We start from the raw sequence: 72,089 nt of genomic DNA, 5'->3' as shown, positions 1-72,089 counted from the left end.
AGTGAGGATATACCATGCATGTCTTTCTGGGTCTGAGTTACTTCACTCAGTATGATTATTTCTAGATCCATCCATTTGCCTGCAAATTTCAAAGATCTTCACCAACCCTACAACTGACAAAGAACTAATATACAAAATATATAAAGAACTCAAGAAATTAAACACCACCAAATCAAATTATCCAATTAAAACATAGGTTTCAGAGAAGATTAGCATGACCCCTACACAAGGATGATATGCAAATTCATGAAGTGTTCCATATTCTTATGGCAAGTTCCCAGATCTGAACCCAGGTCACCCACCTGTTCCATGGAACAGTTTCCTGATCTCCACACATGAGGGGTCTCAACCTATGACCACTCACTTATGAGTTGCTCTCAATGGTCAGTGAAGGACACCAGAAACTACCACCCGACACCAGAGACATCAAGATGGCTAAAGGCCAGAGTAAAATCACAAACAACAGAAGCCAAAATAATATGGTATCTCTGGCACAAAGTTATCCCAAAGCAATCAGGCCTGGAAACTCTAACACAACTGAAACACACACAAAAAAATGATCAAATCTTTCCTTATGAAGATGATATTAGAGGAAATGAGTAAAATCCTTAAACAAATAGAGCCAAACAGATTGAGGACCTTAGAAAGGCCATGACAGAAGCCTATAGAGAGGAAATGAAGAAATTCAGGAAAATACAAACAATCAGATGAAGGAAAACCATAAAATGGTTCATGATCTGAAGATGAAAATAGAAACAATAATGAAAGCACAAACTGAAGAAAGCCTGAAAAGAGAGAACTTAGAGAAGGAAACAGGAACTTCAGAGGTAAGCATTGTCAACAAACTACAAGAGATGGAGGAATCTCAGGTGTAGACAATACAATGGAAGAATTTGATGCAAATATCACAATAAATGTTAAATATAAAATATTCCTGAAACAAAATATCCAAGAAATCAAGGACACCATGAAAAGACAAAAATTAAGAATAATAGGAATTAAGGAAAGAGAAGATGCTTGGCTCCAAGGCCCAGAAAATATTTTCAACAAAATCATAGAATAAAATTTCCCCAATTTAAAGAAAGAGATGCATATAAACATACATACAAGAGGCCTACAGAACACCAAATAGAGCAGAACAGAAAAGAAAATCCTCCTGCCACATAATAATCAAAACACAAAATGTACAAAACAAAGAAAAAATATTGAAAAGCGGCAAGTGAAAAAGGCCAAGTAACATACACTGGCAAACCTATCTGAATCACATAGGACTTTTCAACAGAGACCCTAAAAGCCAGAAGGCTTGCAAACCCTAAGAGACCACAGATGCCAGTCTAGACTATTATACCCAGCAAAGCTTTCAATAACCATAGATGGAGAAAACAAGATATTCCATTACAAAAACAAATTCAAACCGTACCTATCCACAAATCCAGCCCTACAGAAGATAGTATAAGGAAAACTCCAACCCAAAGAGGCTAACTACATCCAGGAAAATGCAGGAAACAGATAACTTCACTTTAGCAAAAGAAAATCCAAACACACACACACACACACACACACACACACACACACACACACACGACTACTACAACCAACATCAAAATAAAAGGACCTAGCAGTCACTAGTCATTAATTTCTCTCAACATCAGTGGACCCAGCTCTCCAATAAAAAGACACAGACCAACAATGGATGCCTAAATAGGACCCAATATTCTGCTGCATTCAAGAAACACATCTCACCCACAAAGATAGGCATTACCTCAGGGTAAAAGCCTGGAAACAGGTCTTCCAAGAAAACAGACACAAGAAGCAAGCTGGAGTAGCCACTCTAATATCTAATAAAATAGACTTTCAATCAAAATTAATCTGAAGAGATGAGGAAGGACACTTCATATTCATCAAAGGAAAACAAAACCAAGATGACATCACAATTCTGAACATCTATGCCCCCATACAAATGCTCCAACATTGTAAAAGAAACATTAACAAAGCTTAAACCCCACACTGATCCCCACACATAGTGGGAGACTTCAACACCCCCCTTTCACCAAAGGATAGGTTAGTGAAAGAGAAGCTAAACCAAGAAATAATGACACTAACAGATGTCATGAATCAAATGGACCTAACAAATATCTACAGAGCTTTTCACCCAAACACAAAAGATTATACCTTCCTCTCAGCACCTCATGGAACCTTCTCTAAAACTGACCATATAGTAGATCACAAAGCAAGATCACAAGATACAAAAAGATTGAAATAATAACTTGCATCCTATCAGACCACCATGTACTAAACCTAGATTCCAACAACAACAGAAATTTTAAAAAGCCTACACACACATGGAAACTGAACAACTCTCTACTTCATGACAATTGCATCAGGGAAGAAATAAAGAAATAAATTATGGACTTCCTAAAATTGCCTATTTCATTTAGAGCATCTTTTAAGTATATGCCAAAGAGTGGTATAGTTGGGTCTTGAGGTTGAACTATTCCCAATATTCTGAGAAAGCACCAGATTGATTTGCAAAGTGTTTGTATAGTTTGCACCGTCACCAGCAATGGAGGAGTGTTCCCCTTTCTCCACATCTCACTAGCATGTGCTGCCAGTTGAGTTTTGATCTTAGCCTTGCTGGTAGGTGTGAAATGGAATCTCTGTGTTGTTTCAGTTTGCGTTTCCCTGATAACTAAGCATTTGAGGATTTCTTTAGGTGTTTCTAGGCCATTCAGTGTTCCTCTGTTGAGAATTCTCTGTTTAGCTCTGAACCCCATTCTTTAGTTGTTTAGTTTGGTTTGGTTGAATTTCTTGAGTTCTTTATATATTTTGGATATTAGTCCTCTGTCAGATGTAGGGTTGGTGAAACTATTTTCCCAGTCTGTGTAGGCTGTCATTTTGTTCTGTTGACAGTGTACTTTCTGATATGATTATTCTTCTTTTGACAAACTTCCTTAAGGAAATAATTCCAAATATGTAAAATCCTTTATATAGGTTGATAAACAGTGAAAAATGGAAACAAATTACATTTGCTAAATATAAGAGGAAGTTAAGTCAGTTACAGCAACTGGATGGTTGTGAAGAGTAAATTAGTCACAAGGGGTGTCTGTAATTTAGTGTGAAATGATGATATGGAATCAGATACAGCATCATTATATCCTGGAAATATAGCAAATAGTGACAGTGCTATACCGTAAGGAAATGTTAGAATTCCAGTCCAGTGGAATATCAATGATGTTGAAATTTACTAATAGTCTATTTTCTGTTCTAAAAATTCCAAATGCAGCTATAGTATGGTGAATAATTTTTAAAATACCAAATATTTTCTTTAAAAATGGAAAAGGCTTCATGTCACATTACTCAATTTTCTCTAAGGTAACTGAGTCAAAACAGGATTGGTAACAAGCAAATGATTGTTAATACACATTTTCCAGAGATAAGGAAGTGACTCAGTGGGTAAAAGCTTTTGTTGCACAGCATAATAACTGGAGTTTCTAGAAGTCGCCTATAATCCCAGAACTCCTGCAGAGAGATGAAAGGTAGAGATGAAGAATCAGCTGGAAACTTATGTAGTGAACTGCAGGGAGACCCTGTGTGCTTTAAGAAATAGCCGGATCCATTGAAGTCTTTCAGCAGAGAGAACAACGACTCAAGTCTGGCAGGCAAATTTCTTCAGCCCAAATTTGACATTTATCAGTTTTGCAACCTTGGGAACGTTACCCTACCGATCTAAGTTTCTCAATACAATCGGTGAGGCAAGGCTACCAACAGCAGCTGCCTTGTGGTGGTGTTCAGCCATTTTGCATTTGATAGTTTTCTTTGCATACTCAGGAGTCTGTCCATCACTACCTACTTGCAGGAAGAGTTCTTTACTATTTCTAGTGGACTTGTGTCTCAGAGACATATCCTGGTGTATACCCAGTGACCGGAAAAAGGGAGGAGCACACCCTTGTTTCATTTCTCGTCCCTAGCTGCTCCTTGTTTTTTTTTCCAAGACTGGTTTCTCTAACAGTCTGGTCTCTCCACAGAGTGAGCCACTTATGCCTAGAAAACAATGGGCTGAATCCTGAACATAGGTTTTGTTTCAAGTTTACTACCAAAAAGGCAAACCAAAGGTGAATGGGTTTCTTTCTGTATCACTTTTCATGCTAGCCCATATTTTTGGAGCATGCAGCACAAAACTACTGTTTGGAAGCTTCTGTCTGTCACTGTGTGGTGGAGAAATCTTTCCTGTTAGTGATGCTATCTTTAGTTAGCAGACACACTTCTTGCATACCTGGTGCTGATTTTCCTTCGACCTCATGTAGGTAAGTGTTGTGTATTTACTAGTGGAAGTGGACTTTCTCACTTAGCATCAGAAGGTTCATTAAAGACTATTATGCAAATCTCCACAATGTGTCAAAGCGCTCACCAGTAGCACCGCTACACTGGTGGCCTCATGTAGTCTTGCTTGTGTCTAGGCAAACTGCCCCTGCTAAAGTCAAACAGCTTCATGTTGCTGTGGCTGGAAACTAGAACATTGACTAGACACATGCCTTTTTTCTATCAGACTCAATAAGTCACCGAAGAATATGCTTAGGACCTGTGCAATCTTCTTTTTTTTAATTCCCCAGAAGAATATACCTTACAAACTAGTTCTCAGAGAGGAGCGCACAGACTTTGGGGGAGGTGACCTAGGTAACTTAGCTCTAGATCCTTTCTCAACCCTCCTCACTTCTGCTCTATGACCAGAGAGATGGCTATGAACTGCTCCTTGGTGCCTTCTGTTTGTTTGCACTGATGTCAGGCCAAGCTTTAGACAAGGGTCTTCCCGAAGCAGACACCAAGAGCACTCTTGTGCCATTATCTTGTGCCGTTATCTATTATCTGGAAGGGAAAATACGAAGCAAGAATAACAAGTCTAGGCTTTGGGAGGAGAACGTGGAGTTTGTCTGAGCATTCTACACCAGAAAGTGAAAGGAACACACAATTTTACAAAAAAAAATTTATTTATTTATTTATTATGTATACAGTACGCATTAAAGCACATTGTAGATGTTTGCGAGTCACCATATGGTTGCTGGGAATTGAACTCAAGACTTCTGAAAGGGCAGTCAGTGCTTTGAACTGCTAAGCCATCATCTCCGGTCATTGTTGGAAGGTTGCTTCAAAGGCCCCCATATCCTGTATTCCTCTTAGATGGAAGTTGAGTGGGCATCAGAGAGAAGGTCTGTGGAGGATATGAGAGCAAAGAGAGGAGAGCATGGATAGTGACAAAGCAAGTAAAGGCCTGCATAGGATTGCCCATCATGCTATGGCAGGTTAGGAAGAGGATGGATGACAAGATGGAGAAGATGCTTATGCTGTGTGCTGATTCCCTTGGGTTTCTCCTTGCAAGGTCACTGGGGTTTATTTATATCATTCTGCTCAGGGCTACAGCTTGTACCAAAAGCGTTCTAAAACTGGGACTGGAGCCAACTAACTTCTGGCTCCAATAAGAGACCCAGGTATCCAAATAAAGCCTGCTGCTGGTCTGAGCAGCAATTGGATAGACACCAGCCTCACGAGATTAAGCATCCTAGGACTGAGAAATCACAGGAAATTTCCACTTAGGTGAAAGTGAAAGCCAAAACTGCACACAATACAATCAAAACAATCATCAGAAAGGACTGTCTACAAACAATGACATGAGCAATTGCTGCAGATATGTGGGTGTGCACATCCCATGTATTCTGAAGAGATTTTCAAGTGTCATGTATTAGAATTTACAAACAAAGGAGATGCAATACCTGTAAGGAGAGAATAAGGGAAAAGAAAGTATGAACTGGAAACAAGTAAATGAAAGCTCAGGACAGAAGCATTGGTAAGGGTGGTTGACTTTTCTTTTAAGTCAAGTATTTATTTTAAAAAGAGCTTTAAGAAATCATTAGGAAGAAAGTATTGAGACCCAGTGTACCTTGCTATGGTTTGGGTGTGACTGTTTAATCATTACCTCATGTAACTGAAGGCCTTGGACTAAAGGATATCATAGTGAGAGAGAGAGTAGAAGCATTAGGACAGTGGTTCTCAACTTGTGGGTCATGACTTCTCTGGGAGGTCACATACCAGATAATCTGCATATCAGATATTTGCATTACAGTTCATAACAGAAGCACCATTACAGTTAGGATGTAGCAACAAAATAATTTTATGGTTGGGAGTCACCAAAACACAAGGAACTGTATTAAAGGGTCACAGCATTAGCAAGGTTGAAAACCACTGATTTTCAAGGTCATTAGGTCATGGATAGTGTGTGTTACTTGAAGGGATTTTGGGACCCCAGTCTTGCACTGTTCTCTCTGTTCCAGTTTGAGACATAACTGCTTCCTTCTACACAGGCTCCTGCAAGCCAGTGTGGTCATCCTATTTTTGTCTTTCAAGCTTCCAAGCCATGAGATAAATAGAGCCATTCTCTTGATAAAGTTAGCTGTCTTAAAAGGTTTTTTTTTTTTTTTTTTTTTGGTGTGGTAGTGCAAAGCTGACAATGATAGGAAGTTGGTATTGAAGAATGAGGTTGTTTCTGGGGATGCCCAATGGGCTTTGGAGTTGGTTAATGGAAGGAATGTGGAATAGTTTTGAAGAGCATGTTAGTAAAATTGGAATGGTGTAAATAGAGTGTTACAGGTTAATTTGGTTTGGGGGAGATCAGATGCTGGCAAAATGGACAATAAATAGCGTGCAGAGGTCTTGGATAGAAATGAAGATTTGATTGGGAGTTCATTGAGGGCCCACCTTTGCGGCACCATAACAAGAAACCTGAGTAAATTGCTTCCATGCCCTGTTACTCTGTGGACAGCTGAAAATAAGATTTAGTTAATAATGTTATTTTAGTGCCATTAAGTTAATAAATAACTTAATAATAAACATATTATTTTCTTTTAATTAAGACTAGTTTCTTGGTGAGAAGCCATTTCAAACCCACAAATCATTCAGGCTGTGGCCTGGACATTGCTGGCTGCTCACCATTGTAATGACTGTGGAAAATAGTGGAATGGCATGAAAGCATCTTACCTCTGGCACTGCAGGACTGAATAAGAACGGTAGGGTGTAATAGGCAAAACCAGTGTGGATTTAAAGCTAAATGCTTAGTGAGAGGGCAAAGGGAGGAGGGAGCCAGCAGTATATCTCAGAAGCCTTTGCTGCTTCCCATTTTATCATAGATAGGTACATATGTGGATGTATTGGGTCTGGAACCTGCCTGGAAAGAACTGTTTCAGGAAGGAGCCTCAGAGTCCATAATGTGCCCAGAATTATCTCAAGAGTCATTCTCCCACGACTTAATAGCAAAGCCCTCCATGGCCATAGCTGTGCTGGTAGAAGGCCCTGAGTTAGATGGTGCCCAGATAATGCTACTTTAATAGGTTATGCAGAACATAAGGGCTACTAGGTCATGGCAGTTTACACCAGAATTTCAGAGCAAAGCTTGGGAGGACAGAGTGTGTTTCAGGGTCAGATTCCCCTAACCACGGGAGTCCTAGTGCGTTGTTCTGTAGCGAAGCCATGGGAGGAAAACCACAGAGATGATTCTAGGATGGTAGACGTCCCAGCAGCATGAAATGCTACCAGGATAAAACTGAACATAGCATGTGGAGTCAGCCTGAAAAGTATGGTGTGATGATCAGGGTAACAGCGGGAAGTATTCCCCAAACCCTGTGCGCACATCTCCCGCCGCTGTGCCACAGATGCTTGCAAAGACGAACACGAAGCTTCAGAATTTAACATTTGTCCTTCTGGGTTCTAGGCCGATTTGGGTCTGGGAATCCTGAGTGTGTGTCTTATATTTAAAAAAAAATGCTGTCCAAAATCGGGTATGAGTAAATATAATCTTGCATTTTTTGTTTTAATTTATCATAATTTATTCGTTTTACATCCTGAGTGTTATCTCCTTACTTGTATCTTCCTGTTCCCACCCTCCCTATTCCCCTCCCCTAGACCTCTGACAGAAGGGGACCAAAGTCCTCCACCATATCACCACAGCCTATCAGGGCTCAATCTAGAATCCCCTTCCTCTGTGTACCCTAGGGTCTCCATGTCCATGGTTGTGGGGAAAGCGGGGACTGCCTCTGACATGAAATTTTGTGCCCCCAATTTGATCACTTCCCCTTGATGAGGAGTCTTGCATTTTTTTAAATGTAAATTTAAAACAAATTTATTCACTTAACATGCCAATCGTAGTCCTGTCCCTCGTCTCCTCCAGGTGCCACTGTGCCTCCCTCTTTCCGGCTATTCCTCAGAGAGCGGGGGACCTCCTCCCCTACCAAATGACTCCAGTCTATCAAGTCTCATCAGGACTCCCTACATCCTCTTCCTCTTTGGCCTGGTGAGGCCACCCTCACCATGCTACATCTGAGCAGGAGGCTTAGGTCCTATTTATATATGGTCCTTGGTTGGTGCATCTTGCATTTTTTGCATTTATTTATTTTTATTTTATGTGCATAGGTGTTCTTGCCTGCATGTGTGTCTGTGTGAGGGTGTTAGATCATGGACTTACAGACAGATGTGAGCTGCCATGTAGGTGCTGGGAATTGAACCCAGGTCCCCTGTAAGAGAAATCAAGACTTAACCACTAAGCCATCTCTCCACTCCCACCTTTTTTAAATTAAAATTTTTTTCATTTAAATATTTTTTTGGCTTACATCTTGATTGTTATCCTCCTCATTTGTGTCCCCTCTTTCCCTACTCCCTCCCTCTTTCACCCTATTCCCCTCCCCTAGGCCTATGACAGTAGAGGACCCCCCCCCCCATATGATCACAGCCTATCAAGTCTCATCCTGGTAGCCTGCTTATCCTTCCTCTGAGTGCCACCAGGCCTCCCCACCAAGGAGAAGTGGTCAAATAGGGGACACTAGAGTTCATGTCAGAGACAGTCCCCACTCTCCCTACAGCTGTGGAGAATGGGCCGTCCGTTGGCTAGATCTGAATAGGGGGTCTAGGTTTACTGCATGCACTTTACTTGGTTGGTGCAACAGTTGGTCCACGTCCCCCTGGGTCCAGATCTACCAGCTTTGATGGTCTTCTTAAAAATTATTACTGTATTGGAACTTATATGTCTACGATAAGATTGTAGTTAGGTGGGAAAGTGAGGGCTTGCTTAGAAGAGGGCAAGGATGTTTGTACACACAAGAAAACCCTCAAGGGTTTCCAGATGCTATTCTTTGTAAATTGTACTAAACTATGTATAAAATGATTATCTTAATATTATGGTTTGTGTCTATACATATATCTGTATGTATATGCACATGACATTGAGTAGAGGGAGGGAGGACTGGAGGCCAGAAGCTGTAGTTACAGATGGTTGTGAGCTGCCTCACGTGGGTAACGGGAACCCAACTCCAGCCCTCTGGAAGAGGAGAAAGAGCTTTGAATAGCTGAGCCATCTCTCAAGCCTCACATACTAATTACCTTTAAGTTCTATGGTTCAAAGCAAGCAAATCCCCAATAGTTCCTGCCTCGCGAATAAGTCTGGCAGAGATATTGGGCTATATGGCCAAAGATGAGTGTTGGGTGATGTTCAGGCAGTCATTGTTTCATTTTGGAAGCTGCCAACCTGTACTACCGGTTCACTCAGGCATTTAAGTTTTATTTCTTTTCAAGTCTCTGAGGGGGGTTGAAGATCAGATAGTTTAGTTTTACAATCAAGTTTAGTTGGTTAGGGGATCTTTTTAGATCAAGATAAGGGATTTAAGTTAATAGAGAAGAGATATGATAGATATTGGATTTCATTCAGAAATTTAGACCCAATAAGATAGGAAAATAATTCATGATTGTCCCATGGTTCTCCCTGCTGTATGTAGTTTGTTTTATTCATGTGTAATAAAATAAATATATATGTTAAAAATAAAATAAAGTAAAATTAAAAAAAATTAGTTTAATCTAAAAAATGTTCCATGGATCTGTGAAAGCTACATACATTACAGACACTGGCAGTTTCATATGACTCTTGCCCCTATCCATCAGCATTTTCTAGGTTTATGTATGTTGTAGAACATTTCAGAATGTCCTTTTGAGAGGAGTACTGTTCCTTGCACATTTATATTGCAAGCAGTTTGCTGAATATGCATTGGCGGACATTAGTAGCTTCCTTTTGTCTATTGTGACTAGGCTGCTGCCTGCTATCATCATAGGGAAAGAGAAAGGTGGCTGGATCCTCACTGTAAAGCATCTTCCATTTCCTGACCAGAGTCTTAAAGTACGGTGTGAACTGATGTCAAGTAATATCACACAATCATAAAGAAGAAAAAAGTCTTGAAGATCTGGAATTGAGTTGCCATGGGAAATCTCAGACCTGCTTTTGCAATTCTTCTGATGATGTCCTCTCTCTCATGTCTTACTATTGGAGCAAGCATTTGCTTTTCCACTTCCCTTAAAATATATTTCATTAGGCAGAAAACAAGTGCGCAAGTGAGTGGGTAGCAATGCATTAGGTTACTCACAAGATGAACATTGTGGTTTGAGTGTGTTCCTGCATGGTACATCGGGAAGGAAAATGTGCTTGTTTTAGGAAGTCAATAATAGCTGAGGTGCTGGTGAGAAAGCTGCTGCCCTCTGCTTGACCTCAGGAACCCACATAAGCACAAGGGCGCTGTGACACGTGTATTCCCTCATACCTCGTACATAACACACACACACACACACACACACACACACACGTACACACGTACACATGCCTGCAATCTTATATTGAAAAATAAGGAACATAGGTTTGCTCTGCAGCTGAGAGGAAGTAAACAATGTAAGAGTGTAAAGGGGGTAGAACCTTAAAGTGATCACCTTCCCTAACAACACATCAGCCTGCCATCATGACCCTTAACTGTTTATTACAACTGCCTTCTATTTTCTGTATGTGTGTCCCTCTCCCACCCATAGTGGAAATCTTTCTTGGTGGAATTGGTCTTCATATTTTTAAAAAAACATTATTGTGTGGAGAAAGGAAGAGAGAGGAGAGGAGAGGGAAGGGGAAAGGGGAGGGAGGGGAGGGCAGAGAGAGAGAGAAACAGAGAGAGAGAGAAACAGAGAGGGGGGAGGGAGGGAGGGAGGAGGGAGGAAGATGGAGATGGAGACAGAGACAGAGAGAGACAGAGAAAGCCTATATGAATATGCAGGAAGAGGGAGGGTGCAGTGTTATCTCCTGGAGTTACAGGCAGTTGTGATACACCTGATGTGGGCACTGAGAACTGAATTCTGGTCCTCTGGAAGATCAGGAAGTGTTTTTAACTGCTAAATCATCTTTCAGCTTTCATATAATTCTTTTATAACTTTATTTTTTATTTATTTATTTTTTAGGTGTTAAGTTTCTCTCTCCTTCTCTCATTTTCTGTGCTGTGTGTGTTCATGTAGGCATGTTCATGTGTGTAGGCCAGGGGTCAATCTCAGGTGTCTCCTTTAACAGGTATCTAGCAATGGTTTGGTAGTATCTCCCCATGAACTCAGAGCTCACTGCCCGACTATAGACTGTCTGGCCAATAAGCTCCAGGGACCATCTCTCTTCTCATTCCACTCCACACTGTACTACAGTAACAGATGCCCACCATCACGGCTGGCTTTTTATGTGGGTTCTAGAGATCCAGGCTTAAGCCTTTATGCTTATGCAGCACTTACTCTACCCACTGAACCATCTTGCCTGCCCCAAACTATGTATTTTTTTTTTAAATAACACATTTAAGATATATATTATCTTCGATATGAAATTCTTTTGTTGTTGTTGTTGGTGGTGGTGGTGGTGGTGGTGTGTGTGTGTGTGTGTGTGTGTGTGTGTGTGTGTGTGTGCGTTTTGAGACAGAGTTTCTCTGTGTCTCCTTGACTGTCCTGGACTCCCAAGGTAGACCAGCCTGGCCCTCAATTCACAGAGATCTGCCTGCCTCTGCCTCCCTCCTGAGCACTGGAATTACAGGAATGCTTCACCATGCCCGGATCTATATGGAACTCTTACTGAAATCAAATTGCTTCAAGAAAAAAATTATTATATCAGCACTTTCCCCCCAACAATCCCATTCCCTAGCCTGTTTTTTCTTCGGTAGAATATTACTTTGTGTTTGAACTGAACTGATTTTTCACCTGTACAGAGGACTATAACGGGACCTGGTGGCAAGGGTCCTGCTTTAATCACTGTCCAGTGTTTAGGTTGCATCCAAAAATTATTCTTTTGGAGTGGAGTGTGGTGGCTCATGCTTACAATTGCAGCTTTTTGGAAGTTTATTTCTAGGCCAGCCTTGTTTGGGGGACTGTCTCAAAACAACAACAACAAAACCCCCAACAAACCCCCTTTATTCCTCTGTTAAAAGAGGAGCCCAGCAAGTTAAATGATGTTTTAGCACCAGAGAATCCAAGACAAGGTGAAATTTTTGCTTTAATTTAAAATAGGTCAGAGTGCAGATGAGAATCTCTGGATTTTATAAGATTTCAAACAGAAAAATTAGAAGCCTATGCCAAGATAGAGCTGAGTGCAACCCAGGATTGATTTGGGAGGCTATGGGTGATGGTGGCGACGAGGTGCTTGTCAATAGTGTTGACTAACCCATTTAAGGTATTTTGATCATATTTCAGAAAGTGGAAAAATGTTAACTTTTACTTCTTAAAAACATTTTAAAAGAAAATTTATACGTATGGGCATTTTGTGTGCATCTGTGTTGTGTATCTACTGCCCTTGGAAGTCAGAGGAGGAGGGACCCCTTGAGACCGGAGTCATAAATGTTTGCGAGTTAGGAATAAATGCAGGTCTTCTGGAAGAGCAGCCAGTGCTCTTAACCATCGAGTCAGCTCTTCAGCCCAAATTTTATTTTAAATATGGGATTATTTTTGAGTTATTTATATATGTATACAATGTATGATTGATCATATTCGCTGGCCCCCATTCTCCTCCCTCCAACTCACCCTGGATTTCCCTCCATTACGCTCCCAACTTCATGTCCTTTTATTTTTTTTACAATCCACCGAGGCCAGTCAGTTCTGCCCATATGTACATGATGTAGTCACCCACTTGAGAATGAACAACCTAGCAGGGACACAATCTTTTCTTTTTTTTAATTAGAAATGTTTTTTATTATAATTCATTCAGAGTACATCCGAATGTTATTCCCTCGCTTGTATCTTCCCATTCCCACCCTCCCTTCTCCCTCTTCCACCCTGTTCCCCTCCCCTAGACCTCTGACAGAAGGGAACCTCCTCTCTCTCTCTCCTCTCTCTCTCTCTCTCTCTTTTTCTCTCTCGTGACCACAGCCTATCAGGTTTCATCTGGATGGCCACCTTCCCCTTCCTGTGTGTCCCTGGGCCTCCCCCCAAGGGGAAGTTATCAAAGTGGAGGGGGCACCAGAGTTCATGTCAGAGGCAGTGCTCACTCTCCCCACAAGCATGGAGAATGGGCTGCCCATTGGCTAGATCTGAACGCGGGGGGGGGGGGTCTAGGTTTACTGCATGCATTGTTCTTAGTTGGTGCAACGGTTTGTCGGGCACCCCTCCTACCCCCCACCCCCCCCCCCCCCCCACCGCCGCAGTAGTCATCAACTTTCAACAGCTCCTCCTGTTGGATGGGACACTATGTGGATGACCCTCTCCCACCCATATCGGAAATCTGGCTGGATTGACTTGTGCAGGTCTTACGCCTGCAACAATTTCTGTGTTCATGAGCACAGTAGTCCTATGTGTCCAAGACATTGTTTTACCTCAGTCCTCTCAAACTCTGGCTCTTGGAGTTTTTTTTTTTTTTTTTACATGTATTTTCATTTGTGTGTATTTCTCCTTCCTCCCTCCCTTTCCCCTTCTCTCTCTCTCTCTCTCTCTCTCTCTCTCTCTCTCTCTGTGTTTGTATTCCACATGTGTTCAGGTGCCTGCAGAGGCAAGTGAACATAGTAGCATCTACTTGAACACTAGTTACATGCAGGGAGTTGTGAGCTGGCTTGTGTGGCTGCTGTAAACCAAACCTAGGTCCTCTGAAAGCACAGCAAATACTCTAAAGCGCTGGGCCACCTCTCCCGCCCCTCTTACAGTTTCACTGCTCCCTCTTCCACGATAACCCCTGAGCCTTGGTGGGAGGCATGGCGTAGATGCCTTGAAAATATAAAAGCTTTCTTTTGAAATACTTATGATTCTTTCTGGGAGCCTATATGCTCACAGACAAAACCAGAATCTTCATTACGATCAATTACTGATCATACTTTCTAACAAAAGCAACAATTTCTTCCTTTCAGTTATCCCAGAATCATGTGTCGGCTTTATGAACTTTAAGACTTCCAACTTTGGGATAAGGGAACCAGGCCTCAGGTTGCTTACTCTATACATCTCTTCCTGGTTCCTCCTCTACACAGAAGAACCCACAGGACGTGCAGAGAGCAAGGAGAAAGTGACAAAGGTGTTAGCACTGTGGGTGTACAGCAGCATCATTAGATCTGTTTAGCAGCAGCATAAACTTTATTTTTAAAGGTTGACTTATACGTCTGCCGTGCGTGTGCGTGTACACCAGTGTGCTAGTTCCCTGACGCCTGGAGCTACAGGAGTTCTCGGCTGCCCAGCACTGTGTTGGGATCCAAACTGGAGTCCCCTGGCAGAGCACCAGTACTCTTAACCTCTTCTGCACTGTCTAGCAAGCCTTGCCTTTCTCATTTTTGGAGAACAGCATCTAGTCAGATTAGGTTAGCACTTGGCGGGGGACTGTGAGAGGTTTCTAAGGCATGTGAGGGCTGGGTGCAGGAAGGGGCATTGGCACTGGGGCTGAAGTACTGAAGGATTCTGCAGGGGCAGTTCCTGGAGCTTCTCCCACTTACACACTATACTGTGGCGTGGGCGTGGCTTGGGCTTCTGAAGACACTGATGCCTCTGAGCAAACGACAAGCTCACTGCTCCTGACAGACAGTGTGAAAGGTGTGAACTGTAAAATAAGATTCCACAGCTATGCCAATAACTTAATAGTTTATTAGTCAGTCAACAATATTACAAATATTTAAAAATTACTTAATATAAATAGTTGGCAGCAAACTATTCCATTACAGAGTTAAATTACCAGTACAACAGACAGACTGGAGATTTAGACACCTGGAAGATAACAATAAAATAAACTAAATTATTTAACAAAAATTTTAAGCTGAAGGCGTTTTACCTAGTGTCCATAAAAGCATGGGTTCTTTTTATTTAGAAAAAAATAAAAAACGGCTTTAACACCCCATTAGGAATATAAAATAAAATCAACTGAAAATATTAATTTGCATATCAAAGAACCATTTATAGTTACAATCCAAACACTCCATAAACCACTTGTGCGATTCTATACAGAAACTGGGAATTAGAAACTAGTTGCTTTAATATTACAAAGATTTCAGCTCCAAAAATAATTCAACATAAAATAAACTTTAGCAATTAGTGTCATAAAATTATATATTTTCACATAAAAATACAAAATAATATTAATGACAAGAATATGAAAAATTATTCCAAGTATTTTACTACTATTAAAATAAAATAAAACCCAAAAAAACAAAATAGAAATATGCATGAAAAAAGTCTCTCCTTTTGTTAGCAAAACACTATCCAAAATAACTACAATCATTTACATCAGTACAAAGATTTCTGGGTTTAAAAAATAGTTGCAATGACAAAAGGGGCATCTTTTCTGACAGTAAAAAATGACACTGTGGATAAAGTCTGCAAAATATGCAATGAAAAAAATAAATTTGCATTAAAAAGGTTTACACTGTATCTTTATACAAACATTAGAAACAGTATTGCACATCACAACACAGAATCGAGGTTAGTCAGCCTTCCAAAATGTGTTATATTCAAGTTTTGTGGCATCTTTGAGGAGAGGCTGTGCAGCCAGATGCAACAGGGATAAAATATCAAGTGTTTTCCATACACAAATATATAAATGCTAAATGTTTCCTTCTTAACAAAAAGTGTGGATTTTTAAAGTACTTTTTCCTCCACAGTCATTCATACTTTTGGGCAGCAATATGAATATTTAGGGAACATAAATGAAGAAGCTTTGAAAATACAAAAATACAATCAAAATTAATAATTTTCTACAAAAATAGTAAAATAAATATGATCTGTAAATTAAAAAAACTCTAATACAGTGTTTAACAGTTAGAAAATAAGAATGTAGTATATAAAAGAAAAAAAAATAATCCCCAAACAAACAGGAAAAGAAACAAATCAGAGGTAGGGGTGAGGCAGGGAGGAACAAAATATTAGACCAATAAAAACTTTGTTCTAACAGAAATGAAGGTGACACAAACCAGCATCTCTGTCATGTTCACCCTGGTGGGAAAGGGTGCTCTGTTGCATTTCCCTTCGTGTCAAATATTTATTTCCTTTTAAGAAGGGAAAATGATTTTCGGCATCTCCAATTATTTTATCATATAATTTATTTTAGAGTTCATTATTTAATACATGAAAAGGCTCTTTCAGTTTTAAACATTAAGCAGAAATTATGAAAATAAAGTTTAAAAATCTGCGAAATTAAATATCTAAATAATTAACATTGCAAAACTACTGATTTATTTTCTAAATTCCAAAAATTGAGGTATAGCAAAGGAGATGTCATCAGTCAAAAAAAGTGTGCCATAAAATAGCTGACTGTTGGAAAAATCTCTCACAGAGATATAAAAATAGTGCATAACAAATGTCAAAATGGATCAAGGTCTGGCAGGGGTGAGGGTAGAAAAGAATGCTCCAGAAACTCTGGAGGGTCGTGGGGAGTAACAAGTAGGGACACGGACAAATAAATTAGTAAAGAGCTCCTCTGAAAACAGCATCAACTCCAAACGTTAAAAACTTGAGCCACAACCACAATAAAACAGCAGAGTTAGACATGAACCACGTGGTTTTACAGTACAAAAAGCATACCATCGACAACCAATGTTGAGATCAGCACTTTGCTCCTGTGAAGGATTGTCCCAAGGGTTTGCTGCACAGGCCATACCCTTGCAGTTTTCTCTCTTTAGAGTCAAAAATCTTAGTTCTGCATTAAAAAAAAAAATGTGCCATTGTGGGGTGCTTTGCTTAGACTGCAGAGTAACTCCTGCATCGTCAACACGGGGGCTAGCTGCGGTTAGGATGCTCTAGAGAGGAAAACCACCACGAACGATGTTCTAGGTCAGAACTGTGCACGTTTCCACGCAACTTTCCCTCAATAAAGGAAAAAAAAAAAGAAAAAAAAAAAAAACTGCAAGCAAAGTCATTACTGAAATTCCTTCATCAAAGTTTAAAAAAAGCAATTCTTAACCATTAAGAATAACAATGCTCCATGCAACAGTGACCCCAGTTTAGACAGAAGACCCCATATACATAGGTCAAACATGTAAGCAAATTTAAGCCAGATTTCACCATTGTTTTAAAGGTAAATTTTATGCAACTAGCCATCTGTTATATTTTCCCATCTCCATTTTGACTTCACTAAAGTTCTGTGTTCTTCTATAAAACCCTTTTTTAAAGTATGGGCTTTTCATGGGTCTCACATTCGGTGACTGGTTAGCAGTGTGCTGGCCATCTTTGGTTTTAAAGGATGTCTTAACCATGAACTATCAAAGGGGCTAAAATCAACTTTCTTTTAAATTCCTGTGTTTTTCTTTTACTCAATCTTTTATCTATACTATATCACTGCACATGAATTAGAACCGCACATCACAAAATTGCACAGGGATTACAAATATAACATCCAGTCTGCATAAAATCGAATTCCACTACTGACCAGATCACAAAATGGCTGCACTCTCTAATCTAAAACTAATTTGCATATAGTACACATGTAGGACAACATTTTAACTTGAAGTCACAATAATGCATGCAAGTTTGCTTTTTTGTAAAAAAACAAATTTTATAATCTGTTCATGCTACCTAGATTCAAGAGAGCTTTTTGAACATTTGCAATACCTCACCTTGTTAGTTAAAGTCCTAGTGCATGCATATGGTGGACACAGGTAAGTAAACATGCATTGTTTCACATTCTAAACTATGGCAGTTTTGGCCATGTTGTGCTGCCTGCATTTTATCCGCAATGCAGTTTGTCTCTAACGTTTTCAATCCCGTATTAATAGGTGACATTTACACATAACACCTATATAGCAGCAAAGCTAATACAGCTTGTGATTAAAAATGTTTAAAAATAGCTAATAAATCAGATTATCTTGAGGTATTATTTCTTGCAAGTCAAAATGGAGAGCAACAAAATCAACCCTAATTTTTAGTTTATGTACACACTGAAAACAGCAACAATAAAAATAAGCATTTGTAGCAGACATATTCCATCTTCACTATTATTTTGCTACCTTTGGTAAAGTACTGGGGCAGATCTTGAAGTTAAAAACCCATGTTAAGAAATAAGTGCACGCTTCACCCACTATATAGCAGCAGACTGTGTTGCCCCTACGCAAAACATTCTCATATCTAATTTTAACTTTACATATAAAAATAACTTGGAGGAAATACAAAAAAACATTTTATTTTAACATGAAAATATCACAAAAATTAGTAAGCCTGAGATGTAGGGTTTTGGTGAAAAAACAAGAGGCTTGTAGTGTTTTGGCTGCTGATAACGATGCATGTATCGAGAGCTGGGTGGAAAGCAGAAGAATGCACTTATTTCTTCTGCATGTCAGTGTCTTCAGCACAGTAAGCCACATGCACCCTTTCTTTCCTTGTTAGACGGAGGCCAGTTTGCTATACTTAGTTCCAGCGGAAGTGGATCTGACGCGGGCGATCAGCACCTTCCTTCACCAATGGCTTATGGAACTCGCGTCCTGCACGAGAGTGGATATTTGCCCAACAAAACTCACAGTAATACTGCAGGCAAGTGACATTGGCACAAAAAAAGGGGGCAAATTTTCCACCACAGCGTGCGCCCTGGCACTCATCACACATCTGGTCATCCAGCACATATGGCTTTACCTCCACCTAGAAAGAGAGAAGAAAAAAAACCTCATTGGAGTCTGCTTCAGAGATAAAAATTTGGGAGTGTTCTAGAGAAGAGAAAACAGGCCATGTCTTATGGAAAGAGCTCCCCCCACACGAGGGTAAATGAAAGCCAGTTTGCTTCTGTGCTGACTACATTGCATATCATGTTTCATGTTTCATAACTGGCTGCGAGCTTAAGGGGTTAAACACTAATTCACTTACTTCAGCGTGTCTCCTTCAGCGGTCACTAAGTGCTATTTTACTCAATTTTCCAAAGGGAAAAACACTTTAAACATTTAAGACATTCTAACTCTCCTTTTCGTAACATCTTTGAACCACCCTGTATGCTGGCATTAGTATTTTCAAATTGTGAGCAAAACTCATTAGGGATTATCAGCCCTTTATGAACGACAAATTTCTTCTCAAATCTTTCCTTTATTCGTCTGCTAAGCCAATGAAACTCAACGGCCGGGGACTGTAGCAACCTCTCCATGGCAGGTCAGAGCTGTACCTTGCTTGCAGTAAATGACTGCTGCAAACAAGCCAGAACTGTGGTTCATATGATTCAGGGCATGTCCAGACTTCTTTATAACCTCTTAAGACATTAAGTCCCACTGTGAAGGACTGACTCAGCGAGTGATGTCAGATTTGAGTCGGCTCTAAATAACAGGCTCTCTTGACCAGTTTCCACATCTGCAGAGTGACATTGACAGGCTCTTTTGGAATTGGAAGGGTTAAATTACTCGTGGAAGGTGTAAGACCTGGGAATCTCACATGAAGGGGTGTGTCAGGCACTTTGGGATGCAGCTGCCCAGCCTTCTTGTAACTTCATGAACAGAACTCCTTGACCGTTATGTCTGGCTGACTGGATGGTGTTATTATTTTAGAATAGTCATGTACAACTCAAAGATTTCAGTGTGGAACAGGTATGCAAATTAATAGCTTGTTCTCCTATTTTAGATGGTAATCAGTGCTCAAAGTTAGTCAGCAGGATAGCCTTCAGCTGCCATTCACGGGACTTCTTAAAGCTGTTACTCTGATGACCTGATCTATGTTAATGTTTTCAAATTTAGTCAGTTTCAAATGACTTTCATACTATACGATGTCTGAATGCTATTTTATATATGAAAATTAGCTCTTAATTATCACTGCCTGTGGACCAACTTCTCTAAGCTCATGTTGACATGTGAAGTTCAGTCCTCAAAATACTCAGAGACTAATTATCACTCCCTGCATGTTGTGAGTCAGGAAACCGTGTCCTGTGACAGACATGGGGCGTCGTCCCAAGTACTCTATCCTGAGCACAAGCTCCTATACACTGCCTCCATAGCTAGGCACGTAGTCTCTTTAAAAATCACATCTATGCTTATAATAATAATCTATAGTGCCTCAAGTGTAAAACATATCAAGGAATTTATATTTCAAGTATATAATGCTAGGAGACAAAATGTTTGAGCCTTATGGAGAAAACACCTAATGAGTAATAAGACACAGATGACTTCCCAATATGCAACTTACGCGTTTATCAATATCACCATGCTGAAGCTGAACAAATCGAGCACTGATGGCAGCAATATAGCTCTGCTGATTGGAGAAAGCAACTCGCCCAGCACCTTTTGGGTATTTCAGTTCTGGATCTGTATCAATTCCCGCGTAACACACACCACCATACAGCCGGTCCATGATCATAGCAAGTTCCACTTCAAAAGGAAAGACGTTCACATTAAAGGTGAGAAGACAGTAAATCAACCAACTGCAAATGCAGAGAGCACTAACTCAAAGCAGCTGTTAAGAGAGAGCCTGGGAGCCAGAGTTCTGCACGTGTTGGCAGGCATTCTACCACTGAGTTATATTCTTAACCTTAAAAAACAAAACAAAATAAGCCCCCAGCCCACTTGCTTAGTGTAACTAGATGCACTGTCTTAGCATCTGATGTAGAAACAGACTTTTCTTTTCTTTTTAATCCAATTCTTACCTGCATCGCTCTCTCAATCACTTTCCTTATGGAAGGGCATTGCTTTGCCAACTCCCTCCCCATCCTGTAGCTCAGCGTTCTTCTCATACTCATTCCTACATGCACGGGTCTTTCTTCCTTATGGACAATCCTCTTCTACAAGGAAATCCTGTCCTCTGACAGAGCATGAAGGTTGGAAGGGACTCACAGCATGGTAAGGGAGGCCAGACTAGCTCAATCGCCGTGGGGACCAATAGGCGGCAGATCTGTAGCCAGATAGGCCTCACATCTGTCTGTACAACTTTCACGATCAGATTATCACCCTATGACCCCACTTTAACTGTTCTTGTCAAGATCAACTTTCCCTCCTGATAAGTCCAGTGCTCAAATCTTCCTGCTGGCAGTACTGACCATAGCTAATCTATTCCTTTGAAAACACTTTTCCGTTCTACTGACAATTCACTTCAATGATGACTTCTGAGTCTCACTTTTATGTGTCAGAACACCTTAACTTACAGTCTTTTGTACCTTTGTCTGCAGTCCAGTTTTGGTGCCTCCATTCTATGTCCTGTATTTAAACACCACCTGTGTACTTTAAGCTCCCGAATTTGTATCTGAATTCCACACTCATAAAAGCATCTGTCTACCAGAAAACGCCTTGTAATATTGCAACACACAGCCTGCTAAAAAGGATCACACAGAAACACCATCTTCCTCTATTTCATGAAACATGATCCAGTGAGTTTTTGTTGACTCGGTTGTGTAGGCAACAGAGAGCATCAAGCTACCAAGCCAAAATTCCTGCCTTCATCCTTTATTTTCATCTCCACTATACAGCTAATTCCATGGACCTGCTTTTCAGAACATAACGACACTCCAGTCTTCTCACTTCCATCAGTGATCCTGCTTAAAAGCACGTATCATTTCTCACTTGGTTTATGGAAACAAGCTTATTCGCTTGTCTTCAATCTCTCCTCTCCCATTTATTTCCAAAACACAAGAAATAATTATTTTCAAAAAAAACACAATACTTGACACCACCTGGCTTAACTGAAGTTTCTACTTCAGAGTTCTGAATGGGGCTGTGAACTTATATTCAGAACTAAGAGCACAATTTCCTGTCCCTCCTTTGCTGTTTCCCCCAGCTACATACAAGCCATAAGCAACCACCCAGCAGCTTAAGATGAAAGACGGGATTCAACCTTCTGTTTTCTGCCTAAGTGTTCTCCGGTGTCTGTTCAACTGGTTCTTCAGTGCCAATGTCAAACTTGAGCAAGAGGCCCCTCCTGGCCACCCCATATTCACACAGTCTGTTTTCCCTCAGGAACCATGAGCTTATCTGGTCTTTCAAAAATCTATGTGATTATATCTCTCTTTTGCTTAAAAACTCCTCTTGTTCTGGGGATAAATATCAATTAGTCTGTTAGACACACATGATCTAACCTCTACTGTTTTTTCCCCCCACTATCTTTTTGTATCTCTCCTATTCCCCATTCTGCTTTATATAGTCCGTCCATGAATATCTGCAGCTCTGCCCTCAAGACCTCTCAAGAGGCTGTTGGTTTTGTCTGAAACACACTCTTCACGATGGTCCAAACCCTTGTCATTTTTTTTTTACCAGCTCAAATATCTTTAAGGTATCACACCATAGCATATTCGAAACATGACCATATCACATATATATCTAACATATGTAAACACAAACATATATATTTCTATTCCCAACCTTTGTTCTTTGCAGCAGCCATCACAGTCTTTAAGCAGCTACACGTGTGAATAGTTAACTCATATCACCCTGACTTCAAAGGGTGCTTTCAGAGACAAAAATCACTAGTACTTTCAGATGGTATGACATTATATAGCATGCATATACAGTAAATGTACACATCTAATAATTATATGACATTGGATAGCCTTTAGATTTTGGGTCCTGGTTACTGAGAAACAAACAGCATAACTCACTCATCTAAAATATTTAGTTAGTAACTTAAATGCAGAAAAATGCATACTTTTTTAGACAGCAAAATCAGAAAAAAGAGAATTCAAATTTTTCTGACTTAGAGATTCTACTTACCAGCCCTTAATGGCCTAGGAACACCTCCAACAAAAATTGTTTTTCGGGGATCCAAAGGCTGAGAACCATCCATGACGAAGTCACTATCACTTAAATTCCAAGGACGTATTTGAACCTATGGAGAAAATTTCATGTGGTATTACTCCTTTCACTGTTTAATTTTTAAAAATGCAGTCTGAATTTTAAACAGTAATTTAACAATGCAGTTTTGACAACCTTCCTGTGCAGCCACGGCCCCTGAGCGTTTACTTACAGGCTTGTCCTTGATAGTAGGGCTAGAAACACACAAGTAGAGCTTCCCGTCTTCTTCAATGCAAGCATCAATGAGGGCCTGAACCGAACTCTCTTCTTGAAAGAGGAGGAATGCGTAGCCTGGAATAACCATGAAAAATGATGCCGTGTGTCACCTAAAGTGCCTCTACCCCCATTTAAATACTGTTAAAAGATACACAAAGCCCATCAAATAGGTTTAAACCATTCTGTCTTCCACAGGAGAACACAATATTCCATGGAACACACACACACACACACACACACACACACACACACACACAAACACACACACACGGGTGGGGAAGGCTCAGGAAAGCAGCACTTGCAGGTTGACTGTCATCCAAATCTATGAAACATTGCCATTTTACAGAAGGAAAAACTGAGGTGCCAGAGGTCAAGTGACTTGTTCAAAATAAAGTTCATGGCAAATGGTTCACCTCAGGTCACCCCCAAGTATTGTGATGCTACCATTCAGTGACACTGTGTTGTCTTTAGCCAAAGTCTCCTTTAATGCTCATTCTAGAGAATATTTCTGGATAAAGCATATTTGGAAACTGTTCCTGGAGGGGGACATTCTGGTTTCCTAGAACCTTTCAAGCACCACCAGGCAAGCTACCTTATGGAATATGGAACAAAACATGTTCTTCTTTAAGGATGGGTTAGAATTTTTCAGCCAAATGTCAATATGGACATGGGGAAGGCACCTCTTTCAAGCCGTTTAGAGAGACTGTGCTTAGACCAGGATACTTGCTCTTGTCACTGTCAGACTTTGGGAGGTGTGTCCCGTGTCCTCCTCCCACTTTTCCTTGTGAACACAAAATGTCAACAGCAACATGAAGCAAGCACGTGGTAGGCGGGACACATACCTGTGTGCTGAGCTTTCTATATGTCATCATTTTCAGCAACTGACAAGAGCCCTGACAAGGTCCTATAGCAGGGAGTGTCTGGCACCACAATGCAGTTCGTGAAACCAATCCTCTGGTTTCGTGACACAATGGTGACTGAGGTCAAGGTATACTCAGAACTCAATGACCACAGAGCTCTGATATCGTGCAAAAGTGCATCATTTGATAAAGTATTTGACTGCATTAAAGATACTTGAAGTCATCAAACAAATATGCACTAACAGAAATGTCCATAGATAAGACAATCAAGATTAAAACTACACTCAAATCTTTAATTGGTAGGAAAATTATATTCTTAAAACATGAAGAATAGTTTTCTTTAGGGAGTTAATTTTGCTATAAACTAAATTTCAAGGAACTATAGTCTATAATAACTGAACTCTAGATCAATATAATAAAATACTACTTTAAGTTGAAATTTTTGAATTTTGTGATATTTAATATTTTAATAGTATTTAATTTAAAAATAACTTAAACTTTATATGTTAAATTTTTAATACTTTGTTACTATTAGGAAAAATTATCCATCTATAATTTAGATAATGCAAAATCAGTAAGAGATTGCAAAACTTGTATATATCACTACCCCATATAGTGATTTTTTTTTTTTTTTTAGAATTCAGTGAAGTGAGTTAGTTAATGATCACATAAGGTGACTGCTACTTGCTGCAGGAGACCTGGGTTCAGGGCCTAAGAGCTCAGACCTCTGCTCTAATCACAAGGTAGTTGTGCCAACTAGATATCACCTTATCTGTATTCCCCAAGCAATGGGAAATGCTCAGCTACAGAAGTAGTGGATAACACTTGAAACAAGCGAGCTTGGAAGAGACTGGTCATGGAGCAAGAGCTACAATTAAAGATAATCTCACCCAAAACTATGACTTACCAGTGTTATTTTGGTTCGGTTTTAGAAAACAAACACTACAAAGATTACAGTACCAATGATGACAACAGTAGCGATGAGGACAACTACTGTTTCATTAGATATGTTTCCAGCGCCTTCTTAGGTTAATGTATCTTCTTTTTACACAGGGAAATGGATCATGTGAGCACCTGTACCTGTCTCCACCCACACTTATTCTGAATTCTTTCTAATACTGTACATGTTGCTTGGCCCCCATGGATTAGCTTGTGTCATCTATTACTATAATATCTGACATAATATAAATCGTAGACATATACTTGTTGCACTGTTCTCCTTGGGCAATCAGATAAGAAACATGCAGGGTGAAGACATCGCTACATGGAGAGCGGATCACGGGGCTTGGAAGAGGATGAAAACTAACAGAAGCAGCTAGAGAGATAGAGGTCAGGTGGACAGATGCAGGCTTGCCTTTACCCTAGCAGTCAAAGGAACAGCACTGGTTGTCCTTTCAGAGGTTGCTGTGGCCAGACCAGAGGGAACAACTGATCGAGCGTAGTACATAGCCACAGAAGAGTGGCTGGAGCAGACCAGGTTTGGGATGGGTAGGAGTTTATGTAGAATATCCCTGATGAAAAGGCATTAACCCAGATTTGTTAATATTCTCAGCCATGAGGATTACTTTTCCAGAACCGCTTTAATGATACTGAACTAAAGGTTTCTCAATGTGTCCTTTCTTTATTTGCTTTAGACAATTCGCCATTTGTGTAATTCTGAATGAGGAATCACATCAGCTGCTTTTGCTTTGCTTTTTCTTCTAATTGTTGGCAATGTAACATTCTTTCCCAGAAAGGCATCCTTGATCACACAACTTTCACAGGCACAAAGCATGTCAGGAGGACTCTTGGGCTCTGGTGTCAGCCACAGGTGCATCCTAGCAGTAAGTGATCTCAGCAACTAAGTGTCCAATATTTTTAAATTAGCTGTCTAAGGCTTCCTTGTGGCGATGCATGCGTATGTGGGTGCTGTTGACTCTCTCCCTCCAAACCTCTCATTGCTCTCTCTGCTACCATCCGCTTGGTCTTTCACCCATAACTCTCCCTTCCACTCTCATGTCATGGGGGCTCTACTGTCCTCTCCCCCTCTTCCCTTCACTCTTTTTCCCATTCCCCTGTCTGTCTTAGAGGCCCCTTTCTAGTTTTCTGACTGCCACACACACTCACGTCCACTTCAATATACAGATATTCAAACTTAGAAACTAGGGTCAACATATGAGAGAGACACATGATAATTTCTCTTTTTTGCTCTTTTTTCCTGAAATTTTTAGAATTTCATTTTTCTTTCTGGTTGAATAAAAGTCTACTGTGCACTTGAATCACATTTTCATTATCTATTCATCAGTTGAGGGACAGCCAGGCTGATTCCATTCCCCAGCTCTTATAAACAGAGCAGCTGTAAACAGGAGCCTGCGTGTTCTCTGTGTGGTGTGTGTAAAACCCTGAGTACACTCTGGAGAGTGGCACAACCTGACTTAATAACTCTACTTTTGTATTTTGAGAAACGGCTGCTCCTGAGGGGGGACTTCCTCCCCCTGTATATGCTCATAGGGTATCAAGTCTCCTCTTGGTAACCTGCTATCCTTCCTCTGAGTGCCACCAAGTCTCCCCATCCAGGGTACATGGTCAAATGTGAGGTACCAGAGTACGTGAGAAAGTCATATCCCACTCTCCACTCAACTGTGGAGAATGTTCTGTCCATTGGCTAGATCTGGGTAGGGGCTTAAAGTTTACCGCCTGTACTGTCCTTGGCTGGTGCTTTAGTTTGAGCTGGACCCCTGTGCCCAAATCTGCCTATCATAATGTTCTACTTGTAGGTTTCTAGGACCCTCTGGATCCTTCTACTTTGCTATTCTCCCATGTTTCTCTCATCTAGAGTCCCAGGGGAGGGGAATAAGGGGAAAATGGAAGGGAGGGAAGAATGGGAGGATACAAGGGATGGGACAACCATTGAGATGTAACAAGAATAAATTAATAAAAAAAAAAACTTAAAAAAAAAAAAATAAAGAGAACCGGCTGTGCTGGTTTTGCTCTCTCACCAGTGATGAGTGAATTAGGTGAAAAGAGGGGCTCTTCTTTCCCACATCATCACAGGCATTTGCTGTCTTTTGTTTTCTCGATGACAGTCATTCTTATTTGGGTGAAATGGAATCTCAGAGTAGTTTCAATTTGCATTTCTCTGATGCTTTTTAAAATGACTTATTGGCCATTTGTAGTTTTATTTGAAGAATTCTACTCAGTTCCCAAGTCCATTTTTGGTTGGGTCATGTGCTTTTTGTTGGTCTGTTTTGAATTCTCTGTAAATTCTAGATATTAATCCCTGTCACATGTATAGTTGTGAAGATTTCACTCCCATTCTGTAGGCTGTCCATTCACTTGACTGTTTTCTTCAGGGTGTAGCATTTTAATTTCATTAGGATGGGGGCCTATTTCCTGAACAATTGGAGTCCATTAAGAAAGTCCTTACCCACCATCCTAGCCTGAGGTGTTTTGCTACTTCTTCCTCTGGCCGTTTACTTTTTTATAAAAGGGGAAGTTCAAAAACAGTACTTGGCAGTGAGTTAGAAATACAGCTACTTCCTAAATGCTGTGTCATACTATAACCTGAATTCTTGTGTTACCTTGCAATATTGAAATTACTTAAATGGTTTTATTTTTCTAAAATATAAATGAATCACTTCATGTGCATCCTGATGTCATAGCATGGAAAAATTCTTTTTTGTAAGATTGAAACCTCATTACTCATAAAATAATGCTTTAGGCATTATTTAGGTAGAGAAATATTCAAACACATATTGATTTGAACTTCTTAAATTATTATAAGATTATAAGAAAAGTGAGTCAAATCTTATGACTCATAAATAGCTTCAAGAAAAACTGGGATAGTTCTTAAAAATCACTCTGCTCCACTCAATTCATGCTAACAATTTCTACAAAGTATTCATTTTTTAAAAAGTTGATTTGATTTATTATTTGTGTATATGTGGACATCAGAGAACAACTTTCATGAGCTGATTCTATCCTTCTACCTTTGTATGGGATCTAGGGTAGAACTCAGGCTTTTGTGGGAGGAGCCTTTACTGGATAAGCCATGTCTGCAGGCTGTAAGTCACTAATATTTATATAAAGGTACTTACACTCAACTCTAAATGAAAGCCCCAAATAAGTAACTGACATTATTTCTTTTGTTTTCACTTAACCTAGCACATATTATTAATAAACGCCTTACCTTTTGGTGGAAAATAGGATTTGCTTTCTGCTTTATGGGGCCAATCTACTACCAAAGGTCCAAATCTTCGGAAGCTTGCAGTGATCTCATCTTAGGAGAATATAGAACGTGTATCACTGACTAGTTCCAATGATTCATTCCAAGAAACACCGTCTTTCTAAGTACTTGGAAGACTTAATGTATAAAGTGTCAAATAGCTAAGAATAACTGTAACGTCAACAGGCAATAGGTCAAATACTCTTATTAAAACTCTAAAAATCTAATTATTTTAGTCAAAATAAATTTATTATAAGCAGCATACTAGTTAGACTAATGTATTCAATGTGAATCCTAATATTTCATCAGTCACCTGAATATTAAGGGCTTTGTAGCACACCCATTTATAACTAGCATTGGGCTGAAACACGTCATTATTTTCAAGTTACCTAAAACTGCTATTGGTGTCCATAAGTAAAGCCACGTTTTAGTTGGGATAAAGCATACTAAAATGAGACTAGCTATACTGTCAGTACAACATGCCAAGGCAAACACAAGCCAGAGAGTTTCGCTGACATTAAAGTATTATATGGCCAATTTCAACTATATACGCTAATATATGTTAAACTGATAGATATGCATAATACGAATATGCAGAATACATTTGCAGATGTATAAAACATAAGCGAAAATTTTCTCCAAATGTAACAATAGCTTCTCTTGCAGGCTATTAATGCATGGGCAGATTTCCCATAACATTACAAAAATAGCTTAAATATTTTTTAACCTTTACCTTAAGTTACTTTATTGTTGCACAGTTTTTACACATTTACTATCATTTGCATAATACTAATTTCCTATTTTGTGTCTCTACTTCCTCATTGGGCTTTGCACTGTGTCTCTGATAGAGATTCACGGCTGGTTGCATTTATTGTACCATGTACGTATGCATGGGCATGCCATGTGTATATGTTACAGTCATACAAGTGTATTCTGCATTAACCATTAGGATATGAGCTAGAACATGGAGATCTTTATAAAAATGCTCACAGTGACGATGTGCATACAATAAAAAACACTAATCTTTAAAGTACTTGTTCAATTACCTTCATATTTCAACAGCTCAAAACTACTTTTCACTACGGTATTTTTTTTCCCTAAGGCAGGATGAACTTACCTTCATCAATATCTGGAGGAAGTCCACCAACAAAAACTTTTCGAGAGAAACGTTCTATTCGTTCTCCATTTTGATGAGCTGAATAACATGTAGGTGAATTTAAAACACCAACTTGATCACTGTGACCATCGTCCAACAAGCTATCATCTATTGGAAATAGGGAAGATCGACCTAAAATATAAGAACAAATATAAACTGAATCTCATATATAAAAAAAAAAAAGATAAGATGTTGAATTTAAAGGGTTGGATTTAAAGGGTAAGCTGACAGTGGCATAAAAATGAATGGAAACACACACAGTAGAGTGCCAAGGCTCAAGAGAGAAGTGATTTAAAGTATGACTTAGAAATAAACAGCCACTGAGCCTAGGAGGTGGTTCAGGAACAGATGCTTGCCTCACATAGATGAGGAAAAAAGAAGGAAACAACAACAACAACAACAACAACAACAACAACAACAACAAAAACCAAACCCAAAGAAACATGACAACTACAGCACAAAGGAAACAATAAATATACTATTTCAATTTAAGTTTTTGTGGGTTGCAGCAAAAACCTAATGTACAGGAAACACTTAGGTCTGAATGTGCTACAGAGTTTCTTAGAAACTGGTGGTAGATATAGTGGGGGAGGAGGTCCCACCTCGGTCATAGACCTAGGGGAGGGGAATAGGGTGAAAGCGGAAGGGAGGGAGGAATGGGAGGATACAAGTGATGGGATAACAATTGAGTTGTAATCTGAATACATTAATAAAATAAAAATTAAAAAAAAAAGTAAAAAAAGAAAGAAAGAAAGAAAGAAAATGGTAGTAGAAAGAAAATAGGCTAAATCAAATAGGTAAGAGGACATTGTGAAAGAAGGGAAAAACAAACAAACAAACAAACAAACAAACAAAAAAACAGAAAAACTCCAAGAAAACACTTAAGGTGCCACAGTATGCAGCAAGCTGTACTTGTTCATAAGGTCTTGAAATAAGTTCTCACATGTGACAAGCTTATGGCTTTGTAAAGGGGACTAATGCACATGTGGAAGTTACAGAACAGTGTCTGAGGATTCTAGTTCCTATCTGAGCCCACTTCACAGCGCATGTCTTATTCAGTCTTATAAAGTAATGCTGACATTACATATCCTGTATGCTCACTCAGAATAACATGACTCAGCAAAATATAGGAATAGCCTTATCTTCCCAGAAGGAATTTAACTTTCTATGACTGAGGAAGACAAAAAGAGCAGCTGGTTAGGGGAGGCTCTAAACTTCAAGGAAGGCAGAAAAATGAGGGTGAGAAATGAAAGAGAAACAACAATGGAAAGGAAGGAGCCAAAGAAAGTTACACATCCACTTCAGAAGTAAACATCAGACACAGGTACAAGGAAATGACATGCGTTAAACCACACGTAACGCTTAAAGTGCTGATTGGGTGCTTAGAAACAAATACACAGTGGAGACAGAGTGGAGAAAAGAAAGTGATCTTTGCAAGAAAACAGATTTCCAAGAAAATGATTTGTAGTATCAGTGTTGAAAATTCTAGAGATCGAGGGAGAGGACAGCTCCTTAGCAAACGTCGGAGGCATGGAACTTCTGTCGTACAGAGGAGGATAAAAGTGTGAGACACCAACAGTACCATGGCAGATGCATCAAAGAAAAGTCAGGAGGGGGGAAAAAAAAAAAGAACAATTAGGCGAAATGAGATGATAATTTTAAGAAATGAAAAGTGTGTTTGAGGGTGTCTGGACATTTGATTTTAACAGTTTTCAAGAAGCTGGGTCAGTGTCACATGCAGTGATATGCTGTACTGTACATGTTTAGTAAAATACAGACATCAAAGGAAGCCTAGTCTTCAGCACTGTATTAGAAAAGGGGCAAGAAAAACAATGCAGACAAACTGTTCTTTGAAAACTAAATGAAGGACACATTTTTAGGACAAAGAGACAAGCATACACTCTACATAATATGTACTGTAATCTAGAAAGAAATACTTAAATGAAATATCATTAACCATCTTGAAATATGTGACCCATGATGATGTGATATAAAGAAAATTAGAAAAATGCCATCCTGTGGAGAACTGGCTGGGGAAAGGGGTGACCTACATACCTGTGACAGTCAGCAGGCCAGTCTAAAATGGAGTCACCAAGAAAAAAGGCACACCACGCTAAAGATTCTACAAAGCTGACTGAGTGAGGATGGAGAGCTGGAATAGCTTCCGTGAACCTCTAAGTCAACACTGCCCATGAGACGTCATCTGAGACGTACAGCAGACATCGCTTACTCTGCTGTAACATGCCGACCAACTTATCAACAGCACCAGCCCATTAAGACAAACTCTTTTTCTTTTTTTTTTTTTTGGTTTGGTTGTTTTTTGTTGTTGTTGTTGTTGTTTTTCTTTTTGTTTTTTGTTTTTTCTGTTAAAGAAGATGGAATCTGTGTCCTGGATGGAGACCTAACTCTTCGAGCTATTCAAAACATAAATGAGCTAATCTAGTTGTGCCAGTATATCGCCTGGTCAAAGTCCACCTCTCAGAAGGTTGGTTTACTTTAGGCCATGCTGAAAAGGTTGGTGGAATAACTACCCCTCTAATGAGATAATATACTATTCCTTCCTGGAACCCCAACCCCCTAGGGGATGTCATTAAGTTTGGCTGTATCTATGCACCAGACTCAGAAAAGTCTATTTCATTTTCCTTCCATTTCCAATGTTTGCTAGACTAAACGTGTACCTTTCCCGGCACTTCAGGCTTCCCTCCTCTTTCTCTAAAGCTTCTTCTGTCCCAACTAAGTGCTTACCCACTGTGTACCTGACCTCATGTTGCCTAACTAAAGGTCCTGGCTATTTTCTTCTCTTCCTCTGGGCAGCTACTGAGATTACAGTTTGGCTTCCCTGAGGGTTCTCTTTTAAACTCTAATAAAATTGTCTTCTTTGAACAAAATTATTTTGCTTGACTTTCAAAATTTTCTTGACTTTAATTCTTTTATCTACCGAGAAAACAAACACATTCCTGCACCCTACAAGGTACCAGTGTCTAATTATTGCCACCAGTTGACTTGACTTTCTTTACTTCTATGACTAGAAAAGCCACAGTCTTCCACAGTGGAACACATCAGTCAAGGTAATCTGAACCACGGTTCCGAGGCTGTGGCCATTTGTGTTTGGTTTCCAAATAAACTAAGTCTTTGTCCTCTTCAGATGAAAATGGTGTTCATTGCTGATATCAGCTAGACACATATATTGGATGTAAGTATGCAAAATTATAGGTTATAGCAACAGGAAGGAAGATGCTACAAGAAACAGGAATTACTCAATAGATAATTTCAATTGAAATTGAATATCAATTGTTCTGAAAGAGACCCATGCTGAGTACCTATTAACTTAAATTTACAAATTACCTTTGTTATCAGAAATAAGGGCCAATGAGAAACGTCTATATTTTCTTTGTGATTAATAGAAAAAAAATTCTTCAACATAAAATTATAGATAATAATTACAAAATTAGCCTGTGTCTGAAACAACTTGAGCCAGGAATGGTTCTTGTGTTGTAATTTCTTAGAACCTGGATTTTCAGATCCAGGGTCCTTAGTCTGTCCTTCCTTCCTTCCTCTTCTCATCCTTTCTTCCCTTCCTTCCTTTTATCCCTTGATAAAAGGAATACCATAAATATCCATTAAATTTTACATTAATTGTGAATTAAATAATTGCCCAACTTATACTAATTTAAATAACTCTACATTTTACAAAGAGTAAGATGAGTAGAGTAACAACTGCCTAGAATTAGGGAGATTAAAATGACTAATCCAAATGCTGGATTGAATTTAGACATACTAATATTTTGCGCACAAATTCATTTTGAAGTACCTTTATGCAATAACAGACCACAAATATAATGAACAAAAGTCTAAAAGACTTTTATCTTGATAAAAAACACAGATCACAAATGTTTAGAGTCTAAACAGGATTTTTTTTTTTTATCTCAATTGTTATCCCATCCCTTGTATCCTCCGATTCCTCCCTCCCTCCCATTTTCCCCTTACTGCCCTCCCCTATGACTGTGACTGAGGAGGACCTTCCTCCCCCTGTATATGCTCATAGGGTATCAAGTCTCTTCTTGGTAGCCTGCTATCCTTCCTCTGAGTGCCACCAGGTCTCCCCATCCAGGGGACGTGGTCAAATATAGGGCACCATAGTTCGCGTGAAAGTCAGATCCCACGCTCCACTCAATTGTGAAGAACGTCCTGTCCATGTCCCATGAAAGTCTTCACTTACCAGGAAAGTGGGACAGAGGGGAGGACATCCTACTGGGACTCTAGGTGAGAGAAGCATGGGAGAAGGGGGAAACAGAAGGATCCGGAGGGTCCTAGAAACCTACAAGAAGAACATTATGATGCGCGGATCTGGGCCCAGGGGTCCTGCTCAAACTATGGCACCAGCCAAGGACAATACGTGCAGTAAACGCAGCTTCAGATTTTTATGAGCTGTAACATGGCACTTACGCTTACATGACAAATGCACTGTCACATCACTAACAGTCAGTCAGTAAGGGGGGACTATGCATACTGTACGCATGTGTATACTGCGCGATCCATTGACCAAAGCTCAGCTGAACAAAGGATATAACACAATGGCTAAGAACACTTCACACACTAGCCACAGTCATCAGAGTCTCCATTTCTAGAAAGCAGTGATTGCTTTCTTCCAAAAAGCCAGAAAAACAATGAATTTTAATACTTACTTGAAAGACAAAGAACAGAATAAATAGGCCATTAACTAAAAAAAAAAAAATAAGTATATGAAAGCATACTTCAAGTTCATCATTCTCAGTCACTAGGAAAAGCAAGCAGGATGCACAATGATGTTGGTTTTGGTTCCTTCTGGCAGTCATAAATAAAAATAATTGGCAGACTCTATAATCAGTAATTTGGATACTTTTAACAAGAAACTCAAGGCTCCTTGCAACAGCTATAATTCAGGTTCTCGTTTTAAACTGCTTTTTGAAAAGGGGTTAGAAATACATGGGTTTTCGGTTGTTTTTCCTAGAACTCTGTACTCTGCAATAACAGCACTGTGTCCTGAGCTTGGCTGTCTGGCCTGCCCCATCTCATGTAAGCTATGTGGACAGTGTGTGTGCAGCACAATGCAAGCACGTCCAAGAGCTGCTGCCAATGATTGCTAACATACGCAGACACTGTAGCACTTGATTTGTCAGACTTTGAACTTATGCTGGCGCTTCAGAACAAACATTTCTCATTATATCAATGAGGGGGTATGGGAGGGAAAAAAATGTTTGCACAGATCAACCAATTTATAGATTAATTCTAAGCAAGATTCTTAGATTTTTATGGATGGTTCCATAATTTTATTTATAGGATAGCTATAAAAATTCAAAAATATGAAAGCACATATATTTAAAGTTAATGGGAATCTGAATGTTCTTCCTATATTCTAGGATGGAAGTGGCAAATAGCTTCAAGTGTGATGGAAGGGCTTTTTTTTTTTTTAAATTATCAAGACAGTAGAGGTAGGTTCAGGATTATTTCCCTTGAGGACCACTAATTTGATATTTCACTTATCTGATATGTCTCTCCAAAGAAGGGAAAGATCTACTACTTAATGTACAACAGTCATGTGAAGATAACTTGTCCCAATAATAGTTTGTTCCTTTTCTTACAGAAGATAAAGAGCCAAAGAAATAAATTCTGAGCCAGCACTTTACATCTTTGAAAATTTAGTTACCAGGTGTGTTTACCTTAAAATTAAGCTTATTGAAATTTTGTTTTCCCTATACGGCAGGGTATAGTTTGCAGAACAGTCTCTTTGCGGCTGTAAATTAAGTTTTAAAAGGAGTGCATTTTGTGCTATAATTGCTCAACTCTGCTATCAATGTAGCTCCAAGGTAACCAAAGTGGGAAACAAACAAAAAACCAGAAGACAAAGTCAGTGGAGCTACCAAATTTCAACACTGTTACGACACTGGAGGCTGTGCTCAGAGGCCATAGCCGGTTAGCCCTCTATGCAGCTACAATACTGCCTTTTTTTTTTTTTTTTCCATGCTTCAGAGAGTTTTTCCCTTTCTTGTTGACTATTATAATTACTTATCAAAGATGTGGAAGGTAGAGCAGAACACTCACACTTCACAAGATTATTGGGAAAAAAAATCCTGGAAATAAGTAAGCAATATATTCTATATCTGCTGGTAACTCTTTCTATATAGTGGCATGTAAATCTACACGGGTACATACTATGAATATACAAAACCTCAGCAACTGAGCTTCCAAAACTGGCTCACTCTAAAATTATTTCTCTTCTCATCCATATGCAATATACCAATTTTTGGGTTAATTGCTCAAAAAAAATGCTTTCTTAGTTCATTAATTAAAACAATTTCTTTATTTCTATGATCCAAATTATCTTATATGGCTTTTTTTTCTAGACAATAGCTGTTTATTCCTCTATTAGGGCAGATTGTGACTTAGGAATAGAAAATTCTGAGTGACAGAGCTTAAGCAATCCTACACACCTCCTTGCACAATCCTGACCCTATTCCAACCCTGAGCAGGATGCTTATTCTCAGAACAGGATGGAAGAAACCCTGAACAAGACCACAGAAACTACAGAAGGAAGGTGGTTTCCCTGATGCTAAGAAGCTTCCATGTGCCCTCCTGATACTGAAGAACTTCCCCATGGTCCCAGGCTCGTGACACTTGGAGCAAGGAATCTTGGTTTTGCTCAATTAACTTCTGGTATAATTACACTTTGATCATCCCTAAAGCATATTTTATACATCAGTATGTAGAGCCAGCTTGAGTTAATGTTCTTATTGGCATTATTAAGGAACTAAAAATATACCAAAGACATTTTGGTAGTAATTTTAACTATAGCCAAGTAGGAAATCTTTAAAACAAAAAGTGCTGTTCTTTGTTGCACTGAAAGGTCAGGCAAAGGTGGGAAGGAAAAAAACAGTTCTTTCTAAAATCCACTGGCCACCAGGAAGTCAGACAGCCTTCTGACATTTGCTGCTGCCACACCCCCACGGCACTGGTGCCAGTCAGGACTTGGTTTTGGCCAGTTGTACCAACTCATTTTGACACATCCCTCAAGAACAGAACCTTATTCTAACAAAGAAGAATGGCAGCATTTCACTAGCCTTTCAACTCTACAGGCTCATAACAGAGGGCTCCTGGTGGCTAGAAGGTTTAGAGACAGCTAAGGTATAAGCACAAGGGGAAAATGAAGAGAAAATAGCACGCCCCATACCACCATCCCTACTCCTTTCTGAACTGTTCCTCTGCGGGGCATGTTTTTCTTATAAAATATTTCTAATTACTTACCGCACCAAGGTACATCTAAATTCAAATGAACCTTCCCAGCAGCAGTTTCAGGGGTAAACCTTTCTCTGGCCAGGGAAACTGCAAGTGCAGCAGTGGATCTACGTCAGCTCTAGAGCACAACTACAACTTTACTAGAGCTGTGGTGTACACACCTGAGGAAAAAGGCTCAGCTCCTCTGACAGTTCACCAGCTGTGTGGAGAACTGGCTGCTGAGATGGCACTGAGGCGGAGCTCCTCTCTTTAGAGCTCCCAAAGGGAGATACAGCCAGGGAGGTAGCAAGTCCCTATCTGAGCAGCAAGCAATGAAATGTCTGTTTTCCTTTTTGGTACCATTTTCCGCAGTTACTGAGCTGAGCTATAATAAGAAAACCACTGACTCTGATACCTTGGTCTTAAAAATTTAGCACACTGTATTTATATAAGACTATGCCAACTGATTTAACACAAGTTACTAGAGAGAAAAAAATTAAGGTTTCTGACACGAAAAGAATTCTGACCTTCTCTACAGTTTTAAAATTGCCAAAATAATAATAATAACCATCACAGATTGGTAAGTAGTTATTTTCAAGAGAATCAAAATGCCATACTTCACTGTGAAGTGAACTAGAGCACCCATATGAAAGTGTGTGTGACATGTACCCTTGCCACTCTCATCACAGCTCACTAATAGCAGCCTTTACAACGTTACTTGACCTCACTGTCTTCCAGTTTTTAGAAACCTGAAGAACCCAAAGATTCGCTCAAGTACTTGGAGTCATGACTCCAGCAACAAAGCTAAACTGAAATATCCAATTGGCACTACTGCTCAAAACATAAAATACTAGCATTGGTTGTCAGTGGCGGTCACTGGTTTTTCTTATGCTTTTGGAGAATCAGCTAATGAGGATACTACCAAATATGTGTAAAATATAGCCAAGGGCATGGTTATCACTGTCTGTTTTCCATGGCTTCAGGGACATTCAAGAGGTGAGAATAAACATTTTTCTATTCAGTGTACAAAGCAGTATAAATATCAGGTACTGCTTGCTGCTCTACTCATGTAGTTTTGCTTCTTTCGTGTTGCCTTTTCTTCCTTCCAACTTGTGCGCAAGGAAAAGGAAGAGGTAGAGTTTTGGCCATGGAAGGCATTTCCTCTTTTCCAGGGAGTTCAGTAGTGGCCCCATACCACAAACCCTTCTCCCTCTGTCCCAGTAAGTCATCCTCTGAGAGGCTCCAGTGAGCAGCGGTTAGAGCCAGATGCTGAGATTCACAGCCAAGCACTGGGTGATGCATAGAGAGCCTTATGGAAAAGTAGGGGGAAGGAGAGAAGGACCTGCAGGGGACAGGAGCTCCATAGGAAGACCAACAGAGCCAACTAAGCAGGGCCCAGAGGGGCTTGTGGAAACTGAAGCACCAACCAAGGACCATGTATGGACTGGACCTAGGTCCCTTATAGAGATATCACCAAGGGGCAGCTCAGGCTTCATGTGAGTTTCCTAGTAAGGGAGGAGCAGTGGGGCTCTCTCTGAGTCTGTTGTCTGCTTTTTGGCCACTGTCCCCTGGCAGGGCCGCCTTGCCAGACCACAGGGAAGAGGATGCACTCTGTCCTGATGAAGATTTTCATGAGCTGGGGTAGGTGGTGGTGGGGGCTCCCCTTTTCTGAGGAGTAGGGGAGGAAGAAATGGGGGTAAGAGGGAGGGTGAGACTGGGAGGGGAGGTGGGAGGAGAGGTGGGAGGGGGCTTTGACTGGGATGAAAAGTGAATGAATGAATGAGGGGGAAAAAGAATGCTCAAAGAAATCCTTGTTATAAGGAAGGAGGTGGGAAGGGCCAGGAGTATGCAGGGCTACAAAGGGGCTGGCAGGATCTCAGCTTTACAGAAACATTACTACATGGTTTCTGTCATCAATGATAGTAATCTACTGACACAGGTGTCATTCCCAAATGAGTCAAAAAAAAAAAAAAAAAAAAAAAAAAAAAAAAAAAAGCCAGTCACTGATAAGACAATTGGTTATAGAGTAGAAAAATCACATCATGTGTCACGTCACTCTGGTTAATCTAAAAACTTATTTTTTATGGATATATTTAGAAGATAAAGATATAATTTTTTAATAAGAGTTAAAATTTTGGACAGATTAAGAAGGACAGATTTTATTTAATAAATATTAGTATGAAAATACACCTTGTAGGTTAAGAATTAGAATTTGAAAGTTGGTAAGTGTTCACATCAACGTGTGATTCTTCTATGAGCTTTCAGACAGTGCATAAAAATTCTGAAATCAGTAATTATGACATTGATCAATACAGCCCAATTAGAAACAGATGAACTATAGCAAACAGAAATGAATTACCTCGTCTTCGCCCATAACTCCTTGCTGCATGTAAACAAAGGACAAATTGTAAAATGTTAGAACTAAAACTGAGCCCATACATACAAATATCCGTGATATGAAAAACTATGTGGGCATCTAGAAACAGTTACTTTAAGACTTATGATAATGTCAGCCCTTAAAATGTGTATATTTTACCATTTACAAAGTACTTATAATACATACATATATAGATATACATGTGACAGGTATATTCTTTTATAAGCATTTCATACATATACCATCTGAGTCATCTAAAGCTGTAAAATTATTTATTCTAATTTACATTTAAAACTCACAAGTACTTGCTTCACCTAATCATGATAGAATATGTAACAATTTTACAGATAAACAGTTCCCAAAACAGTTTTCTCAATAAACTAAACTAACTTGATTACATTTCCATTTTTCTTTTCTTTTTTTTTTTTTTTTTTTTTTGATAAAAAGCAGTATGGAAAAAAAAAAAAAAAAAAGCAGTATGGTAAATATTGCTACGTAGAATCAGCCTACACTGCACCAAACCCTGACAAGGTAGCACCAGAAGACATAGATGGTTAGGAAAATTCACCTGTAGTGAGCTATGGAACTAAATCCTGTCATCAAAGCTGAGTTCAAGCCTGCACAGGGAAACAGTAAGAGATTGCAGCAAATGACAGAAATAATGTTTTTAGTCTTCTGACATACTTTGTAAGAGCTACTATGTGTCTGCCTCTGGGTAAAAGGAACTCTAGTCTAAATGAAAATGACTACCCTCATAGAATGATATATAAAGCAGAAAGGAACTTGTAGTTTACATTATCCCCATAGATAATGTGGGAATATGATTTCTTCACAGAAAGTTACCAGTATCGAGAAAACTCTCCCCTGAATCAGTGCATACAATGAGTGTTGTAGCCTGGTAATTTATAGGAAGGAAGTAAGAAAACAAAACAAGATGAATACTATAAGACTAAGTAATTCATGCTTATAGATTGGGGAAGTAAGAAAAATTCAATGCTGAATAAATATCAATTCAAAATTTGTATTAGAAATTGCAAGAAATGACTTCTCTATAAAGAATAAAACTTAAAGGTCAAAAGATGTATTTTACATATCAAGTATGTTCTGCATCATGTAAGGTTTCAAAATTATATCTGGAAGTTTAAGCAAGGCTTAGCTCTAAAAAATGCTACTGTGTTCCAATATGGCATTAATTCTCCTGTAATAACTAGCAGGGAAGGCAAACATGTCATCTCTTAGTCATTTCTACTTCCAAGCAATTAAGTCAAAAAGCATAAGGCTTTTATCAGTCTTCTAAGCAGGCTACCAGCATTATCTGTCATTACACTGATAGTCAATCTGTTTTTGAGCACCAACAGATGAAAAGTCTACAGATTTGCTTTACACCTTCCTTGACATATGTGTTAGTTTAGGGTGAAGGTAGAAGAAGACAGAAGTTTTATAATTTTATTTTTTAACTCGTCTAAGACCTAAAAGGGCTTCTTAAAATAGTTGCACGCCAAGAGGAAAGTGTAGAAAAGCACAATTGATAAACGTAATTTAAACAAAGCTATTAAGTGAAAGAGAAGGAAATTCCCTCGTCTTAACAGTTACATTAAACCTTCCAGTGATCAACAGGCCCCAAAACATTGCCGGAGTTAGGTCTCTTTTTTTCTAAGGGTGACCCAATAACAGTAGCCAAGCTAAGTTTACTCAGGAGAATTTCAACCATGGTTCTATAGATCAAAGATTCATAAAACAAATGAAACTATTTTCAACAAATTTGATATCAAATCATAAACTGCAATGAAGTAGAATGCGGCCAACAACTGTTGCCCTAGAAGACACTACCAATCCTGTCACATTTCTACCTATTGCACTTGTGCATGGGACGAGTCACTACTGAAACAGTGGAGACATGCATAAATATCTACGGCATCTTACGCTTCATGACGTTCCTAGGCTTGAGCATAATTATCTGGAAGATTTTCTCAACTGTCTCATACTAGGGGAATTTCTAGGAGCCTGTAAAGAGACACTATTTTTTCGACAACGCTCACATTCAAATTCTCTACATTATCAAAGCCAGCGATGTGACCAGGCGTGCGCACGCACACACACTCACACACGTGTGCGCGCACACACACACGCGCACACACACCCACGCAGAGACACACACACACGCACACATGCAGAGACACACGCACAGACACACACACACGCACAGACACAGCCCCAGCACCCTACACATGCATATACCGGAGGGGTGGAAGATCAATAGGGAAAAGAGAATTGTCTACAAATGAAGCGAAACTATGTAAACCATTTCCTACCTTGTCATGGAAATCACCATTTGCTATGGCTACTGCTCTGCAAATGATGTCTCTAACACATGTTTCCACTAAGATTTCTATGTGGAGGTCTGGGTTCTATTTCAGCGTAACTCTGCAGCAGAGGAGTCAAGAACCTCCACCAGAAAAGACAGTCATTACATGACTACTGTATTTAAAAGGCCTTCTTTAAACAGTCTGAACCTCCAAATAAGAATATGATTTAAAGTGTAAAAGTGCATAGGGTATCAAGTCTCTTCTTGGTAGCCTGCTGTCCTTCCTCTGAGTGCCGAAAGGCCTCCTCATCCAGGGGACATGGTCAAATATGGGGCACCAGAGTTCATGTGAAAGTCAGTCCCCACTGTCCACTCAACTGTGGAGAATGTCCTGTCCATTGGCTAGATCTGGGTAGGGGTTCGAAGTTTACTGTATGTATTGCCTTGGCTGGTGCCTTAGTTTGAGCAGGACCCCTTTGGATACCCTATGAGCATATCCATGGGGAAGAAGTGCCCCTCAGTCACAGTCATAGGGGAGGGGAGTAGGGGAAAGTGGGAGGGAGGGAGGAATGGGAGGATACAAGGTATGGGATAACAATTGAGATGTAATATGAATAAATTAATAAATATATATTAAAAAATAAAGTGTAAAAGCATAATGATTTATTTTTTAAATGCTTTATAAAGCATTTATTAAAAAATAACATAGATTAAAAAGTGAAGAATTGGCCATTTTGATATATAGGGACATTTAATATACACACATAACTATACAAAGATTGCTGGTGCTCTTTATGTATAAATGAGGCTCTGAGGTAGTTTGAAGACTTTTATACAAGTGACTATAAAATTCAGAGTAAGTTACCAATGATCTTATTCAGGTTCTAACCACAGTAACAATAAAGAAGCAGAACAACACTTATACTCTTGTTTAGGAACTTTGTGTTCTTAACTACAGGTTCTCAGCTCAGTGTAGCTAAATTATTTCAGTTATAAGGCAGCATAAGAAGAAAAATGCAAATTCAGCTAGAAATTGAGGTTAAAATTCACTTAGTGAGAAGACAAAGGCATTTCTCCAGCACAGACTAGGCAAAACTAAAAAGAAAAATAGCCATGTTCCAAATGCCAGTCCTTTTCAGATCCCGTACCATCATGCGCCACATTCACGCTCCCTGGAGTAAGCAGCCTTGATATGAAGGCTACCCAAGTTTCCTAACTTCAAGCTACAGGACATTTAGAGCATCTGCCTTTGGAAGGGCTGCCTTAATAAGAGTCTTGTTTTCTTGAGACAGGGTCTCATCTAGTCCAGGCTGGCCTCAAACTTACTATGCTATTGATGACTATCACACACTCCTCATTTTCTGCTTCTATCTCCCAGGTACTAAGATGACAGGTATGCTCTTCCACGCTAGCCTTGGGTAAACTTTCTTAATAGAAGATACTTATAATTCATTTCATCCTAAAAACAAAACAAGCTCTTGATAATATAAGCGGTTGTATATACGGATGATAAATGCAAATTTAAACTTCAAGCTAGGTTGCTAATCCCATTTCCTTTACCTCATTCTTCAAGCTGTCTGTTCCTCCTTTTACTTTCTTTGGGGAAAGTGAACTTAAATCCAAAGGGAGACAAATATTTGACATACATAACTTAAAATTGTTCCTTATTACTACAGAAAATATACATATTTTTGTCACTGTCTTTATTTTTTCCTGATATTATATTGCTAGGTTTATACACTCAGAAATATAAATATTCAAACTGTCACTCTAAATATTTAAAACCGGGTTTTTAAACAGTCTATATCTATACATAATGTGACTTCCTTAAAAAGCTGATGAACACTAAATATAAAGACACAACAGTGGCTTAGCAGCCTCTGATCATAAAATCAACTTAATTTAAAACGTATCTGAGGAACATGGTCTATTCAGAAACAGGAGTCTCTCTGTAGTTACATTTATATGGCTGTTGTTGTTATTGTTGTTGTTGTTTTGAGGCAAGGTCTCTTATGTACCCCTGGCTAGATAGATTAAGGTTGCTATGTAGACCAGGCTAGTCTCCAACTGACATATCTGCTAGCTTCCGCCTCCTAAATGCTATAATTGATGGCTCCAGGTTCTGCCTCATATGGCATTTTAGGCTTAACAATTTATTCTACAGGACTCCATGAGTTACATGGGTGGTGTTGTGTCTCTCATGCTGAGAGACATCTGAGTAGCTCAGTAGGAGTATGGCAGAGGCGCTCTCTCTAGTGCTATGCTATGTGATCACTGTCATGGCTGACTTTTTATTTATTTAATCCTTTATCTTAAAGTTTAGCTACAACTTGTAATTAACTCCTAAGGTGTTATGAAGCCTTTCTAATGGTATTATCTGATTTGCATTGTACTACTATTAGTTATGTTGTATTATGTTTAATTAAAGACATTCAGGCCTGATACACTGTAATCATCGATACCTATCAGCTATATGTACTTTCTTAAGAATGCTACTTAATTGTAATAGTCATGCATTTGTTTTATAATACATCTTCGTACCATTGAAAGTTACCCCATGTATCCCATGGAACAAGGTACCACACTACAGGAAACTTAAGGGACCTAAACTTTTTCCTTACACACAGCCTCTAATGTAGCCTCTTCCTATTGGTTTCCCTGCAATATAAAAAACAAGCTTTCTGCTTATCATATACCACATCCTGACAACAGCTGAAAACTAGTTACGTTGTCTCTGCATCAGGTACTGTCTAAGTACTCTCCCGGCTCCTGTCCGTTCACAGGCTCTGACTTCCACTTCTATACAATCTTTTGCACTGATTTCCACCACTAACTCTCCCCAGCTAATATTTGCTCACAGGAACTGTTCTAAATAAGGGCATGAACTCACCCAGTCCTTACAACAGTCCCCTGAGGCAAGCTGTGTGCTGTGGGTTAGATATTAAGAAATGCAGTCAAGGTCAAGTTAGGTATGCTGTTCCAGGCTGTGCAGAAAGGCAAGCTGGCTTCAGAGTCTGTGCTTGCCACCCACACACCTCCACAGCACATGGAGATGCCAAGTGTTATTACTAAATACATATCTTTAAAGCGAACAGTATTAGCTATGCTTACAGTAATAATAAGTAATGGTTAAGCAACTTAACCAACTTCTCTGCAGTGAATTAAGTCTGTGACATAAGATGAGGCACTTTCTTCGTCAGTTAGTAATATTTGGTAACTATTTAATGTAGGAAAAGCCTTGTACTAAAAATCACTTAATCCCCTGGTTTCCTGGGAACATAACATGCTAAGAATGTAGCTAAACCTCATTTGTTAAAGAAAAATTTCCCCTTACCTCCAAATGATGCTATTTGCCTTTATTCAGTGACCTTCATGTCTTACTGGGACTTTCAGCCCCACAGGTGAACCCAATTAAGTGATTCTTGTTTGACCACTTAACAGTTCACCCGCAGGGAGCAAACTGTCTCTTATCCTGGCCTGAATACACTGTGTTGTCCTAGAGTTATTATCTTCTTTTCTTTCCCCAGTCCCTTGCTTAAAAAGCTCAGAATTTCCAGGTTGTCTTTCTTTACTGAATATGCATTATAGTCCCAAATGGCGGACAAAGTGCTCATATTTAGAAAATAATAAAATAAGCATATTTTCTACTAGATGCAACTTGCCTGAAATAAAACATTTTCATGTTTTCCTTATAAAGAACCATAATTTAGTTAAGATTTATAGGCTTTTAAGCAATTTAGAAAAGCAACTAATAGTTCAGTGTAACAACAAAATACAAAAATAAAACCTAAGCTGCAAAACCATTTGCCTTTCCAATCTCCTTGATTCCATAACTGGCATTCTGCTGTGAGTAATGTAACTTGGACATCTTTACAAGGTACCTGCTTTCAAATGTATCCTGACACATGAAAATGGAAAATGTCAGTGACCTTTTCAGAAGTTGTTATCTTTATTTCCCACATAGAATATTTAAGGGAAGTGAATCTATATATAGTTTATTGTTACCAAAGCCTATCATATATCACAAATCAAATGGACAGTTAACAATAAGCTATTTTGTTATTTCAAACTCAGTTTGAATGGCACTGGGAAACAAAGACTAGATGGATACAGAGGAATAATGCGTCCAGCCCCATCTCTCTGCTCAAAGTCCCGGTGCTTAGACTAGGTTAGACTAGGATGCTATGCATTTGGCAACTCAGTGCATTATAGTCAGACCATGAAAAGCCCATCGTCTCCCCGTGACTGTACATGTCCCTTGCCCCCTCCCAGTCCCCCGGCAGACAGGTGTCCTTTCTACCCTCCTGTCGCAAGCATCATTGTTCACATAGCTGAACTTTACAGTGACGTCATTCTCAGATTAGCTTATAGAAGTTCATGACATCTCATTCCAACAAAGCTTTGCATGAAAAATAGCCAAGCCAACATAATAATGTGATTTCAGGCATACATTATTTATAGTTCTCTCTCTTCTTTGCCTCTCCTTGCCTGCCTCTAATTTGAAATTACTCCTGAAAAGCACTTTCCCCTCATTCCCACTCTCATGACTTTGATCATGCTACTACATCCTGTGACTATGGACATATTAACACTTCTCCAATGTAAGGAAAAGAATTTAATCAAAGATTTTTTTTTTTTCTGACTGGCAAACTTCTAAATTTCTAGTTAGAATAAGTAAAACCAGTGGGATTGCTACACTTAAAAATATACCAGTATATTCCTTAAAACAAATACACGGGCTTACACTGAGTACCAGAGTCTATGCCCTTTGCAGACTTCATCTCATCTGATTCTTAATCAGCTGTGAGACTTCATATCCAGTTTACAGAGCGGGAAATAGGAAACCAGGAACAAAGTTACTTTTCCTATGTCCTGACTTGACAAAGAACTCCAGTATTCAAACAAGCCTTGCTCCCGAGGTTGAGATGGCTGAATTACATGGTCACAAATCTTTTTTTTTTTTTTTTTTTTTTAACGGACAAGACACACGGATTTCTAGTTCCTGCAGCTTTGTTTCATGTTTGTAAAAGCTGAGACTTGGTTGTGCTGCCCAGAATGGTCTGCATCTGTGGGGCCACACGACTGTCATTCCGGCATCCTGCAGAACTGGGGCTATAGGACAGCACTGCCTGAACACAGATCTATTTTTATAAGATGACTCAACTGTCTATAGGGTGGAAGGCTCAGGAAATACATATTTAAATATCTTCACTTGCATCAACCAAATGAAAATATAGAATGTTTGGGGAAACTTACCATTTAACATCAACAGATTGTCAGTTCCTGGATGTGGATAGCTCAGACGACCTTGCAAAAGACAAGAAAAAAAGAATTTGAAGATTACGAAGCTATTTGAAAAGAGAAGCCAGGCGTGGTGGCGCACGCCTTTAATCCCAGCACTCGGGAGGCACAGACAGGCGGATCGCTGTTAGTTCGAGCCCAGCCTGGTCTACAAAGTGAGTCCAGGATGGCCAAGGCTACACAGAGAAACCCTGTCTCGAAAAACCAAAAAAAAAAAAAAAAAAAAAAAAAAAAAAAAAAAGAGAGAGAGAGAGAGAAAGGGTGGAGGGGTAAGTAGAATAAAGAAGAAAATTACTAAGCACTGTGTATTTTTTAAAACTAAGAAGCTAATGTTTAACTCAAAATATATTAACTTTGAAACCTGAAAACAAAATTGTAAAGTTCACCTTAGTTTCTAAGCTATAAGATCACAATGTGGTTTGAGAGCAAATGAAAACACAAGTGTTTATTTCTATCTGAATTTAAAGGAAGTACAGGTGCCCCAGTCCAGAAAACATGAGATGTTAAAATGAACCGAGTCTGAATTTTTCTCTAGAGCTTTTTTTTTTTGCCAGCATTAAAATTTCAAGGAAATATATTTATATTTTGAAATCATGAATAACTAAATATTTAAAAAGAAAAGCGAGAACAAACCTTTTATTTTTTAACTCAATGTGGTTTTATACTGTCATATTTAAATAAAGAAATTCAAAGAACACATCCTAGGCTACTAAAAATAATATTATAAGTGTTCCTCCTTTAGAGTTTAAGAATTATTTATGAAGAAGTAAAAATACTAAGCCTTGTAAAAATAGCAACAAAGTTTCTGATCTAAGTTGCTTTTCTTGAAGACTGCATTTATAAAATTTGGAGACAACAGTATTATACATGCTACAAAGATGGTATACTGCAAACACGCTGTATTTCAACTAGCATTTGCACAACATAATGTTTGTTTGGCTAATGCCAACAGAAAGGATGCAGCTCATTAAAATACACATTCCCCCCCCCCCCCATGCCTGACTCTGCTACTTTGTTTTTAAGGCTACATTAACATTTAGTACTAGAATTACATTCAGATCACCTCAGCATAGCTCCCCAATGACCCTACAAGAAATTGCCATCACAAATGTGAGCATAAGGTTTTGATTTTGAAATAATTATTTCGAGTACTGTATCCACCTTTACTATCCTAGCTAAATACTGACGAGGCTTAATATAGTGCAAAAATCCTCTAAAAGCCAGAGATTGTTGGTTTTTTTGTATTTATGAAGCTAACTGATTATCTACTAAATATAAGAATAACTGGCAGATAACATAATTGTGATCATAACTGTATATATGCACACATTAATAATATAGAGATTCACATATAAACATGCATAATGATACCTGGCACATTTTGATTTCTGCTTCAATATGGTTAAGAAAACTGAGCAGTTGTCCCTTCAAAGGACAATTTACCACCTCTTATTTACTTCAAAGCTTCATAAAAGAAGACATTAGCTAACTACATGAACTGTCAAATAGCTTCCATCCTCTAGAAACATACAATTATGTCTACTGTTCTGAAACTGGTATGGAGTGAGAATCAGAAAAATGCACAGAGGATGTATAAGATAGAAAGTCTTTTTACATCTTGCCATTTGAATGGACTTTTTATTATAATTAATTATTTACTTTACCTCCTGGTAATAGCCTCCTCCCTACTCTCTCCACAGTCCCACCCTCCCTCCCTTGAATGGACTTTAAAAGGCACAGAAAACAAGTTCAATAGGAAAAAAAAAATCTACTTGCAAATGAATATATATTTTTATATATGTTCTAAAATATTAGAGCTCACCACAATGTAATAGAAACACCTCACAATTAAATGAGCAAACTTGGACTCAAATTATCTAATAATTTATCCTCCACTACAGAAAAAATGTTAATATACATTTGCCAAGTTAAGCTTCACAGTTATGGTTTACTTATGATAATAAAACTACTTTCACAAGGAAAGTAAGATTTGAAAGTAAATATGACCAACATCTGTGGGCTTACTATATACAAGAGGCTTTTGTAGGTTCTCAACTGCCAATTATTTAATTGTGCTAACAGTCCCTTGAATTTGACACTGTTTTCTTTCCATTTTAGTATGAAGATACTTCATTACAAGAAGGACTAAGTCAATTGCCTGAGGTGTCGTCATTGGTAGGAATGACTGACAGGATGGGAGCCTCTGTGGCTGGATTCTCTTAATGACTGACTTGATACTGACTTCCCACTAATAACAGGATATAGGAAACGGCGTGCACAAAGGGTTGTAGAGCACTGAAAACTTCAATACAAAACAATACATGAGAACACACTGCTGTCAACTAATCCCTGGCTACTAGTCTAAAAGGCTGGTGGCACACAAGTGGACACTAATGCTTACCTATCAACAACAGGATGCCAATTTCTTTTATGAAAAGAAAGGCCCAGGCCATAGAAACAATACTTCTCAGTTTTTTGCCACACTGTGTAAGATCTAGTCAGAGCATAAAAGATAAACGTGGGATGTACGATTTTTGCAAACTATTCCTTAGAAGGAAGATACTTCCTTTTCTTCTGCTTGCTGAGATGCAGATAGATGGCTAAAGTCAGGGATCCTAGGCCAGTAGGCAGAGACAGGCAGTTCCAGAAAGAGTGAAAAGGAATGTAGACATCTGTGTTAGTCACCATTCTGTAGACTCGAAGAGCCACCACAACCAGAGCACTTCTTGTAACAGCACTTAACTGGGGGCATGCATCCAGGTTCATTACCATCATGGTGAGGAACATGGAGAAACAAATGCAGCGGTGCTGGAGGAGTAGCTAAGAGACACATCCTGATGAACAGGAAGAGATAAGTAGGCACCACATGGGGTGTGGGCTTTTGAAATCCCAGAGCCCACTCCCAGTGCCATACCACCTCCTCATAGTCCCAGTCTACCAATGGATGATGGATCACTCACAACTACGGGCCTATGGGAATCATTCTCCTTCATCCATCACATTTTGCATGTTCACTCTACAAGAGAAGTCACAGTTTTGCTGAAACTATCTGAGTTTCCTGGTAACCCACAGGACCTAAGCTTATAATGTCTTGAGGCAAGTCATTACTTATAATCGTAAGCAAGCTTGTGGAATGATCAGTTCGCAAAGGTTTTAATACATCCATAAATAATGAGTATGTGTCACTTTTCTAGGCATTTCTCTTTTAGCAGTAACATGGGGCTGGTGGGATGGCTTAACGGGTAAAGGTACTTGCTGCCAAGCCTGAAGACCTAAGTTGACCCTCGTGACCGTCATGATGGAAGGAGGGAACCAACGATTGTTCTCTGACTTCCAAACGTATACTGAGCTCTGGGTGACTGCACATACATGCACACACAGGCACACACAGGCACAGGCACATGTGTGAGGACATACACACACAGAAATAAATAAATGTGAAAATTACAATATTAAGTAATTTTAAAATATTTTAAAGTGCATATTTTAAAATTTTATGTGTCTATGAAAAACTAGAGGACTTACAGTACCTTTTAATATTTATTAGCCTATTACCATTTTAAATAATGATGCACACATACACATACGTGCATGTGCACGCTTGCATTCCTTAGCTCATGCTGGTTATTTAAATGTATATTGAGCAACTGGTTAGACCAAGGAGTAGCACAAATGAAAACAAGCTGTCTCTTACTTGTACAAAGTATCAGAGTCCATTACAATAAGCAGTTGGCAGCTCATCCTCTACAGGGACTACGCTGGCCTTTTTGCCAGGTGTCCTGCCATTGCAGGGTATTTCTACTTCTGATTTCTGCCAAGGGCGGCACCCCTCAGCACAGTCAGAGCCCTAAGTGCTAGCTGGCACCACACACCGTCCTGTCCCCAACAGCAGCTTCCTTCTTCCTCGTGCACCGTGATAGCACAGCTTAAACTAACAGCTTCTAACAGCTTCTTCTTATCCCTGACTGTTCTTTTTTAAAGAAAAGATCCAAAAGGAGTAGGGCTCTCATTTCTGTGACTATTTCTAGCATCTACAACAGAAAGGCATATAATAAGCTCTCAAATATTTGTTGTGTAAACACATCATTTTACTCTGTGATATGAAATACAAACTTAAGTAAGAGCAGTTATCTAAAGGCGTGTTGTATGTTGACACCAAAACAAAGTTAACAGGAATAACAAAATATATCGGAGTCTAAAAGTGTTGCTTCTTAATCTCTGCCAGGATAATTTCTCCCCATCTTTAAAGCAATTTTCTTTAATGAAAGCAGGAATATTCTTACTATGGTTTTCTCACTGTATTTTCAGTACTAATTAATCAACATGTGAAAATATTAAAGGGAAAATTTTCAGAAAGAAACAGTTTGTAAATTTTAAGCTGTATGCTCTTCTAAGCAGTACCGTGGATCCCCACAGACCACCAGCCTCTCCCGCCCAGGGTAAGCATTACCCCTTTGTCTGCTGCGACCATGTTGCCTCTGCTATTCACCACTTTTTACTTTGTAGACATCTAGCAAACCAGAGTACCATGAAGTTACAATGTTTAGAGTTTGATGCTATTTTTAATAGTTTCAGGCACCTCTGCTATGGATAATGTTAATGACTCTTTAGCAATTGCTAAAGTTTAATGTTATGCGTTCTGTCAACATCTTTAAGAGAAAACAAAATGACATCACATATTATAGTCATAAACAACCTAGGTTAGAAGAAATATTAGACCAATTAAAAAGAAAGGCACAGTGGTTAAAAGCACCAACTCAGGAACTAGCAAGGTCTACTACTTACAGTTGACACTTGGCAGTAATCATTAATAATAAGCCACTGGGATCCAACATAAAGTATGGCCGAACAGTTACATGCTGGTTGTAGGGAAAGAATGTGTTTGATGTGTGGTGAGTGTAGAGGTGTAAAAACCTCTACACCTATGACTTCTTACCTGAAGACAACCAGCATTCTTTACTATGTACTTTCAATAAAGCCTTGCTTTCACTGTTTGGTTTATTAATACAATGTTTTTTTTTTCCCAATCTACACTTCACCTTTACTTCTGTGTCTAAAGACCTTACATGAAGTTCCAAAAATCCACTTGGAATGAATGTAGTCATTATCAGCATTGAATAATTGCAATTTCTAATCATCAGTTCCAGTGTGCAGGACAGTCATTTCTAACCCTGCATCTCAAATCTTTATGCATCTTCCCTAAAGCCTTAGGAAGAAGATCATTAAAATGTGAAAACAATACCCTTAGAGCCAAAGGCCGGACTCCAAGAGAGCAACAGAAACACCCCGACTTCTAGCTTATAAAGCCAACATCCTCTAGACTCAACTGCTCACTCTTAAATCAAGATCCTATCATGTTTTCATCTAGCCATACTGTGCTTTACATCTTGGTCTTATTATCATTTTATACTTTAAAATATACAAACACACACAAAGGACCACGTGATATAAGTGTTTCAAGCAAAGTATAACTAAGGAAAAAAGAAAACACTAAGCATAAGTCATCAATTATCTAGTGTGATAATGGATTATAGCTATTATATTAAAACTTACATGAAAAAATATTAAAATCAATTTGAGCTAGTGGCTATCAATCTTCCCCTAAGAAAGGATTTGTGAAAATGAAAATAATGCTGACAGCTACCAAAAAATAAGAAATGGGAGGGCAAATATTGCAAGTGACAATTATAAACTACTATGGTTGGTAATAAGGACACTCCATAAATTACAATGGTAGAAAATCTTCCATATCACCATCTCAGTGTTTGCTTTCAGTAAAATATTCAACATGAGATATTCAAAGGATCATTTCTGTGCCATGTGGGGATGAACTCATGTTCTGGGAACGCTGGACAATATGGGTTCTGAGCTACGTGCCTGAGCCCTTAACACTTTCTAGAACACTGTGGTAAGTGCTCTGTGCACATGTAAAGTAGGCTTGGCTGACGTTTAGTAGGTTAGGTGTGGTAAACATATTTTTGACTGACAATATCTTCAACTTATACATCAAATTGCATCTATCTGTATATAGATCTATAGTCACAAAACCAAACATTATGAGCCTTTCATTTAAAAAGTATAAATATCTAAAAATCCTTGCTGTAATTTACATGCTATTGTACATGCACAAATATCATATCTGATGGTTCTGGAAGTTCTAAGCAACTATTTATGAAGAACATAATTATAATGGAATTGTTTATGTATACAAACAATAGTTGTTGTGCCTCTATTTGCTTGGCATTTTCATACATATGGAGGCAAAAGTAAAAATAGACACCTGGCTACTGTTCCCATGACATAGTCTCATTTAAAAGATACTTAAAAACAAAAATAGAAGTTGTTAAGGTTGAAATAAATGACTCTGAAAGGAATCTGATTCTCTAATTCTTTCACACAGTATGATCCACCCTGTAGGGATGCGGAAGCTCCCTCACTAAGGAAGGACAAGTTGAGCAGGGACTACACAGTATTCCAGTTAAACATGAGGAAGAAATACTTTTATTTGTGTCTTTAGCTTTGTGAAGCTCCTGAAATGACCTCTGTTGACAGAGAACTCTCTCACCAGGGCAAAGATGAACGGGATGGATCACAGGAGAGCCATGTCAACAAGCTTTTGGAAGCTGTGTATTTTAGAAGAAAAACTGACTGCATAAGCCGTAAGTCACTGAAAACGCAGCCCCAGTGCACACTGAGTGGGGAATGCCATTTGGAAATAGCAAATGCCTGCTAAGAGGCAGCACCAAGAAACTGGCTGACCCTGATGGCAAAGCAGAGGTGGGCTGAACGCAGGAGCTCCAGTGGAGCCCTATTAACTGTCAAAAGCACCAAACAGAGGGCTACAAAGCTAGACTCACAGATCCCATAAAAAAAGAACTAGGAGACACCAAGCTCTGCTTCCTAGACCACAGTGAAAGATCTAATACAGATGTTATTGGTATCACAGGCTTTATTTCAGTTACGACTAGTTACATTTAACCATAGACAGAGCTTCACGTTCACATTTTTTGTATTTTACTTCTACGTATGGATAATAAACAGTCTCAGTATTTCAGGAATGTGTCCAGCATGAGACTAAAACAAGAGGGGAGAAAAAAGGATGTAGAGAAATCATAGGCAACATTAGGAATGAAAAAAAAAAAAACCTTCAAATAACAGAAGATCAAATAAAGTTGAAAGGCATATTAGCAGAGTTCTGAAAATTGTTGTCTAAGAGGGTTCTAAAACTGCAGTCACATGACACGAGAGCTCAGTGGTGAAACAGTGACAACACAGCTCTGTACTCTAGTCTAGTACCACAATAAAAAAAAAAATACAAATCAAACCAGTAGTTTTATTTTTAAACCGGCAGATCATGAGTTTAGAGGGTTTAACATTGAAAGAATTTTCAGAATGCCTATATTAAAAATCAGTGGAATAGGTACTTTAAAGCAGGCCTGGCAAGGCAAAGCCTTCGTGCCATTAAGGCAAGGACACGGCTTCTGTGGATCAATGATGGCTTCCAGTTTAGTGTTTTCAGTGGGGTTACTGAGTGTACGTATGAGTGGGTCTCGGATCTTCTCTTGGGTTCTTTTTTCTTCTGTTTGTCTTGTTCAACTCCAAAGTCTTAGTTTTTATTTTATCACACTATATTATGTTATATTATATTACATTGCATTTATTATATTATATTCCCTTAGAAGCCTCTTGTTTTATTTTAAGATATAGAAAGGAAGTGGACCTTGATGGGAGGAGAGGTAGCGAGGACATGGAAAGACAAAGAGCAAGGGGAAACCATAATCAGGACATAAGTAAGTGAGGGGGAAAAGACGAATGCATTCTTTTGATATGAAATAAAATCCAAATATGAAATCATTATGTTTTACATACACAGTCTGAAGATAATTTTGTACAATATTTTTATTATAACTGTGTTTTGATTGTGACATATGAAGAAAGATGTAAATTTTTCTACTTAAGGCATCAAGTTTTATATTTTGCAATATTTGGGATTTGGGTTTTCATTTTTTGTTCGTTTTTATTTTGTTGCATATATATATATGCGCCTGATTTTTGTCTATATCCTTTTGGTAGCTGTAAAAATTTTGTCTCTAGGAATTACAGGTGCCTGAAAGAAACCACAGCCAGTGTTGAGGTTGACTTCCTCTGTCAGAGGGAACATGTCAGAGCCTTGTAGGTTAAGTCCACCAAACTGTTTCAAGTGTTTGTCACTGAGGTGTTTATATTGCAATTTATTTTGTTTTAATAAATAAATGTACTAAGAATTCCCATTTTTTCATCATTATTTTTGCCCTTATTCTCTGTACCAGTTTCTAGAACTGTGTTTTTCATAAAATATACAATTGTGGGGAGTGGACCCGACATGAGTTTGAGGGCCTCTGTCTTCTCAGAAGTTCCTAAGTTCTAGAATATAATTTCTCCTACAGGATGGTTCAAATTCATTTAAGACTTTTTGTGGCCTGGACTTTAATCCTTTTTATTAAGTTGATGGGAGAGAAACAGAGGGCAAAACGGAAAGATAGCAAGAACCTGGTATTCCACAGACAGCTAAGACGTTCTTATCTCTCACAGGTAGGCTCCCGAAAGCCAGCAGGGCTTCTTGCTTCCGAGTAGTAAACATAGGAGTTTATCAGCGAGTAATAAAACTGATACTAGGGAATAAAGACTTGGGTTTTTTAAAGCCTTTGAAAAGCATGTACTTCAAAAGATTTGTTGGCATGAAAATCACATTCTAAATCCTTGTTTCTGTATTCTCTTGCACTATTCAGGAAACACTGGAAAAGTCATTATGACCAGCTGAGACTGATCTTCTCAATAACTGTTACACAAACTGTTGTTCTCCCTAAAGTCTTTTTATGAGCTAAAATTCAATTTTTTGTCCTTACAGTTTGAGGGAGAGCACTGTATTTAAATGCTTACACAGAATGACCTTCTCTTCCCACCCCTGCCCACCCCCCCTTTACAAATTGTTGGGAGCAGGAGGAGGGAAGGCTTAACAATGATCTCTCTTGTTCTTTTGTTTAAAAGGGGAATGGACTGACTCACATAAACATAAGAAGATCACAGACTATTTTAAGTAGATATGCAAATACAGACTTGTAAAACTATGCAACTGCACTTGGCAAAGCATGACTTTCTTTAGGCACTTAACATTTCACGTTTATTCTTCCTTTGGAAAGAGAGCACAGTTTGCCTAGACTCGAGCCAGTCACTAGAAATAGGGTGTCAACAGAGAGAACCCAGGGCAGATAACGCAGCTGGCTCAGAGGCACTCACAGCACATTAGTGTTTCTGATTCCCCAGCAAAGGGCAGCACATGTATCACAATGCTGAGTGAGCCGGGTGATGACCAAAAGTGTCATGTGGCCCCACATAACAAGCTAAGACCAGTCTTTCAGCTCTTCCAAAGTTGCAATCTCACGCATGCTTTTACACATAAGCACGCTTCCTCTCAGTTATTCTTTAGCATTGTTCTACTCCCGCTTTGTATCAGAATTTCCTTTACTCCACATATAAATTAGGAATAACTTTCCATTCATCATCTCCCTAAATATCTTACTTTTTCCTTCCATGGTATTTCCAACATCTATAGGTATATGTGTAGTTTTGGTATAAGGTCCGTCTCCTTCCCCAGCAGGCTATAATTCCCACATGCTTTCCTCACAGTGTGTATGCTCTCAGGGCACAGTTGGCAAAAGGTACAAAGTTGGCATGTAAGTTCCATCTTTGGCTGCCACCATTTGCTTTCTGTATGTCTCCAACAAGACGAGAGCTTTCCATGCACTATACTAGACCATAGAAACTTCCATCTTTAAAGGTGGAGGCGTGTGCTGGAAAAATGAGTACTTAAGAGCAAAGAATTTTGGATCAAAGTGGGATGAGAGGTTGCTCTTGTGAGTGCAGTCACTTAGTTCTTAGCCAGGTTAGTAATCTTTTGCTTTTTCCACATTCTATACATCTACTCAATTGCTTCCTCCCTGTTGATAATCACTTTGACTAGTTAATCTTTTCCCTTAAACTTATGAGTGGAAGTGAATGAGAATTTACAGATTTGCCTTTGATCCCTCATGACTTCCACTCCTAGAATTGTGCCTACTAGTCCCCGCCTCTTCATATTTCCATATCGGAGCCATGTTTGCTCACTTGTTAGGATATTATAGAAAGGATGGCGCAACACATCTGACGCTAGGCTCTAGGACACTGAAACATTTACACTGATTTATGGTACTCACTCTGGGCAACAGGGGTAAGCTGAGGTAGTACCAGCAACTGTGCAGTGAGAAGGCTAAAGCAGACCTGTGGAGAGGTCCATATGGCAAGGAACTGAGGTTTATTTTCAATAGCTTTCCACTAACTTTCCAACCATATGGAAAAGAAAATTTCAGCCTAACTGAGGCTTCTGACTGCAGGGTCAGCCAACTTCTTGACTCCTCAAGTTGCTCCCCCATTCTAACCTTTAGAAATTATGTAAGATAAATGATTGTTGTTAATGTTTTAAGCTAAATTCTGAGTTATTTGTTTTGCAGCAATAGACACGTAATACAATCTTTTGTTACGACAGAAAGAGAACCAGCAGCTCATTTTAAAATGTGCACTTTCCATCTCCTGCCTATTGGTAGATCTCATGACAAAGCCAAAGCAAAAAATGGTTTCAGGAGACATTTTAAGAAGCTAAAATAAGCTTTACCTTGGTCCTGTGAGAAACACATTTGCAGTTTGTCTGTATATTAAACAGGAGAAATGATCTGAGATAAAACAACAAGAGAAGACAAGTACTGCCCTGAAGATGAGGAAAGGAAAGATAAGGAAATAGCAAGTGCACTGGTTAACCTGACTGGCTAACTCGATTTGCTCTCACTTTGCTTAGACAGACAATTCAGAGGCCTAGCATCCTTACTTCCAGAAAAGTACAACCATCATTATATGTGGACAAAGAAAATAAATTGTTTGATAAAGCAGGAAAATGTGGAAAGCAGCAAGTAAAAGAAGAAATCTCAAGTAGGAGTGCTCAAGTAGTGTTCGTAGTTACACATGGCAGTAGAGGTAGCATAACACATGTGAGAAATAAAATATGCCAATTAGAAATAGAAATTGGCCAACATAGTGATCCATGAAAGTCACAGAGGAGTATATTTTCCTTTCTTTTTTTCAGAGATGAAGATAATTTTTCTAACAAAAAGTACGAATTCCTTGTAATTCTAAAAATCATTATTCTTAGTATCATTCTATGGTTTCATTTCCTTTCTGGTCCTCTCTCTAGAAGCTGTTCTACTTTGTCACTTGCCTGGGCTAGAAAAACAGATAACAAGTAGTGTGGCAATGACCATTATCTTTAGCATCTTCCAGAAGCCTTGTCAAGAAAGACTAGGAGCATTACTCCAAGGTCACTGCTCTTGTTCCTGCCTCCAGGTTCCTGTCCTGACTTCTGTCGTGATAGATGACAAATCCTAAGATGAAAAAAAACCCTTTCCTTCGCAAGTTGCTCTTGGTTGTAATATTTTATCACAGTAATCTAAACTCTAGCTAAAAACATCAACACTGTGTGTGGTGGTATTTACTGTTGCTTTAAGTAGCTAAGATTTGGATAATGTGTTATATACATTAGTCAACTAATATTGATCTTCCCTCAGGGTGATGCACTTGCAAGATGTTCACCACTAATATAAAGGGACAACAAGAGACAGAAAAATGCACATACGAATTAAGAATGCTAATGAAATTTCTTTGCATATCAGTAAGTAGTTTTTATTTAAGGGCTAATTTCCATATGCAGACAGACAAACCAATATATGATATGAAATCAATGGTATAAGATGCTACCTACCCTTGAGAGGATCGTGCTCTGCTCTCATGATATCAATAAGGGAATTTTCCAGAGAGTGCATGTTCAAGCTATCATACATTCTACTTCGATCCTGGAAGACAGAAGAAGAAAAGATATAACATCTATGTGATTTTAAAGAAAAGTTAAAAACAGTATTTAAATTAGTCTCTTACATCAAACAGGACACTTGATTAATACATTATTACTTAACGTGTATCTCAAGAAAATACTGACACTTAAGGGTCTTGTCAACTACAATGTTTCTCATTGAGGGACAACATTTAGCACATTCACCTCTAAAATATAGAAAAATGTGATTTCATTGGCAGTATTAACTGAGTGCAGTGAAATAATCTTTCTGGTCATTTTTACAAATACTACACACAGACAACATTTTCAGTTGCTTCTGCTTTCCCTCATATTTCTGGGAAGACAGATATTGGCACTTGGAAAATAAGAATCTTGAAGAAGAATTTAACAATTGCACCACACTTTAAACATCTATCAGATACTTAAAACTCCAAATTGCAAAATAATGAATGCATATTTTATACACCACAAATCAAATACTATATACTAATGTCACACAAAAAAATGAATGCCTAGCATATTTACATTTAAATCTCACTTTCACTCTCAGCTCAACTTCCCACTTCTTCAATTCTGAGTCTGCCTTCTGTGTCATCAGGAGCGTTGTTTGCTAAAAGCACAATCCCCTTGCTTGCTTGCTGGAAGGCACTCAGTTCTTTAGTGCCTACAAATTTATACCATAATTTTGATCAACACATACTAAATGACTATGCAATGAAATATGTGGGAAACTAGCCGAACAAGCTATGGTCCACGCCTTCCAGAGAGTCTGAAGGGTCTTTCCCCAAAATATTTCAATGCCAACACCTCCATCAATTTTGTTGTATGGATGAGTGTACAAATTCATGTACATGTGGAGGAAAGAATAGGCCAAAACTCTCAAAATGATCAGCACAGAAAACAAGAAAAGATTCATAAATGTAAGTCTATAGGGAAAGCACTGGTTAACCTGGATGCACATTTTCAAGTTATACTAGAAGTCTCTAGGGTTGTATGCACCCATAGGTAGATTTATCTCTATTATTTTCTTTAAAAATGGTTTATAGCTTTCATCAGTTTCCTAAGAGACCCACTATCCAGAAGATATCCAGAACTAGGACTTTAGAAAGCTAAAGAGAAACACAAGGTTTGTTTATTTATTCCCCTTTGATGTTTAATTAGGGTTGTATGCTTTTTTAAAGCTAGGGAGCCAGGATCAGCACTGTAGACTAAACAAGGTGCTATCAAGGAATTAGGAAGGATGAGCAGTTATGCTGAATGATGCAAGGATGCTACAGAGGAGGTCATGTTCCAAATTTATCACCAACCACCAACAAGAAGTCCAACTTAACTAAGCTTCACTTTAAAGACCCTAAGCACACAACATGCCCATCTCTAATGCTCTTTACTAGAATAAGTAAACTTGGAAAGGGAGACAAAGAGAATCAGTGAATCGTAGCAGTGCTCTTGAGACTCCAACATGTTTCAGACTTATGTGAAAGGGGGGTTAAAACACACGGGTGTACACCTTTACTGAGTGTGACTCAGCAGTTCTTAGATGACAGTAAAGCTACCGTCCAGACCGTATTATAAACAGCATTAAGCTGTGTGACCCTTTATGCCATAAAACCTCTTTATACCCTGGCTCCATCTTCTAGAAAATAACCGTGTCAGACAAAATGGTGCTACAGGCCACTGAAAATCACAGAAACAAAGATCAAACGTATAGTGACAATAAATGACATGAAATGGAAGAGGAGAAGAGGATGGCCTTTGTGCAAGCAAGACTTACATGGTTACCAATGTCTCCGTTTCTCCTGTCTGTTTCTCCTCTGCAGTGTGCACAAGGAATGTGTTTATCTTCCTGGATTCTCCCACTAAACTTCTAAAGTAATTGAGGCTTGGGTCCTTCCTATCGCACACCTATCTACCTCTCAAATGTCTGTTAAATGAGTACTGCTTTATCTCTACCATAAAATCTCTATAAAATGTGTAAGGTGAGCTGTGTGAGTGTAAAGACTACTATTAAAATGGTAATTTTAAAGGACTAAATCTCAAAGCACTCTATGGAATCTGCTAATTGACTAAACTGGGGCAAGTATCAGATACCAAAATAACTTTGCTACCAAATGAAGTTCTAGCTGATGAATGAAATACATGTTACAGTTGAAAACTATCTTTTCAAGACAATTTAAATTACATTTAGTGATTTATATTAGACTATAACACAAATGTGTTCTTCTAAAATAAGGATGCTAGGAACAGAGTTACTCATCTAAATTGCCATCACTTTAACACTGTAAGGAAGACGAGGTGATACAGAAACAGAGATGAGCACAATAGTCTGCACATACTAACAAGTACAGAAAGTCACGGCAATGCATCTTATACTTATCATTACATTGCTATTTGCAAATTACTAAGACAGCTCAGAAAAATCGAACTTTGAGGAAAAGTTCATATACAACCTATTCTACACTACGAAAATGATCTGGCAATAAGTTAAGTGGGTTTTTACAGAAATAAGACAATGAAGTCCTACAGTAACAAGGAAAAAAGAAAGTCACCTCTTAAAGCATACTGTTTGTTAGTAGTTTTCTTTACCGACACATTAGCCACAAGCCCATACGGGAATTAAAAGGTAGGCAGATAGTATTCCAAAACCAGTTAAAGAACCAAGGCTAAGACAGTAAGTACCCTCCACACACACCTGGACATAGATGTAACTGATGATTAGCTTGGTCCTCATATGGGACTTCCAGTAAGGGAATGGGGCTGACTCTGACATGGACTCTGTTGCCTGCTTTCTATCACTTTCCCCAGGCAGGGCTAACCCGGCCAGGCCACAGGGGGAGAGGACGTGTTCAGTTCTGTCAGGACTTGATATGGAGGAGGGGGATCAACACCCCTTCTCTGAGGAGTAGGGGAGGAGGACAGGGAAACAGGGAGGGAGCACGGGACTAGGAGGAGAGGAGAGGAGGGGCCTGTGGCTGAGGTATAAAGGGAATAAGTAATAAAATACAATAAAACAAAAAGACAGTAAATACCCTGGGAAAGTGCCCACTGCTCAAACATGGCTACAAAAGAACATTCTTCTTCAGTGTTAACCATAAGTGAATTTGAAGTTCCCTACATTCCTGAAGCCCAGGCTCCCTAAAGCAGTGCTACTGCATCAAAGCATTGTGGCCTTGCTCTTCTACCACACACTGCTTCTTAGGGAAGCCCATGAAAGAGTCCAGTGACATATTTTCTTAAAACAGTATCTCCACACCAAGATAGGAAAGATATTTTCTTCAAGGCTGTCAAATGCAAATAGCAAAAAAAAAAAAAAAAAAAAAAAAAAAAAAAAAAAAATCCCTAAGAATGTAACCTTTATATAATTCCTAATTGTTTCATGGTTCTTCTTGCTATAAGTAGTTTATTGCATATATGTGTAATATAAATGTATATGTAAAATATTTAAAAATTTAAAAAAAAACAGAAAACAAAAAAACATTATCTCCAAAACGTGATTTACTACTTTCTATAAGTTTGACTGTTTGATTGGAAGAAAGTATCTCCAATTAATTCAAGGTGGTTTCCATGATATACAGCAAATATGCAGCACTGGGAATATTGAAAACTGTCCAGCAGGTAGCAGACCAACATATATTGATAGGTTTCTCGGGGTCTACTGCAGAAGTGACACATATAAAAAGTAAGCAATAAACAACCTTAGTTAAAAGGAAATATACTTTGCTTTAAAACATCTTAAGTATTCACAAAAAAACAGGTTGTGATTTTTTTTAAATCTCATTAAAAATTCTATTTTGAGGAAATTGATAAATAACAGTTCTGAGCATGATTACTTACTAAATGCTAAAAGCATTTTCAAAGTAATGCGTTTGGCCACACCTAACATATTTCCAGTGCTCAGGGGACAGAGGCAGGGACATCCCAAAGTCGAGATCAGCCTGGGCTATAAAGTAAGAGCCTATTCTGAAAAGCGAAAGAGAAAAACAAAAGAGAAAAAGTAGCTCAAGAGAAATTAGTGGAAATATTTAACAAAGGGGCTGGGCAGGTGGCTCAGCTGGTCAAATGCTTGCCTCACAAGCATGAAGTTTGAGCCCCAAAGCCCGTGTGAATACAGCAAAACAGGGCATGCTACTGGGGGGTTCTTGTTACCCTGGGCTGTGGAGCTGCGGAGGTGGAGGCATGCAGGTCCCTGGGTCTCACTGGCCAGTAGGCCTTGCCTAATTGGTGAGCTCCAGGCCAGGGAAAGACCTTGTCTCAAAGGAGATGGACAGCAATGCAGGAGAAGGACATCTCCTCATCCTTATCTCCATGCACACACACACTGATTTAATTTCTACTGTCACGAATGTGCAGATTTTACATGTGCTTTTAAAATGTTTTAAATTTGAAGCTTTTCCATAAAAATATTGAAAATAAGAAATATCAACCCAATTTTTTTTTTTTACTTGAAACAAATGAAATAAACCTATGAAAATATTTTTTTTTTCATTTACTAAATTCAATTATGTGTTCAGATCTTGTTGTAGGTCATGGCTGATGTTCCCTGAGTTACGATGTTAGGTCTGTAATTTATTATTGTAGACTTGATTCATTTCAGACTAAGAGAAATAAGTTAAATGGCCTGAAGTAATGTACTTGTTAACTTGTTACTAATATTAAAATCTATATGATCACAAAATAAAAAAACTCAATATTAAATGATTAAGCATTCTAAACATTTTAATTTTTTCTGAATACTGAGGAATTACTCTACATTTATGCTATCAGTACTAGTTATAGTTTTAAGAATATTGGATAGGTCTCATTGGATCTAATAGGCTGTGGTCATACGGTGGGGGAGGAGGCCCCCTTCTGTCAGAGGTCTAGGGAAGAGGAATAGGGAATAAGAGGGAGGGAGGGTGGGAACAGGAAGATACAAGTGAGGGGATAGCAATCGGGATGTAATCTGAATAAATTATAATTTTAAAAAAGAATATCAAATACCACTAACTTTTATGGAAAGCTGGAGACAAAAAAGAGTGTATAATAACCATCTGAGTACTTAAAGAAGGCGATAATGAGGCTATATATACTTATATTGTATTAAATTATAGAGGTTTAGCCTCCCCTCCCCCACAGATCCTAAGTTCATTTTATATATATATATATATATATATTTTTTTTTTTTTTTTTAAATGTAGGCTCGGGGTCAGGATGACTGGGAGACCATGGAGGAAAAGAAATGGTCAAACAGAGCAGAGACGACGTAAACGCTGGCCTGGCTTTACACGGCACAACTGAAGGTCTTCCTTTACAGATGAGACTCTGACCTAGAGATGATGTCCATAAGCTGTGGTCAAGAGTGCGTGGAAGATGATGATTCAGGTTCTGGATTGTCTTGCCTTCCAGTTCAGTTCGATTTCCATCACTATTTTTATCCACCACTGATATCATCAGGACCTCCCACTTCTGTACAAATTCTAATTGCTCAGCACCCATAAAGTATATCTTTAAGTGACAAAATGAAAAAAAATAGTCTACCTAAAATCCTAAATTATAAAACAATCAATGGTACAGTGGCTTGGAAGTCTAAGCTAGAGCCTTGCGCTCTTCTCAGTCCTGGAACTGAGCCTGAAAACACCCCTTCCACAATCACCTCTATCTACTCTAGTGGCTAGAGCTCAAATCATACAAGGCTGCTTGTGTCACATAGAGAGCCCACTACTTTTGTACTTACACGTGAAATAAGTATGTCCTTTCCTCTCTGAAAATGTTTCCCTTTCCACCTTCAATATAATTGCAATCATCTTTCTCTTCCAACCTAACTTCTTTAAATCAATCATGAGCTCAATCTGGAGACTGTGACAGTGCTACCATAATACAAGTGAACTGGGACTGAGTGAAAACGTGAATAGAAGCTGGTGAGTGGCAAGTTTACATTAGCAAGATAACAGGCTGAAAACCCGCAAGATAGCTAGTGTTCTTATGGTGAGAGGCTGGCAGGACAACGTTGATAAGTAGGCAGGGCTTGTCTAAAACAACAGCTAATGACTGATTACTCGAATTAGTGCTAGTCCTCCAGATAAGAATGCTATTTGTAAAATGTTTTGTTATTATTCTGCTTAGACAGCCTTTGAGAAATCAGTTCATATTAATCAATGACTCGAGGATGACCCTTAGCTATATATGAATCACACAGCTCCACTCACTTAACTAACAAAATCTTAAAATGAAGACCAAACTTGGGATCTATAGCGCAAGCTCCTCATACATGAGGACTGAGTTTTTTATGTCCTTATAATAATCCTCATCCCCTGGTAGAGTATGTATATTTAAATTCAGTCTGCAAGAAAGATACATAGCATTTTTAAATCACAACGATATTGAAAACAATTTGTAGGATATAAGCACTCATAAAATGTAGAATTAAAAAATACTATACCATAAAGTTTTAAAAATAAAGGTAAAAAAATTAAATTAAGACAGGAGCTACTCAGAGAAATATCTCAAAACAAACACATCAGACTTCTTGATAAATATTTACAGAAAGATTTCTTAAACATGAAATGTAAAACTGTTAAATAAACAACGAGACTGTACTTTAATTGCAGATAAATCTGAAAGACAGTATCTCTTTAGTTTGACTGATGTTTAAAGTCAGGTGCTCTTGAATACATAATATATTGTAATCAAAACAAATTTGTTTGATTTTAAAATATGACTATAAATCTTTTAAATTTGAAAATAAATGTATTGAAAATGTTAAATCAAGTGATGTTTAACAACTAAATTGCTTTAATAATTTCTGACATATGCTTAAATGGCATAATTGAAAAGCAAATGATCACTCCCATTCATAACTTAAATACTGAACTCCTAGCCACGATCCTGAGAAACACACACTGTGCAGCCTACCTGGTCTATTCTGGATGTTCCGGCTGCAGTGCACCAACTATCTTGGAGTGAATCTGAGCCCCAAGCTGGCAACTGCAAACTAGATCTCACCTTCAATAGCATAGAAGTTTGCATCAGAAATGAGCAGTTCTCTTCCCCATCCCAGCCAAGAAAAAAAAAAAAAAAAAGAAACAAAAAACAATCAAAGTTCTTTCTATCTTAAAGTTTTGATTCATCATCCTCTAAAGGTTCTGAGGAAAACTGAACCGCATTTGCAAGAATCACAAAATGATTAACAGGCCTGAAAAAAATGAACGTCATTAATATTAGGCCATTTTTTAATGGGAAATCACATATATAAGTATTTACTTATAGCCACTGAACCAGGAGGTAATTTGAATTAGATTCAGAGTCTTAATATTATTGTGCCACAATCACAGCTGTATTAAGAACATTCTAATATATAAACATCTGACCACAGGAAAAAACCTATGCTCACCTGCAGTTACATAATTTTTTTTACATTAGCTATATTATCAGAAAGACAAGTGTTGGTTATCTATTTATAAATAAAAAATGCAGGTATTTTTTAAGGAACTGCCACTTAAAGGCTTCAATATGTATGGAAAAAAAAACATAGTTTTAAAAAGTTTGGAAGCTTATCTCCATGTATTGTGTGTTTACAGAGAAATTCTTACATCTCTTATTTTTTCTGTGTTTTACTCTTTAATAATTAAATGATATATTTAAAAATTAGAAATTTAATTGTCATTAACCATCCTATACTGTTACTGATGCCCCCACCACCCCACTTCTTATTTTGAAAGATACACATTGGAAATAAAGGACATTTACATGCCATTCTTACCTGTAAGGGTAAGAGTGTGTTACTATTGTTGTCTGTCCTGAACACATTATCTTCAATCCAAGATTTTGGAGTCAGTGATGGAGTAGAGCGAGTAAATTTCGGTGGTGCTATAACATTACCAGAAAATGGTTTCTTCAGTGGAGATATCTGATTCATAGTCCCTGGAATCCCCATGTTCCCACTTCTGCGATGATCTCTGCCATGCACTGCTCCCCACGACATGCTCGCAGTGCCCCAGCCACTGCTCTGATGGTTGCTCCAAGGAGATTGTTTCAGAAGAGGCTGAGGAAATTTAATTTAAACTTAAATTATAGGCTTTAGAGAGAATATAATTCAAATTTTAGCACACACACACACACACACACACACACACACAGACACACGAGTATGTCTTAAGCGGCAACAAAAGGGAGTCTTGGGGTCTTGCTATTTCAGATCCTGTTTGCCTGAGTGTTAGGAGAGTTTTCATCCTCCTACCATAACAGTATTGTCTCATGACAGCTACTAAAATACACTTTATAGCTGAAGTTAGCTGCAAAGATCCTTAAAGCAACCAATATTCTACTAGTTAAATTAGTATTAGTTGAATAGTCTTAATGATCTCAGCTGTGGGAGCAAATTTTTTGTTTGGCCTCCCAAACAGCTTGGGCTATTTTGAAAAAACAGTGGTAACAGTCAGCATGAATTGAAGATGCCTTTAAGGACAAGTCAGTATAGGAAAAACGTCACTTTCCTGAAAATTTAATTCAACTTTTAAGGTATTTAATTCCAGTTTTCTTTCAGTAGTCTTTTCCAGTTAACTATCCTTGAACTGTTAAGTAATTATCTGATGCTACCCATAGGTGGATCCACTGAGATATATAATAAACAACCACCGGCTTTGCTTATTTTTAGTAATCTAAATGCAAGTTTGTTAAGTTCACTGACATTCAAAAGCAAATTATATTCCAATCTAGAGCCAATGGCAAGAAAAGTCATCCAGAAATGGAAAATTCACAATATAATACTTTTTTTTAAAGGAACTGTAAATTCCTAGTATTTTTACCGTCAATAAGCTAAAACTAATCATTTGTCTGCTAAGATCTAGACAGCGAAAATATAGACCATGTTTTTTATAAATCTCAATAAATATGGTAATCCTAAAACTCAAGATGTTTCTTATATGAAAAAATTTTAAATTTAATATCCAGTACCTATGGATTCTGCTTCTACAGGGTTTCAAACGCTAATATAGCCATGCAAATACACAGCCTCCTCCCTTCACATAGTTGAAAAGCACAGTAAGGGAGCCACGGCACAATTATCCCATGCACTAGGGCCTTATTTTGCCTACTAAATGACTCACAGTTCAAAGTTCTTTTCCAGTGACCTAAAATTCCATATGAAAGCCCTGTGACCTCTTACACTCCTAGGTAAGACCTACTTCTCTTTGTTTATTGGAGCATGTTGCAGGTAAATATGAATCACGGCATTATGTCCTGCTAACGTTCTATTTTGACTTTGGGAATTTAAAATTTCCTACAAAATTCCATGGCAAACTTCCAGTTTAAAAAATGAAGAGCCTGACACAGAAAAGACAGTTGCTCAAGATCATATAAACCAGGGGAAATGGTGTATTGCTTCAAAAGTCGGTGTTTTCCATCCTTACACATCACATTCCCCATCCTTAGGGAGGAAACAGCAATCCAATGAAACGGTTAACTTTTACTTGGGTTAATTGTGATAAACTGCTAGTTGTTACTTTGGTTAATTTAAACTGCATTCATTCCTGAAAACTTTGGTCAACAGAAAAGTTGATCAAAGTACCGGTTAAGGTCAAATTTTGGTTCCTTTCATCTTGACACTGGATTTCGAATGAATGCTAACTTGATTAAACAACAACAAAACTCTCAACATCAACAAACTCAGCGGCCACCCAAAATCTACTGGGCGGGGGTGGAGGGGGCAGGCAGTAACAAAAAGCATCCTGAGTCAGAAAGGGCACAGACTAGCCAAGAGACTGGTGTCATTTCATAAAACCACATATCCCCGATCTCGGTACACACCCATGTGGAGAAGTCTAGGAGGAAACACATTAGCCCTAGATTCGAGAGTGCCTTGGCCTTCAAATCCACAAGATGTGACCAAACACCAAATACACCAGATACTCAGAGTCCCAGGACCGCGCGCCGAGCACCCCGCCTGACAGTTCCTCCCGGCCTGTGACAGCCCGAGGGTGCGGCTGCAGGTGCCACCTCTGCTTCCCCAGCCAAGCACATAACTAACTCCAGAAGGGAACAGCCCAGGCTCTGGTCCCCTCGGGGAACACCGGGGATGGACCGGCCCCAGCCCGTCACTCTCCGCCCGCCCGCCCGAACGCGCTGTCCCGGCCCCGGGTCCGCCGCCGTGCTCCGGGGCAGAGGCGCAGGGCGCTAGAAGGGACGGCCGGCTCCCGTCCTCACTGGCGTCCGCCTTACCTGGTGGTGGTTGTACGAGTTCCTCTGCTGCAGGAAGGCGGCTGCGGCCGCCTGGTGCTGCTGCTGCAGCTGCGGGCTGACGGGCGACCTCCGGCTCTGCGGCTGCTGCGGCGCTGCCGGCGGCGGCTGCTGTTGAGGTAAATTCATGGCGGGCGGCGCGGGCACCGCGGGCGCGGAGAACGGGCCACCGAAGCCGCCGCCGCCACCACCGCCGCCGCCGGCCGGGACGCTGAGCCCCGCGCAGCCGTGCGGCGACACGGGCGAGAAGCTCGGGAAGAAGGCCGGGTTCATGGACGACGGCAGCCCGGGGTAGAAGCCGTTCTCCGAGTCCGGGCTGGGCGGCGGCATGGCGCTCAGAGAGCCGCCCGCGCCGCCGCCGCCGCCGCCGCCCGGGGTGGCGGCTGAGGAGCCCGGGGGCTGTGACTGCGGCGGCTGCTGGGGCGGCTGCGGCGGCTGCTGGGGTGGCTGCTGCTGAGGCGCCGTCGGAGGCTGGGGTGGCGGCGGCGACGCGGTCTGCACGGACCAGGGGGTGCCGAAGCCAGGCAGCGGTGGCGGAGACGCGGAGCCGCCTCCCCCTCCGCCTCCGGGGGGTCCCCCGCCCCCGCCGCCTCCCGGGTGCGGCAGGTCCGGGCTCTGCAGGCTGCTGAAGGCGCTGGTGCCCAGCGCCGCGCCGGGCAGGAGGGTGCTGGGGCTGTTGAGCAGAGGGTGGTTGGGCGACTCCATGGAGCCCGGTGCGGGGTTCACCGGCGGCGTCGAGGGGGGCAACCCCGCATTGGGGGGCTCGGCGGCGCTGCCCTCGCCTGCGGCCGGGGTCTGGCGAGGGCTTCCCGCGCCTCCGTGGCGGCGCCGCGGGGCTGCGGGCGGCGAGGGCGGGAGCTGCGGGAGCGGGGGCAGATCGGCCGGGCGCTGCCGCGGGGCGAAGTCCTGCGGCGGGAGGTGCTGCGTGTGCGGGAGGCTGAACGGCTGCGGGCGCTGGGCGAGCGGCGCCGACTGCAGGAGCGGCCCGGGCGGCGGCGGCGGCGGCGGCGTTGGTGACGGCGGGCTGAAGCGGCCGGGGCAGTGGAGCGGCGGCGGCGGCTGCTTCGTGTCCGGAGGGTGGGGACGGTGTGGCGGGCTCAACTCTTTCCTCTTCTGGCTGCTCAGCTGCTGCTGCTGCCGCTTACTGAAGTCCTGCGGGGAGGAGGTGCGGCAGCAGCAGCAGGAGGAGGCGGAGGAGGAGGAGGGGTGGTGCAGACTCGGTTTGAAGTCCTGGGAGGGGAGGAGGTGGGTCACACCCGCGTTCGTGCCGCCGCCGGGGTGGTGGCTGGGGAACTGCTCCGCGGCCGCCGCCCCCGAGAGCGGCCTCGTCGGCTGCTGTGTCAGCCCGAGCAGCAGCTCATCCTGCACGGCCTGCTGATGCGCCAAGAGCGGGGAGGAAGAGGAAGCTGCGGCTGAGCTGGCCGCGCCGCCGCCCGAGGGGATGGCGAAGGGGGAGGCGGCCTCGGAAAAGCCGGTGACAGGCAACGGCGGCGGCGACAGCGGGCCGAAGGGCGTGGCGGGCGGCCCGGCGGCGAAGGGACGGTAGGCGCCGCCGCCGGGCGAGGACCGGGGGCTGCCGCTGCGCAGCAGGGCAGTGTGCAGCACCCCGAACCCGAAGTCCCGCATTTATCAGGCCGGCGGCCGCGGCAGGAGACGCACCCCGTCCCCTGCCCCGCCTAGAAAGCCCCGGGAGCCTTGGCGGCGCGGCCGTGGTGGAAGGAGGGGGTCAATGGGAAAGGGACACTGTGACTGAGCCGGGGCACCGACTTGGGCCCCGCCGCCCCTCACGGAGGCCACCGCCGCCTCCCGGAACCGGCTCCGGCACCTCCGCCGCTGCCACGGCCGCCGCCGCCCTCGCCGCTTAAGAACCCCGGAACGTGCGTCAGCAGCAACCTCACAATCGCTCCGCCCCGTGCCGCGCGCCCGGGCACGCGCGAGCGCGCCGCCGCCGGCCTCGCCCGGTCCCGACCCTCATTAGCATGCGTTGTGGACTCTGCGAGCCGGCGGGCGCGCGCAGCGCGTCCCTCCCACCGGGACCTTGTCTGGAGCAGAATGGAGAAAAAGCCCGTTGAAGTGGGAGAGGCGGATACCGGGGCTCGAACGCCGCCGAGCGCGCGCGCACGGCGGCGAGCACGCGCGGGCGTTGCGGACGGTTCCTGGGCAACCGCCCCTCCTGCCCTAGTCGCACGAGCCCCCTCCTCATGCCCCACCCATTCCCAGCCCCTGGGGTCACGTGAGGAGCCGCTGTCCCAGGACTAGGTCCCGCGACTAGAGTGCAAGGCTGCAGGAATCCTGGAAGGTCCTGCTCTGTGCTCCCGTGCGAGCCTGGTGTGCAGTCACTGATCCCTGCCGCCGCGGGACGGCGTTTGTGTGTGTGTGTGTGTGTGTTTGTTTGTTTTGCTTTGTTTTTCCCAGGGTAAAACGCGAATTACCGACTCCCTGTGTAGCAAACATTTTCACTTGAGCAAGGGAAAGGAACAGAGTCTGGGAGCCCGCAGAGTTCTGCGCGGCTATTCGCATAGGCTGGCACTGAGTAGGTTCTGAGGCCAGCTCCAAGCCCTGCTGCAGCGTGCCTTGAGTGCGCTGTCACCGCGACCTGGGTGTACTAGACTCCTTTACAAGTTCATTCGGGCGTCCCTCCCTCCTCTCCCGCCCCCCCGTCAGACTCCTATCGGAACATTTCCGAAGCTTTATTAAATTTCAAGGGAGAAAGATTTCTCACATCAGGGGGGAGAGGAGATTGTGACTCAGCAGCGGACTTGTTGAGGCTTGCAAAATGAAAGGGAAAGAGCTTTCCATGTAGAGCTCTGAGGAACGCTCTAGGGGGACTTAATCCTGTGTAATTCCTTCCCACAGGAACATTTTACATAGAGAAAAGAATTCTTAACTGTGCAGTTTGATAACTGATCCACGCGATGTAATAAAATAAGAATTGTTCATATTTTTCAATTTTAAGTTTTCTTGGTGCTTAGAAAAGTGAAACTACAGAATGGATTCGGGAAAGACCAACCAATCTCAAGAGTTCACAGAAGGTTGATCCGGACTGGATTTGTTGTAACTTATTATCCTCTTGGGGTTGTAGGTGAATTTTCTTTCTGAACCCTCATTCTCTGTCAGCTGAATTTGATTCCTCATCTTGTCTCAAAAGTCAGTCAAATAAGCAGTAGGAAGAAAAGAGCGTTGGATAAAGAAAAGACGTTCTTTATACTGTCTGTGTGTGATATACTAATAAGCTAAGTTTCCCAAACAGACTTACTTTGAAGAATTCATAAATGCTTCAGAAATTAGCCTGG

General features: G+C 40.1%; 1 protein-coding gene and 1 pseudogene across 6 annotated transcripts; one reads left to right on the top strand and one right to left on the bottom strand.

The window, feature by feature from the left end:
• Nucleotides 1-153: 153 nt before the first annotated feature.
• Nucleotides 154-266, top strand: LOC127206084 (uncharacterized; annotated as a pseudogene).
• Nucleotides 267-17,148: 16,882 nt separating this feature from the next.
• Cpeb2 (cytoplasmic polyadenylation element binding protein 2) lies at nucleotides 17,149-70,637 on the bottom strand. 6 transcript variants are annotated; one of them, XM_051165080.1, is made up of 12 exons: nucleotides 68,779-70,637; nucleotides 66,323-66,604; nucleotides 65,476-65,565; nucleotides 58,498-58,588; nucleotides 46,629-46,679; nucleotides 39,050-39,073; nucleotides 29,401-29,571; nucleotides 28,248-28,337; nucleotides 23,176-23,294; nucleotides 22,923-23,037; nucleotides 20,413-20,594; nucleotides 17,149-18,894 (listed from the first exon to the last, which is right to left on the bottom strand). In XM_051165080.1, exons 1-12 carry the CDS (start codon nucleotides 70,420-70,422, stop codon nucleotides 18,667-18,669), a joined length of 3,087 nt encoding a protein of 1,028 aa, XP_051021037.1. In that variant the 5' UTR covers nucleotides 70,423-70,637; the 3' UTR covers nucleotides 17,149-18,666. The 6 variants fall into 6 exon arrangements, with proteins under 6 accessions (XP_051021037.1, XP_051021039.1, XP_051021038.1 ...); XM_051165082.1 differs by lacking the exon at nucleotides 65,476-65,565 and having other exon boundaries at nucleotides 66,314-66,604; XM_051165081.1 differs by lacking the exon at nucleotides 39,050-39,073.
• Nucleotides 70,638-72,089: the final 1,452 nt, after the last annotated feature.

This window comes from Acomys russatus, chromosome 22 (genome assembly GCF_903995435.1).
Source record: "Acomys russatus chromosome 22, mAcoRus1.1, whole genome shotgun sequence".
In the NCBI taxonomy this organism is placed as follows: Eukaryota; Metazoa; Chordata; class Mammalia; order Rodentia; family Muridae; genus Acomys; species Acomys russatus.
This window is presented reverse-complemented; position numbering and strand designations above follow the sequence as displayed.

Excerpts from the sequence above, each read along its gene's own strand:
- Cpeb2 (XM_051165080.1), bottom strand. The coding sequence starts at position 70,422 with ATGCGGGACTTCGGGTTCGGGGTGCTGCACACTGCCCTGCTGCGCAGC. Across the intron at positions 65,566-66,322 it reads ACACACTCTTACCCTTACAG|GTGAGATCTAGTTTGCAGTT; the intron begins GTAAGAATGGCA and ends ATGCTATTGAAG. Across the intron at positions 18,895-20,412 it reads ATGGTGATATTGATAAACGC|GTGGAGGTAAAGCCATATGT; the intron begins GTAAGTTGCATA and ends CTCTCTTTCTAG.